General features: G+C 35.6%; 2 protein-coding genes across 2 annotated transcripts; both read right to left on the bottom strand.

Moving 5' to 3' along the window:
* Positions 1 to 5,470: 5,470 nt before the first annotated feature.
* Positions 5,471 to 6,004, bottom strand: LOC142346173 (uncharacterized). The gene has a single exon (XM_075398682.1). It carries the CDS (start codon positions 6,002 to 6,004, stop codon positions 5,471 to 5,473), a length of 534 nt encoding a protein of 177 aa, XP_075254797.1.
* A 16,386-nt stretch (positions 6,005 to 22,390) lies between these two features.
* LOC142345709 (DNA-dependent protein kinase catalytic subunit-like) lies at positions 22,391 to 41,557 on the bottom strand. The gene is made up of 2 exons (XM_075397966.1): positions 34,941 to 41,557; positions 22,391 to 28,905 (listed from the first exon to the last, which is right to left on the bottom strand). Exons 1-2 carry the CDS (start codon positions 40,947 to 40,949, stop codon positions 22,558 to 22,560), a joined length of 12,357 nt encoding a protein of 4,118 aa, XP_075254081.1. The 5' UTR covers positions 40,950 to 41,557; the 3' UTR covers positions 22,391 to 22,557.
* Positions 41,558 to 72,089: the final 30,532 nt, after the last annotated feature.

Below are 72,089 nucleotides of genomic sequence, written 5' to 3'. Positions count from 1 at the left end.
ACATTATTCCATTCATGAGCGTGTTTTGAAGCTGTGAAATATTTCAAAATGAAGCGCATTAAAGTAAACAATATGATAAAAAATATATTTCTCACAAAATCCGCAGACGCACAATTTTTTGTCTCACACATGGCAGCCTTCCATGCGACAGACAATAATTGAGCAATTAACTTCCACATTACACCGTGATCATGGTCTTTGTTTGAGGGGCAGTGTTTCTGCCCACGCTGATCTGATAAAAGAACATTAGATTTAGTGAGGAAAATGTTCGTCAAAGATTACTCACTCCATGATCTGCCTTGAATTTCTAGGTGGCGTTTTCTTATCCCTATTGCTAATACATGCTAAAAAGTTGAGGCCATAATTTGTCACAGGAAAAACTTGAGAATTTGCAAACGATTCAGGATTTCATCAAAAACGATTGAATTTCTCATCAACTAGGGTGTGATGACTGTGAAGTATATTTTGTGCATTCTTACTGCTACAAAATTTAAGTTCTGTCAAAATAATTTTCGTTGGGCTTGAGCGCAATTCCCACACTGAATTGTAGTATTCACTGACCCATACGCTTAACTAACACAATGAAACAATTAAAAAAAGACCATTGGGTATTTGGCGCTGAATAGCTCTTGTTCTTAAGTGATACGACACAAATTGTTTTTAGCCTTTTACTTGATTCGAGGATTTCACTGAAATGAGGATTTCACTTGATTCTCTAGGCAACTGTACTTCTTTCAAAGCTTTTAGCCATTTCCTATGTCGATTCTGCATACTTGCTTTTGTCTAGTTTCTGTTGCTTAGTGTTTATCTTTTGGGTGAGCACAGCAGATCAACTGTTTAAAATTTGTTAAGAATAGTTTTAAAATTAAAATTAAAACAAGGCGAATCGTGATAATGTGCACAGCACATTATGTTCCGACCCCCCCCCCCAACCACTTCGAACGCCCTCCACGCATACATGATTGTGTGTGTGTGTGTGTGTGTGTGTTTGGGTATGTGTGTGTTTTTGTGTATGTATGTTTTTTTTTTGGGGGATGATATTTAGTACTTTGGGGACACCGACTTTTTTCCCAACAATATAACTTCTGTTGACTTCTATAGATTGAGATGAGCAAAAAATTCTTTGTCGCTGCAATTTTTGACTTGGCGCGAAATCATCAGCAGCAAAACAACTCTGCCAAAAATCACAACTTTTTTGATGATTTGAACGCACGTTTGATTTCTGCAAACACAATACAATTTACTCCCATTTTAATTATCACCATCAGAATGAGGTCAAAGCTATTATTGCAACCATCAGTTTTGGAACCAATCTATCCCCCCCAGCAAAGTGGGTATGTAACTTTGGGTCTTTCCCAATATAGCCCCCACCAGCTTAGTTGTCAGATAACCTATAGCCCCCATCATGGTAATTATACCATAATGGTGGCTAAAATTTCATGGGGGGTCTATAATGGGAACGACCCGTAACTTTTACGCCACCCCACGCCTACATGCTAATGTTTTGCACAGTAATACTCTGCATCACAACACATGAATTGTAAAACGTAGTAATAAGAAACAAGGTACGGAGGGCGGGGGAAATAGATCCCATAATTCTCCCCCCATATCTAAAAGATAGACCGACACATTTTTTTATAAATTTTTAGTTGAAACAGGCTCAATAATGGGGTCTTACCCATTATAACCCCCCCCAGTTTAGTGGTTATATAACTTATAACCTCCAGTCATGGTAAATATACCATAATGGGGAGCTATAATTGCAGGGGGTTATAATGTGAAAGACCATTTATTGAATAGGTTTCAACTACATATGAACTAAAGTTGTGCAGATCTATATTTCGGTCTTTCCCATTATATCCCCCATGAAATTTTAGCCCCCATTATTGTATAATTACTATGACTGGGGGGGCTATAGGTTATCTGACCACTAAGTTGAGGTGGGGGGGGGGTCCTATAATTGGAAGACCCCTGTTTTTTAGACAAGGGGAAAAAATTATGGGATCTGTTCTGCTCCGCCGCCCCCTATCTTTTTTCATTACTACCATTTACAATTCAAGAGTCCTGATGCAGCGTATCACTGTGTAAAACAACAGCACGTAGGCGTGGGGCGGCGTAAAAATAGATACCCACTTTGGTGGGGGATAGACTAGATCCAAATCTGCTAGTTCTTGAAATTTAAATTTAGAAAGGTTTTGTCAATCTGATTTGGTGTTTTCGAACTTTATTGTTCAAAAACCCCAAATCAGGGTGACATAACTTTTTTAAATTTAACTTTCTAAAGCCTTTTAATAATTTTTTAATAACCTTAACTGGCAAAAACCAAAAATTTTGTTTTTGCCTTTTCCAGACAGAAATTAGAAATTTTTGAATCTATTCTGTTTCGAAGGTTTTACGAAATTGGTATCATTCTACCCTAGGCGCAGTGAATATTTTTACACGGTAATTTGCTATCCAAAAACCGAAAATCTAAAACGGCAAGGCATATAAGCGTTGAGTTGTGCGAATGCCAAACAGAATAGATTCAAAAAGTTTCCTTTAGAACTGTTCTCCAAAATTGGACAAATTTAGCTGAAAGACGCTGGATTCCAAACGGCTCGACTCGCAAATGATTGCCTCAAAAATGCTAAACTCAAAAACGCTCGACTTGCAACTTCTCGACTCAAAAACACTCAAAGAAAAAAGGTTGGACTCAAAAAAGCTCGACTCAAAAATGCTTGAATTAAAAACGGTAGAAACACACAAATGCTCGACTCAGAAACACTCGACTGAAGTAGGCTAGACTCAAAACGCTCGACTCAAAAGTCCTTCCCAATTGGAATATTAACAATAAAAGCTTTCAGACAAATTAAAAAAATTCTTTCTTAAGTGGTCACTTTGACACCACGAAAATGTCAATATGATAACTAAAAAAATATATTACCTGATCAGGGATTTTTCAAAAAAAACTTATATAATCTATTTCAAAGGGCTTTTCAATGATATGACACATGCTTTTATCGGAAAAGTGAAAAAAAACTGTAAAAGTGAACAAAAACGCCAGAATGATCACAAAATTTTGGAGCTCGATAACTCCCTGTAAAAAATGAATTTCGAAAAAATCTTTTTAATTCTATAATCTACGCTGGACGGGCTTTTTAATGATACCACTCATAAGTTTCTACGATGAATATATCGATCGGCGAAAATTCACTGAACAAAAAAAAACCCATTTGAGTATATAGTTCCTCCCCCCCATATGATGGGGTCGGAACAATTAAAAGCCTCCTATTGGTCCTATTCACAAGTTTTGACTCCCACAACAAGCCTCTCAAGATCTTGGAAACCGGCGCAAACTGATTAAAAGTTCGCGCAAGTCGTCAACATCCTTGGCTAGATCTAGACAAAATCTGCCAAGTCCTGTCGCGGATCTTTCCAAGATCTTGCAAGTAATTGCGTGGGTTTTTGCACTGCGTGCCCTCAGAGCATCCCCCAAAACGGTCTGTAAGATAAATGCCAAATGAAAAAAGTAAAAATAAGAATATTTATGGTAATGGAACAAAAGAGTTTGAAACTGGTTGCATAAATTGAGTTTTGTTAATTGAAATTTGGATGAGGTTAAGACCATTTACTATTTGTAATATTCTGTTTATCCATTTGGTTTAAATTATGCCTGATTAGTATTTGTCTCAGTTAGACAAAAAATTTTTCCGGTAAACGACTGCCTGCTCGAGTAGACTTTCAACAACTTTATTGTAGCGCTTCGCACAGAAAATGTTCTAGCCTATCATATAGCCGTTTTCAAAAGCCGTCATCAGCTACTCAAATGGTTCCTTTTTAGGCGTTGTCGCTTGTACAACTCGAATGATTTCAGCGTTTACCAAAAATAAAAGAAAAAGGTTATATTATCCGTGTTTTACTCAGAGAGAGGGAGAGAAGAATTTTACTTTTATGCAGTTGAAGAGTTTTCCTGTTATATTTCTTGTACCTACAGAAATTTTCGTAACCCCCTTGGCGAAATTTAAGTTGTTAGAAACAAGATAATTACAGCTCTGAGATTTTATTTTACAAAGTTTGAATTATATCATTATTTTGCCTACTTATTGTCTACTTTTTATGTTTTTGCCCATTTTTCTAGTTATATGTTTTGAGATATAATGCCTCAGTAGACAGCTTTCTCTAAACTAATATCGTTTGTTCTACTCTTATGAGGATATTGTTGACTTTATAATGAGCTTCACTTTGATGAGATAATGAAATATTTCTTGCATTTTAGATTTGTTGCTTTTTAGTTGCTTAGAGCGCCATCTGTTTCATAGGGTCCCTGATTACTATTTTTTCTGACCTCATAACTTGGGAAGATGTGCTTTGAATATTGTTATCATTAATCATTGATCAGTTTCATTTGTTTCTTATTTTTTGTCATTTTGTGGTCGTTATCTACTACTTTTTATCTCACTGAAAACTCTGAATGACTGTCTTGGATGGCAGCTTGCGACAAAATTAACTGAAAAAAGTTGTTGGTTTTTCATCATATTAGTTTTTTCGGCTTTCTCGATAATATTGACCAGTTTAACGAATTAAAAAATTTATTTGATTTTGAAAAGTCACTCAGATGATTGTTGTGTCAAGTTTTGTTTCGAATCAATTCCAGAGGTTTTCATCGGTATTTAGAATTTTCTTCAACTTTTGCTCCAAGTTTTTTATTTACATAAATTGCTTTTTTCAAGAAAAGGCACTGACGGACTTAGCTCACCCTTTAAAATGACTGGAGTTCAAAACTTGTTGAGCAAATTTTACCTATTGTAGTGGTTGGTGGTCGCGAGATCAAAGTGAAGGAACGTCAGTACCTCAGAGTCGGCAAGAACAGCGGTCACCATTTCATTGTCCATTATTTTATCAGAGTTTGTTTGTTCGAATGCTAATGCTTGATAGTTATCGGATTTAAAAACGCCCATTTTGGAAATTGAGTGGAGTAAAAATTTGTAAAGTAACGGGCTCTGTACTCTATGTGTAGAGAACACATTTCTTGTAATGTAAATTCAGTAATATAAAGTCATGTTCAGTCTCTTTTATTGGAGAGTTGCTGTTTAACACGTGTTATTTGGACAAATTCAAAATGCCACTTTTTGGTGGGCAGAGTTTCAACTTTGTAATATTGGTTTTGGCCATCTTGAATTGATGTATCATCAACAGGCTGCTGGGAGAGGAAACCCATAAACTAAACCAAAAAAGGGCGAATGACGTAACCAATAGCTGGGACGAATGATGTACCATATGGTAGCTCGCGTTTGCTTCAATTTCGTTTCTGAGAAAAAGTGAGCAAAAACGGTTAATCAGCGAAAACACGCGCTATACCGGTAAAGAGAAGGACGTACGTACCGTGAGCCGTTTTTACCTTGAAAACGGGTACAGATCCATTTTTTCCAGGCAACGTTTCCACAATTCGTTCCAGAGGCCATATCCCACGCAGAGTGAGGTTTTTGAGGATTCACACCAGGTCATTGACGTCCAATGAATCACTCGGTTCGGACCATTTGCTTCGCTTCGTCAAAGTGGGAAAGTACTCTTTAACTAGGCATCCCCAGACGTGATTCATAAGCTGCTGTACGTTTTTCCACGACCTGGAAGATGCTGGCATAGCTAATGAAAACTGTCCCGGCAGCAGTGAATTGTATGGTCTCCGCACCAGGAAATGCTTTGGGGTGATGAGTTCTTCATTGTTTGGTACGTCAGGCACATGTGTAAGTGGTCGAGAGTTTAGCAGGCTTTGGATTTCAACCATGATGGCGTGGAAAACATCTGATGTAAGCCTCTTGCTCACTAGAACAATCAAAAAGATCCGTTTAGCTTTTTTGATCAACCGTTCCCATGCACCACCAAAAAGCGGTCCGTATGGCGGGTTAAATTTCCAAATTGTGTTCTTTATAAGAAAATCAGAGGCAATGCGTTGATTGTCGAGACTAAGGACGGATAGCTTTACTTGTTCGTTTGCTCCAACAAAGGCTTTGCCGTTGTCACTCATGATAAGTTTTGGTTGAATTATTAGTGATTTGAAATGTCGGAGGACAATGAGAAAAGAGTCAGTGTTTAAATCAGGGCATGACTCTAGATGTGCAGCACGTTGGACCATGCATGTGAAAAGGCAGCCGTAGTACTTGGTGAGGTTGTCTTTGGTGTCTTGGATACAGAAGGGTCCGAAAAAATCAATTCCTGTATTAGCGATTGGGAACTATGATTGAGTATCAGGAAACCTGCACAGTGGCAGTGGAGTCATTAATGGCTGGATATTTTGAGCATCCAAATAAAAACAACGAAATGGGATGCTAAACAAAATTTTCCTCAGACCGATGACAACGTATCATTGTTGAACAAACGTTTTGATGGTGTATACAAATTCAATGCACATGCTCAAGATACAGGCATGTTTTTGAGTCTTTGGCACGAAAAATTATTGGTAATTTAGCTAATTGTATTTCTTCAGGAGCAAAATGAAGTCGGCCTTGTGATCTCAGTTTTCTATCTTCTCTAAGTACGGTTTTCAGGATCGTTTCTTGCACTTGGAGTCTAATTTAAGTCCTCTTCTTAGCGACTGAATAGTTGAATGGAAGATGTTTTACTGTGAAACCCGCATTAAGTGACGTTGTGCTTGACTGACGCCATCTGCAGTGTATTGTGTTTTGTTATTTTGTTCTTTTTAAATTCTGTAGAGAAGGTTGTAAATAGCTGTGAGTGTTAACAGCAGTTTTGTCCAACATCGAAACTGTGTTGGATCAATGACTGGTTCATTTGATTTTGATGTACAAGTTGTGTGAAGCAGTAACTATTTTTTTGCGAGCTGAGTTCCAGTCGGTGTAATGGTTCTTTAGGAAATCATGAGCCTGTAACCATTTAGAACCTAATTCTTCTGGTTCTAAGCCATGTATTCTATGGTATGCAGGATATTGATTTGTTGGTATATAAAGCCATTGACTGGATTTCCAAGATGCGTGTATTTATCTGAGCTGGTTGGCGACAAACAGTTTCTGTTTCTTCTTAGAAGCAATCCAATCAAAAACAACACGACTGTCTCTCCAAATATTTGTCTCTTGAAATTTGGGAGTTGTCTCTTTTGGAACTGTTTTGAGTAATTGAATCCCGATTATTACGGCCTCAAGTGCAAGTTTTGGAACGTTTAACGCTTTTATTGGAGTTACTTTACATTTACTGATTATGAAATTGGTTTTTGTTTTCTTGGTGTTAACCTCATAACTCCGGAGATAAGTTACTGATGCCATAGCGCAAGTCAATGCATCCACAAAGACAACCAATTGACGTTTAATTTCATGTGAACTCGCAAGATAATTGAGTGCTCGCGAATGTTCAATTGAGGGTGATCCGAAAGAGCTGTTTAGTATTTTCTACCGCAGTTTATGTAATTTCTCAGGTAGCGGTATGTCAAATTTAGAACCGAGTTGCCGAATTTGTGGCAAAAGAATCTGGAAGCGTGTAGTCACTGGCGATGCAATCCCGATTGGGTCGAAAATCGACGCAAAAAGACGAAACTCTATTTCTGTCATAATATGCGCGTGAAATTTTTTGACTTGTCTAAGTCTTCAAATGAAATTCGTTCCAGCGCTTCAGGACAACTTGATAAGAACTTGGTCAATTTGAAACCTCCTCAATGGAGGCATTCTTTGACTTGCATTACAGTGTCTTTCGCTTCAGTGATAGTGGGCAGCTAATGAACGTAGACGTCCATGTAAAGTGGTTTCGTTATTGCTGGAAAAGTTTTGGAAAAATTTGCTGCATTGTCTTTAGCACATTGATTTAGGACAAAGATGGCCATTTGGGGCAACCAAATTGCCCCAGAAATCAAGCGAGTGAACTGATATTGCTTTATAAAACTGTTTTTCGGCCAGAGAAAGCGAAGTGCTGATTATACTTCTTGTTTGACAGCAATTTGCATGAACATAATTTCAACCTTTGCAAGTATTGCAACTGGATATTCACGAAAACATAACAAGATACCAAGTAAGCTGTTCAAGAGATCTGGTCCAGAAGTTGCAGTTCCATGACTTTCATCAATACCTTGATGCAGCATTTTCCAACCGTCGAATTTTTCCCAGATTGTTCGGATTTTTAACCGGATGATGTTGCAGGTACCCTATTATTTAGGTTCAGGTTATGTCATGAACGGTTTTATGTAACTTTTGCTTAAGTCTGTTGAAGCGTTTGATCGTATTTTTTTTCAGCGTGGGATCATTACCTAATCTTTTCTCTAAGCACTGGAGCTGATTAAGAGCACAGTGAAAATTGATCTCCAAAAGGCAAGGCGTTTTCCAGGGAAAACCAAATTCATACTTTTCAGAATTATGTGTTTTTTTTTTCGAAAAACTATTAGGGCATCATTGTCTTCATCTGAAAGAACTGATCTCTCTTCCTGAGATCCTTCGCTTTCAATTTTCCAGAATTGCTCAACTAGTTTGCTAAAATGTGGTTTTTCCGTCTACGGTCTTGAAACATGTTAACAAATGGTTTGGCTGTTGTTGAACGATGATTAAATGTAGATTCTGAATGATTGAGAGAAATTTCATAATCCTCAGCTAAGGTCCATCCAAGGTTTATCTCACACCAAACGGTTGAATTATATTTCCGGGTATTACTTTGATTAGATTAGTGTAAACGAAAGTGTTTACACCTAAGAAGGCTCCAGTTTTGCCACCATCAACCTGAGGGAATTGGATGTGCTGGAGATTATTGAATGAGTCACATATTTGATTCAGCTCAAATATGTTGGCTGGTGTGACGTGCATTGCTGGCGTGCAGATGGCACAAGATATCTCGAAGCTCTGTCTCAATGACTTATTTGGGGTGATATTGACTGGTCTGGTTATCTTTGAGAGTGGCGTTTTGTTCTGGGTGTTTATGTACTGGAGAGTAGCCGATGGAAGCAAGGAAGTGCTAGAATGTTTGTTATGGTGACAAGCAAGCATGTGAACTGGCTGCCATGATCTATGAGTTCATACGTATAAAAACGTATAATACTTTGTTGCTATTGACAAAAGACAATAGCATGAGCTCTAGCTGTTCAAACCAATTTTTTGGAGGAGACGCTTTTTGATTTACATAGAAGCTTTGGTTGTAAGAAGGAGGATCAAGGTTAATCTTTTGAGTATTTGGCTCTTTCGTTTTACCAAAAGATTGTCCGTAGCGACAGTGTTGTTGTTTGTTTTGGCTTTTTGTGACACTTTATTTGATGAATGCTGTGTAGGACTGAACAGAGCAGATCTTTTTGAGAGCGCTACTGGCGGTTGCATAACTTGTTTTGATGGGTCGTGTTGAGTAGAATGATCTCGGCCGTTGCCGGCTTGGCAGTTCTTTTTTGATGAACAATTTTGTCGGAGATGATTATTGCTCAATCAATCCGTGCACAATTTGTTCTTGATAACGATTTTATATCGATCTTGTAGTGATCGCTTTTGGTAGTCGGGACAAGTTGCCAAAAATGATTATTATTGAATTGCGAGCAATGTCGATTTTTTTGATGCTCTCCTTTATTTTTCGCGTTGTTTCAGATTGGTACTGAGGATGGCCATTTCCTATTAGCAGTGGTTATTTGTGATTTACTTGTAGGTTGCAAACAACGTTAGGTTGTTAACTGCAAGAGTTTATGGTTATATTTTTGTAATACTGGTTTAAAGTGAGCCATCGGAACAATAAATTCTTTGACGTTGCTTATGTTGTTTTGTTGTTGTCTGAATGACGTAAAGGTTTGGTCGCAGTTTAAGGTATTATAAATTTGAGCATGAAGTTCTAAAAAATGTTGAAATTAACGAAGTGACGCTGCTTTAGCTGTTGTTGTGAGCCAATTTTCAACTCAGTTCAACAAAATATCGTATGGCATTTTATCTTTTGATTTTTGAGCAGTGTGGAGCTCTGATGATCTGTCTGAAAGCCAAGGTAATCAAATGTGTGAACTAAGTGCTTTAGAAAATTTGACAATGCGACAAAACATTTTTTATTATTTGAATCACTGGCGTGCCATGACTCGAGTCAATGATGGCGCTTATTACAACACTTGGGTCTTATAAATGGATCATCAGTTCATTTAGAGCTGTTTCATAAAACGCTGGGTTACAGGAGTAGGACTCGAGGGTTTGTTTTGCTTTCCCATAGTCTGAGTTTTGGAGACACGTGATCGAGTGTGTCAGTTATACCAGCATTGATATGAACCACAGAAAAAACAATGTTAATCCATTCATGGTATCTTACAGGGTTGCCACTGAAGTGCGGCAGTGACAGTTGTGGTAGTTTGGTGGCTTGCTTGTTACTTACCTTGTTGTCGGTAATGTAGTTTTTGCATAAGTTTTATGGAACTGGTAGTAGCAAAAATTCTTGTAACTGAGCAAAATTAGAAGGATTTGGATTGCTGTTATCATTAAACTTTGAAAATGTTGGACCAGGCAATTGAAATATATCATTTTTGTAGTTATTTCTGTTGTTATAAATCGTTGTGGCCGTGGGTCCGTTGTTCAATTGTAATTGATCAGGTTTCTACTTTTTGTCGGAATTTGTTACTCCTACAAACTGCTTTGTCGATGTCGAATTACAATCATTAATTGTTCTCGTCCTGTAGGGTTGTACCAAAATTAATCGGTTCGATGTTGTTCTCAATCTCAATGTGAACCAAGTGGTTGCCAAGAAGCTGTTGCTGGTATAATTTCTGCCACGCTTGTGAAATACCAGCTGTCTGATTGTCTGTAATGTGCGCAATATTCTTCGTTGCGACCGAGTTGATGGTGTTAAAAGGATGGTTCAATTGCTGTCCATTTGCAGCAGATATGTTATCCCTCTTTTCGTTAGACGTCAATGCGTTTTGAAAAGTGCCAAGGTTTGTTTGAACATTCAATTGAGAATTGGCCACCGGTACTCTCGGGTACTTGTTTCCCACTTTTGAAACAATTGTAGTTTCTGTCATAGTGAAGAAGTAAACTGATAATTGTCTATTTTTTCTGTACTCATTGCGGCTTGCTGTACATTTTGTGTTTGATTTTGACATACTTGCTCTTTGAGTCTTTGTACATTGATGTCAAGTTCTCCAGAGTCTACTTGTGGTTCCTGATTCTCTATTTTTGGTGTAACAACTGCTGGCGCTGTCTCTTTGCTGCTTATGTTATCTCTTGTAGTGGAAAGAACATGCACTTCCGATTGGTTCTGTGCAGTCGAACTTTCACACCTGATCTGTGTTTCACGGTTTTTGAAAAGTAGCTGATGAGTTTCTTCAGCTGGAATTACTAAAAAGGGCTCCCGGGTTTGTTCATATGGCATTGGATGGCACAAGGTGAGATAGTTGCAAAAAATGGTATGTTATCAAAGTCGTTAGGTACAGCATATTTTTTCTAGATTTTCTTGTAAAATCTAATTTCATTAGCAAGTTGATAAGTCTGCAGATACGTATCCTCAGCAGGTATTTTTTGTTGACGATTTATGTCAGGTTCAATGTCGTTTTTACTATGTCCTGAAGTTTTTTCAGGTTTTTGCTTTGTATTTTGAACGTTTGTTTTATGTAATTTGGCGTCAACAGTTGTGCTTGTGGCTGTTGACGGTTGAATTTTTCGGCCAAACATTAACTATTGTGTTGAAAGTTACATCATATTCAAAAGTAACGTCTATTGGTTGTGTTGTAGGAAGTAATGTGACGTCTCCTGCTGCCTTGGGGTTCAGTCCATCAGTTTGAATGGTGTCAAAGACAAACGGATTTGTGAATATATCCAGTTGCTGTTTCGATTTGACCTTTTTTGCTGGGAAAGTTTGACTAGTTTTCAAAAATTTTGACAACAGCGGTTGTGCATTTCTGTTTGTTGGCAAAAAGGGGGAAGGTTTTGTCCAGTGAGGTATTGGTGGTGGTTGAAGTAGAGCTTTAACTTCAATGTTGTTATCCTGAACTGCCTGTGTTGACTTCTCGGTTCATGTTGGCGATGATCTGTTAGAACCAAGAAGGCGCAAGCTGCACTTCAATCTGAAGCTAATGTCATATCGAAATTGTGTTGACGACTGCTTGAGGCAAGGATCATAGAAAAAAGCTTCGATTTAATCGAATTTAGGAAAAGCTTCGCTTAATTCGTAATTAGGCGATGCGTTCAGGCAACACAAGCGACTGAACACAAGTTTAGGTACCTTGCAAAGAAGTTTTTGGCAGGAAGATATTTTTTGTTGAAGTGTCTTTTTTTCTGTTCTAAACACCAAATTGAAGAGTCTTTATGTGAAAATAACGAGTGAAACCGTTCTTTAATCATCAATCTTCAAATCCTGTGAGGTGACGCCTGAAACCACTTTTTCTGAAAAAATTTGACCCCTGATGTGTTATTTGGTGACTACTGCGACCTTTGGAAAAAAACTTCCTTCATCTATTTGGTAACGTCTGTAACCAGGAAAAAGGGACTTCAACTGTACCTGCTGAGACAGAGGACATAATAAAAGAAAAATCTTAAGTTCGTAGAAGCTATGTTGTCATAAGTATGGATCACGATTTTGCTATCTGAGTTGAAAAAAATAGCAATACGCGTACAAATCTTATCTTGCTTATCAACTCTGGGTGTTTTTCTGGCAATTTTGGCAGCTCTGGGTGTTTTTCTTTGTCATATTGTTGTTTTGATCTCTTTGTCAGTGTTGAGTTCTTTCTTAGTCTGAGATAGGTAAAAACGGCTCAAAAAATTTCTTTGTGGCGCAATTTTGAATGGGATAAGGGTTTGACAAGCCCAAAACCAATTCAACAGTTAGACCAAATAATAGATATTCCGTTTCATACTTTCTCGAAGCATAATTCTTGAAAACTGTTACACTGTATTAGTAAGCTAAATCTAGCTTTCTGGCTTTTGTTTAATAAAAAAGGAAAAACTGTCAAACGTGCGAGCGTAAAACAATTGTTCCGTGAACAGACTCAAATAATTGCTATTTTTGTTTAAAAACGTTTGACCAAAAAACTTAGGAAGACTTAATAATTGTTACAATAAACCAAGCACTTTGCTTTTGTTAGTTACTCTCAATATTTTTTTCCAGATGTTTCTATAAAGCTTCAACTGAAGGAGACCCTAAATAGTTGTGTTTTTGAGGCAAGGATCATAGAAAAAAGCTTCGATTTATTCGAATTTAGGAAAAGCTTTGCTTAATTCGTAATTAGGCGATGCGTTCAGGCAACACAAGCGACTGAACACAAATTTAGGTACCTTGCAAAGAAGTTTTTGGCAGGAAAATATTTTTTGTTGAAAATTGTCTTTTTTTTCTGTTTTAAACACCAAATTGAAGAGTCCTTATGTGAAAGTAACGAGTGAAACCGTTCTTTAATCATCAATCTTCAAACCCTGTGAGGTGACGCCTGAAACCACTTTTTCTGAAAAAATTTGACCCCTGATGTGATATTTGGTGACTACTGCGACCTTTGGAAAAAAAACTTCCTTCATCTATTTGGTAACGTCTGTAACCAGGAAAAAGGGACTTCAACTGTAACTGCTGAGACAGAAGACATAATAAAAGAAAAATCTGAAGTTCGTAGAAGCTATGTTGTCATAAGTATGGATCGCGATTTTGCTATCTGCGTTGAAAAAAATAGCAATACGCGTACAAAGCTTATCTTGCCAATCAACTGGCTCTTTTGATCAATTGTTTTCAAGTATTCTGGTCAAGTAGCTTTCACTTTTCAATCAATCCGCAAAAACAGCAAAAAACTTCTTTGTTTCGCTAAATTAATTTACTGCTGCCGCTTTAAACTACCGAAGAGCTTTTCTTGCTAAGGAAATCACAGTTACTCATCTACAAAGAAAAAGGAAGTTTGTAACAAAAGTTGAAAAAAATTTCAACAAATTTTACTATCTGATTCCTAAAAGGTAAAATTTGTCTATGAAACTTTTTTGCAGCTTTTTCTATTAACAAGAGTGTCCTTTCTTATAAGATTCGCATGAAAATCAATAATTATTTGCCCAAAAGTTTGATTTTGCCAGAATTTTCAGAAAATGAACGGTTGCTTCTTTGCTCAAGCTATGCTAAGAAAAGTTTGAGTTTTTGAATCAACGATTTTCATCGGGGGAACAGGACTTTTTAGGTGAAGTCTGAGGCCTAGGCTGATCATCTGCGGTAACGTTTGATTCTGAAAATAAATGTCTTGCCCTTCTCAAGGTGACTACTGAAACCTAAATTTTCCAAAAAAAGAAGGTCACAATTTAGAATTTGACTTTTTTCCTTTGTATTAAAAAAATGTCAAAGAATGACAAGTGTCATAGAATACCACCGAGACAGAAATCCGCCAACAAATAAATCTTTTGCAATTCCAGTAACTGTAGAAATTATATTTCCACCACCGCACTGTCATCGAAAAACTCAAGTTATATTGAATAGAGTGGGTGGAAAAAAGTGGGTGCTTCTGAGCAAGAAAAAATGTTTATCAGGAGGATTGCAAAAAAAAGTTCGTGCAGAAAATTATCAAAAAACTTTACACTCTATGTGTAGAGAACACGTTTCTAGTAATGTAAAATCAGTAAAGTAAAGTCATGTTCGGTCTCTTTTATCGGAGAGTTACTGTTTTACACGTGTTATTTGGACAAATTCAAGTTGCCACTTTTTTGGCGGGCAGAGTTTCCATTTTTTTAATATTGGCGTTGGCCATCTTGAATTGATGTTTTGCGGAGTGAAGGAGTGGAGTAAATTTTTGTAAAGTAACGGGCTCTGTACTCAAATTTAGAATAGAATATGAAAAAAAAACAGAAATGACTATAAATCATAGTGTCTCTATCCTTACTCAGTTTAGATTTTGATACAGTGGGGGCCGTTAGTGGCCGATTATTATCAAGCAATCTATACTGTATGCTTTTTCCAGCGTTATGAGGACAACAGCACATAGCAATTTAAAACAGGATGATAATGCAGAATTTGGAACTTTTCAGGATTTAACATACTCGCAAATTTTTCTTTCTTCCAAAGCTGAAATTTATATCGCAATCTTTTGTGGGCAACCGCTTTAAAAAAATTTAGAAAAACTGTAAATTTCAATTGAAATCTAAGCGCTCACGATCAGTGAAACTGAAACAAATTAAAATTCCCGGGAAAAGTAAGCTCTCAAGTCGAAATGTTAATCCATGGAACTATACAATTCAACAATTTTTATATGATTTTATCGCAGTATACGACTTGAATTTCGAATGCAGAACTTTTGCAACGGTTAGCAGGGAATGTGACAGGGAATTGTTTTCGAATTGTCCAAATTTGGTGACATTCTGAACTCAATTAAACCAAATAGGAAGGCTCTTTCGAGACTGTGCGTACAAACCCTTAAGCAAATGGAACACATAGTTTTGGCTAGTATTTTGCGGTTTTTAGATAAGAAAAGTTCCAAAATGTCTTAAATAAAGATTTTTTAAAACAATTAAAGGAAAACTGTTTCTATTAATTGAAATGAATCTTAAAAAATGACATCCGCAGAAATTACGTCAAATCTGATTGCTAATTAATCTGGCACAAACAAATAGACAGCAGAGAGATCAAAGTCAATTTACGACATTGAAGTCAAGTTAGTTGAAACATTTATTTTATCGCTCTTTCCTCGAGCGCTTCCGTTTAATCTTTCGGAGGTCCTCTAAAACCCACATACGCAAATTTGCTGTCAAATTAAGTCCATAAAAGCTAGGTGGAAGATTTTAAAGAAAGATGACAATTATGCGCATAATTGTACAAAAACAATACGATTTCATCTTTTATAAAAAAAAAATTCATGATATACGAATTTTTATATTTTTTTAAACGAGCGAAGTCATACTGATAACTTCTTATTTTTTATTGCCTGAAATTTTTCGTCAACCGAAACCTTATGTAAAAGTTTATCTTGTGAGTCACTGGATTCAATAGGATTATTCAACAGAAAATAGAATATGAAAAAAAAATTTTCAATTGCTTCTCAAATAAAGAAGTAGATACTAGATTTAGTGTAGCTCAACATAGATTTGCAAAAAAAAACTTCTTGAAAAGACAATTTTTTTCTGATGTTACTCAATACTCTTAAGATAGAATGAAATTTGCGTTGATTCAAATAGTAACAAAAACGCGTATAGGTGCACAGAAGCAACTCGGCTTTATGGTCCAGAAAAACAAACAAATGTCGAAGGAAAATGTTCGAGTTATTTTTTTCTCGTTCTCTTTTCCTCGATCTCTTTCTCAATACTTTTTTTTTCTTTTCGGGACTATCACAGTTATTTGTTTTTGGTAAGGTTCCAGTTAAGCGAAACCATAGAAAACAACTTCAAGGTGTATTGTTTTAAGAGTTTTTATTAGAGTGTAACGGAAAAAAGTAAAGTTACTTTAAGCTCTTGATTTTTAGATTAAAAATTATGCGTTTGTTCAAACTCTTTCAAATCCTTTTTTTCTGTTTTGGTCACATCGGAAAAACTTTGGTAAATATGTATAATACATTAAAATATTATTAACATTTTTAACGAAAAATTTTTTCAAAATTTTGTTACATAATTTAATAGCCTTCTTCCCCTCCAGCCCCCAAACTTTTCTATTTCCTTCTTATTGTCTATTTCTTTGGTAAAAAAACAAACTTCACGGGCTACAATTAGGTTTTCTGTTTTTTTCTCAACAATGCGTAAACAAAAAAAATTGACTCAAAAAAGCTGATAATTTAAACCAGGAAAGAACGAAGTGGCCATCTTTGCAATCAAGAAGATGAAAAAAAATAACCATTTCTTTTATCATTCAATTTTGACCCAATCAACCGCATATCGTACAAATTTGTTGTTAGTCAAGTACTAAAACGAATTATATGTCTACTCGTCATCCAACTGGTCAATTTCCCCATCTAATAATTATAGCATTCATTGCATAATTAAACAACGCTTGGTTTTGTCTATAAAAGGCACCGTGAAATAGAATGGTGAAAAATTTTTACTTTATTTTTTTGCAGAGGCAAAAATGTGTCCGCCACATTTATATTAGAAAAAAAATAATTCAACGCAATGAAAAAACATACATAATTTTATCAAAAAACTTGAGGTGAAGTGTGTAAGAATTGCTTCATATCACTCTAATTTTGTCTATCATACCACAAGACAAAAAACCATTATCCGTTCAAAGCTTTACCCCGATTATTTTACTTTGGATACTTTAAGCGTTGATAACTAGATCTTTTTACAATTGTTTCTTGCTTTTCTGCCATATAGTTATTCAAGATGTACTGTAAGCAATCAAAATTAAATCTTATAGAGTCTAATGTGGTCCCAGTACTTGACACTGTTCCATTTTTGTCATTAACAACAACCCAAAGTATATTTTTATATAGGTTGGTCAATTTTTCAGCAACACCTCTGATCGAGGCAGACCAATTTTGTTCCGGTTAAAAGTGATGGAATTCAACTGTCAACTTTGGAACCGTACTTATAGAAAGCTATGAGTAAAAATGTCATTGAAATGCACAGTTGTCGTTAATTTTTTACTGGTTAAATTTTGATTCTGAGATTTTTCTGATTCAGTAAAACAGTGAAGTCAATAAAAACAATTCCGAGGGCTGGGAGAAAGGTGTCCAAATCAGCTCAACATTCACTCTCTTCCAGAAAGTTCAAGTTCATTTTTATGTTCTCAATGCTATGTCTTTTTTTAAAACTTGGGATTTTGCGGAACTTTTGTTGGTAAAAAAACCGTCTTTGTATTCTGTATATCTCAAATTTAAATAGGACAACTATATACATCCCCTGCCACCACCTGCTTCCATTTTTGCAAACATTCTCCCGTTCTTATCTGTTCCGTTCTCAAAGTGAAATTAAGGTGAAGTTTGCAAGAAATGCGGTATATCTTTCTAATTTTTTTAGTGCAAAAATTGTGAAAAAAATCATCATCGCTTTCAATACATTTACCTCCATTATTTTACTTTTGAATATTTTAAGTGTTGACAACCAGATCTTGTTTTACAATTTTTGTTTCTGCCCTATAGTTTTTCAAGATGTATTGTAAGCATTCACACTTAGTACTAAGAGAGCCTAATGTGGTATCATTGTTTGACACTGGTTTATTTTTTGTCATTAACGACACCTCAAAATATGTTTTTCTTCTGATTTAGATTGGTTAACTTTTCAGAAAAACCTCTGATCGAGTTAGACCAATTTTGGTCCCTATCTTGGCTTTGACAAAATTCTTGTTTCAATATTTTTTTGTTTTCAGGATATACTCCAAATAAAAGTGCTAGAATCAAACTGCCAACTTTGAATCAGCACTAAAAGAAAACTGAGTAAAATTGTTATTGTACTACCCAGGTCATGTTTATTCTTACAGGTTAAATTTGGATTCACGATTCTGAGCGGTTTTTTATTCGATTCAAAACGAAGTCGAGAAATATATTTCTGAAAGCTGGGAAAAAAGTGTTTCAAATCAGCTCGCGTTGACGCTCTTAAAGAAGTGTCAAGTTCTTTTTGCCTGTTTTTCGCTGCATTTTTTGAAAAATGTTACTTTTCCGAAAATTTTTTTTCTGGTGAAAAACCTTCATTAGCCAATATTGCTTGTTTTCTGTAATTCTCAGTTTTAACTTAAACAACTACATATATCCCTTGATACCGACTGCTGCCATTTTTCAACACTTTTTCCGTTCTTATTCATTCCATTCTCAAATTGAAATTCTATCTTCACCTAAACTGTTTTTTATTGGGAGTTCTATTGTTGTTAGAAAAGATTGAGAAAAATGGTTTATTCTGCAATTTCTGTTCAACTTCAAATTTTTGTTTAGATGTTCAATTAGAGCAAAGGAAATTCAGTCATCTATTTATAACTATTACAATTGATGGAAAATATTTCAATAAACTTCTTCAAACTTTTTTTAGTTCCTTTATGTCAGAAAGTAATACCTTTTTAAAGAAAAACTCTAGTATCCATTATTCATTTTGTGTTAAAACTGTCATTAAAACGTATATCTGGGACATACAAATTGTTAGCCTACCCTCCACTGAAGGGCAGCGCATTTAAAACCAAACGATGTGAGAAATATTTGACGAGGCACTCAGACCAAAAAATTCTGGCTTCCAAGCAAATAAAAAAAAAGACCGCTCTAAATACTATAAATATAGGTTTTCATGCAATTAAGATCACTATGTGAAATAAATTTAAGCAAAGGGTACAAGTCTAAAAAAGCAAAGGGTACAAGTCTAAAAAATAAAAATCAAAATTTATTATTAAAAAACTATAGATAAAAAACGAAGATTTCTTATCGCTTAAAATTATTTGCTAAGAAACAAATTTCTCAAAAATCATAAAATTTAGATAATTACTTTGTGGCCCATCTTGCGTTTTAGCCATCGAGAAAAACTAATTTCTATTCGCGGTAACAGAGTGCTGGGCAGCTCAGATAATTCTTACTGAGCTCTTCAGGCCCAAACAGACTCACAAAGACAAAGCGCGAAAAGTTGAAAATTGCAAAAATCTGTTTCAGTTTTAACAAAGTGTTCTCAAAAGCAACTCTCTTAACAAACGAGATGAGTAATTTGTAAGCAAACAACAACTTTGCTCAATTGAAAACAGCGCAAAATAGACGAAAAGTGTCCAAACTTGAAATTATCCAAATTAACTTTTTAAACTTGAATTTCGTGCTATTAATGTGTCCAACACTCTTAAAATCTGAGTTACTAAAATCTATTCAACCATTGGTACTATTTAGGGAGATGTTTTCTGAGCATTAAGCTCAAGGCACAAAAACAAGGAAAAAATCAAGAGAAAATGGATTCAAAACCTACTGAGCTGTCAAATTGTACCACTCTTTCCCAGAAAGATTCTCCGATTTTTATTCCCACATTACAAGTAATGTAACAATTAGTTGCGTTGACTTTTGAATAACCGCATTTTCTTACTTTTGCACTAAAAAAGGTATCAAAAATTAATTCAAAATTGTAGTATCTGCTAATGTGTACAAAATGATTTCAGGAAGACAATCACTCTGTTTTAATTCCAGTATACGCAAAACATTTTCAAGTTGATGTTCTCAGATTATGGTATAGGTAAAAGGTCGACAAAACAGCGCAAAAAGGTGCGAAGTTCAAAAATACGTATCTCCATTTTTGAAAAACAACCATTTAGTAAAACTTTATTTATATCTCCGTAAGAAGAAATTGAGACCTGTCATTATCCAGTGTACGTCATAACACTACAAAAATGTACAACCTTTCAGCTGTCATACGAGCTTTAAAATGTATATATAAAAATCTCAAAAATTTCAAGGAATCTCGTAGTAAGAGTAAATAGAAAGCCGAGAAACAAATGGTTGAAACCAAAACCGTTGTAAAGATTAAATTATAGCTCACAAGAAACGGACTGTGACCTGTCTTTACAGAGACTAAGCTACAAATACACCGAAAAACTACTTGAAAAAAAAGCGTGGCTCAAAAATACAAATATTTTTGAAACAAATACTTTCAAAAGTCCAAACAGACATAAGGTTTCAACAAAAAGAGATGAATTATGTTGCCATAACTCAGGAAGCCAATTGTGCCTGTTATTTACAGAATAAGTCGTGAGACCACAAATTAACAACAGGCAGAAGCCAAAACTTCAGAAACAATTTTACGACACCATAGTGTCAAGGCACTATAATTATAAGGTTTGATCTACAGGAATTGTAAATCATCAGTTGGTTTTCATCAGACCATCAACGCGTTTTCCTTATATAAGACTTCCTAGACAACGAAATGAATATTTAGCAGTATATAAAGCACAAATATTTTCTATTAAAAATAACAGGTGAAAGCCATGAGTCAAAACATAACCAAACGAAAAAAGTTTGAATCAACAAAAGTAGTTGAGACTTTTCATTATTGATATTGAGTTACATGCTGACAAAACCGAAGGCAAAAAAGTTTTCTTTAAAAGTTTACTTGAAAGTCATTAAACAAATAGCTATAAGTTAAGTCTTTAAAAAGGTTCAGTCGTACGTCCTAGTGAAGCAATTGAGAAAAATCATAATCAGATATATTTCATAAAACAACCAAAGACAAACATAGGAAAAAGTTTTAAAAAATCTACTTAATTTTGCGAGAGAACTGTGTCTCAGCCCAAAAGCATTAACTATTTAACAAAAAACAAATAGTATATTCAGACTCAGCTTTTTTTAAACGCATTTTCCCAACTACGTTTTCCCTCAATTGGACCTGTCAATAATGTAATAATTCGTCTAGGAAATAAAATGAACTTCTAAAATGTGCAAACATGCTCATATTTAAAAAAGTAAACTCGTAGCACCAAAACCAAGAAACCATTGGTTAAAGATAAAACCGGCACAGACATTAAATTATAACGAAAAGAAATGGGTTTCCGATTGTTTTTAATGAGACTACGGCAGAAGTTAATTAGAAATAAGATAAAAATAGGCGAAGTTCAAAAATTCACCAAATTTTTTTATACATCTTCAAAGCTATAAGAGACATTAGATAACAACTGAAAGCATTGTCTAGGTTCATATATACCTCTTGGATCTTTGATTGGGTAGACTAAGTTAATGGACTACAAAAACTATAAAAAATGAAAACAAAACATAAGTCAATGAAGACATTAAGAAAACAATTAGTCAGAGCCATAAAAACCATGAGCTTAACTCTGAGTTAGTAATTTACATATAACTATAAATGCGGAAATATTTTTTAAAAAAGCCGCGCTCCATTAAAATCTAAGAAAAAAAAATTTTTCACGTAAGGATCCATGGTGAGATCAATATCAGCCCTGATAATGCTGCGCGGCTAAAAAAACACTCAATTGTTCAAACGGTTACGAAATAGATCAATTTTTAAGCACAATTTTTCAGTATATCAAAAATAAATAGTGCGTTTTGTATAATTATCGAGCTTAACTTTGCGACAAACTGCCAAAATTATAATTGCAGAAGACACCTAAAGCCAGCGGGAGTGCAAATTTGACTACAAAATGTACAACCTTTAAAATGTCACTACAATGTCAACATCACTACCGTTAAAAATTTAAGATATTTTAGCAAAATTAACACAAATTTGCTCGAAAATACGGAAAATGTGAATAAAAACGCAGGAATATCGTCTACTATTCACAAAACTTAAAACCTCAATTACTCCCTGAAAAAAAAAAAAACAAAAATCAAAAAATCATTTCAATTTCATAATCTGTGCTGGACGGGCTTTCTAAGGATACCACTCACAACTCTCTACATGGATTATAACGATCGGCCAAAATCGACTGAACAAAAAACGCATTTGAGTATATACTTCCTCCCCACACTAAAATGGGTCGGAACAAAAATCAAAGCCTAACATTTTTTTTAGAAAATAACCTTAATATGTTTCAGTACAGTTTCCCTTAAAAGCATTACGACGTCTTCATTTCTTGTCCAATTCTGATCTTAACGCTAAGCAGTATTTGCTTTGAACTCCTTGGCTAAAACGTCTTGACAATTTTGAAAATTTTCATTATCATTTATTTGACTAGGCTTGAGGACTGGTATGAAGACAGCTCATTATGTACAATTTAAATTTTGAGGGAAAATTAATCAAGGTAGTTTACGAAATGTTACGAAACCTCATAAGTTTAATGACAGACAATCGGAGTTTCATATCAAGCAAAAGGACTCCACCCAAGCCAGGCTCTTCCGAGTAATTTGGGATCAGTTGCCTGGTCTAACAAGCACGTGACTTGCTGATGAGCAGTCAATTTCTGCTCGTTCTGTAAAGCCCACCTCACATCCATTTTATCGCCCAGTAAAATCCGTAACAACGCAGCTGAATCTTTCATAACAAAACTGTTCAGATCGAGCTCTTCAGACTTAATCAGATGCAAAGGATTCCAACCATTTAGTTTTTGCTCCACACCTTTCAGCTTTTGTTTTGGGTACCATACCATTTTTGTTTCCTCTAGTTCTCCGTCTAAATTTCCTGAACGCCGCATCGCGTTCACTTGCCTAGTTGCGAATTCAACCCAATCCAAAACAGGCTCTCGTAAGAAAATTTGAAGAATATTCATGAGCGATTCCTGATTTTCTCTGAGAGCTTCTAATGTTTTCAACATAGCAGCATGCGCAACACCACCTGTTGGAGCAACTTGAGGAACCGTTAAGTTTGAAATCATCGGAGTGAACCTAAACGGAACCAACTCTGGAACTGGCAAGAATTGAGTCGCGGTTCCAAACGCATGTCCGAAGTCAATTCCAACAGCCGTACAAGTTTGCAGGTCGATCAGAGTGTTGCTTGTATGCCTGTCACCGATTCCCAGAATGTAGTGTGCAATACTCATGCAGGAATAACTTCTTACAAAGCGATCACGCAGTACTATGAAAGCATCAGGTGATATTGCCAATTTTTCTATCGCTTTTCGGAAACTGAATTTGTTCAAAATTCCAGCGCAAGTTTCAATTACTTGTTGAGATTCTGACTGTTTTGCTCCTTTTGTCCACAAGTAGAAGAATTTTGTCACGTCTTTCCCAGGCATGAACGCCGTCACTTTCTGGTGCATGGCTCGTTTGGCCTGATCAATTTTGGCATCCCCGCAAATTTTCTCAAAGAATAACTGATAAGTGGTCGTATTTGGTACCCACTGAATCAAACCCAATTTCAAGGTCATTGGAGTGACGTCATAGGTTTGAATCCATAAATTTCGCTTATTGCTTTCAGGGTTTGTTTTCAGAATTGTGTTCATCAGTTTAAAAACTTTCATCAGCCTAGCATCTTGTCTTAAGTCTTCGCCACCTTTTAGTAGAAACGAGTACTCCTTTTCATCAGAGCCGAGAATACAGATTCTTCTTGGTTTACGGATCGATTCCATGACTCGAATGTCGTTTCTGAACCCACTGATTTTAACATGTGCATTTACATCTGGCCGTTTGCTACATTCATACTGACCCGGAATTTCAACATCGCAGTACGGGTTAATTTCGGAAAAATTAGCCAAATAAGAGCTGTATTCACTCAATTGGTTAGGCAACTTTAAATGTTCAGCGCAACTTGATTTCAATTTGACGAATTCAGTTCTAATAATCGACATATCTTTGCTTTTAAGTTTAGAACCTTTCTGACCCCAAATCTTTTCCAACGCTGGTTTCAAATTTGTTTCAAGCTGCTTTTGGTATAATGACGGGCCAATTCTGGATATATCTCCGGCACCGAAAAGTTCCTCGCACATTTTACTATAGGCTTCAACCCGTTTTTCTGGCACCATGCGAGAGAGATCTTTCATTAAATCGCTCAATAAAACTATTGGAGTAAGAGCTGCATTTTGCAATTCGTCCAATACGCGTTCCAAAACATCATTTTTCACGAGGTTACCAATTTCATTCACAAACTTCTGCTCCTTTGCAAAGTTTTCATTCCCTTCGAGAGTTGTCTTAAAGGGAAAGTACATAGCTTGAGGGTAATCTTTAGCAATTATAACTATTAGAGGTTTCAAGATGCTTCGAGCATGATCTTCGTTTAAATAGGACATAATTTGTTCAACCCACGCAAGAAACATCCAAGATGGCACTTGGGATATTTGCTCACCAAAATCCCTTTGGATAGCTTCTGGAATCCGGTTACTTAGTATTGCAACCAGACGAGGAAAAAGAGCTGATGCCTCGACTTTCCCATTTCGCATTGCCTCGCAAGACGAAGTGAGTAAAGTATACAATATTTGGTCAGAGAAATTTTGATCAGGCTCTGAGGAATCACCTAAAGAGTCTAAATAGTTGACGCAAAACTTGGCCAAGTCATAGAAACTCTCAGCTGATGTTTGTTCGTCTTTTTGTAGAGGGTACTCACAGCAGGTTCGAAGAGTCTTAAAACAAGCGTCTAACGCGTCAGACGGGCATTCATCATCACTCCACGGAATTTGGAAATCATCTGGCAGGCACAGATTAGAAACTGGGTTAATCTGGCAAACCAAATTGCTATCCGACGCACTAAGATTGTACAGATTTAGAACACATCTTGCTAAACTAGACATTAACGCTTTAAAATTCTTATGACTGTTCAACAAGTCACAGCTTAAAAAAGAAAGCAGCTTGTCAATCGACTTTTTGAAATGATTCGCAACCATGCTAGGTTTATCGTGAATAGCGGCAACTTTTACGAGGTAGTCAACGTTGGTCAATTCGCAGCTGAATGAGTGCTTCGGATTCTTATTCAAGACAGACTCTGACTTGATTTCGTGCAGAAGTCGGTTTGTCAATTCTAATTGAGATTGCTTAACGGATGCTTGTGCCATGCCCAGGCTAAACTCTGTCATCTTGGTGGATGACAACTTTTCCAAACTCGAATCTATATTTCCATTCAATTCCGATAAAAATTCAAAGCAAATTTTTCGAACGATTCTTACTTCTTCCCATGTTGAGACGGAAACCTCATTTGCATCTAGGTCAAATTTCGATATATTATTAATAGACTCTGCTGACTTTTCTGAAGTTCGATTCTCGAGATCTGAGGACAAAAATTTCAGTAGCTGAGATGCAGGGTGAAATTTGGGGCATTTCTCCGAACTCAAAGACATGGCGATACCTCTGGGCAAGGTCAAATTGTGAATCGAGAACTGCAGTTCGGGCAATGCATATGTTCTCAAGATATCTTTTGCGTTGAACGGGTAACCCTGTTTCAGCAGAACCAAGCTCATGTTGAGTGGGAACCTCCTAGAAAATTGTTTTCTGCTGTTCGCTTCATTTGTGATCTTTTCCAGGTATGTACAAAAGTCGTCTGAAACATCTGCGTCGTCAAGGAGCAGTTTACATTTAGCGTCCACGTAATTTTCAAAGTGAGGCATGAACCGCGAATTTTCATTTTCTAACTTGATCTCAGACGCGAACAAGGAGGACAATTGCGACCAATCACAGAGCGAGCTGACGCTATTGGTCAGAATGTCAGTCCACAAATCAACATCATTGCTGTAATCTTGTTCATTTGGACACTCTTCTATAGTCGACGTACTCTCACTAATAGCTTGCTTAAACTGCTTTGAATTCTCTAGTTTGATCAAGTTTTTAGTCACATCCGCAAACAATCCTACTTCGAAACCTTCTAAATGATCGCAATCTCCAGTTGACCTAAACAATTTTGCAAGCGGAAGATTGACTTCATTTGCAGCTTCTTGTTGATCAACCTTTCGTCTCTTGGAAGTAGTGTTAGCATTACCAGTAACCGTTTGATCCAAGCTGTCCAATAATTTCTGTTCTAAATAGGCGATAGTAAGCAATTCTTGACGCGAATCGATTGAACATTTCACCAGACATGTTAGGTCGAGTTTGATCATTGATGGCCACTTTGCAGATATAGCGACAATTGCCTGTACCAGCAAATAATTTCTGCTTTGAGACTTAGATTCATTCAACACAGAATTAAAAGCTTGGGATAAATTTTCCCAAAAATCATCGTCTGCTGAATCGGTTTCGATCATGTTTGCAATCACACCCTGACATAGTTCGACAAAAAGTAATGAACAAATTGATGGCTCATTCTGAGCTAACCCAAGCAAGGGCACAATCAGATCGGAGTTCTTAATCTGGATATCCGGAATATCTCCGGCTCTGTAACTTCGGTAAATAACAACTTCGTTCGCTTTTCGAACCGAAGATTCCACAGCAGTTCTCTGTGTCTCTTTTGCACTATCGTACGCTTTCTTCACATAATATGACTTCTCTTGATTGCTATCTCTCTTGGCCAATACATGCAACCTCACCCTATCTCTCGAACTTGTTTTTCTAGCTTGTTGCTCTTGTAAGTCACTCATAACAACATCCTTAAAGCCATTTTCTGTTCTGACTAGAACTCTTCTCTTGCCCTTCGTCGACTCCAGAGCCCTGGATTCCGTCCTGGCGTCTGCCAGCAATGTTGAATCATAAGAGCCTTGATAACCCAGATTCTGGGTTAATTTGGTTCCTCTAGACTCAGCTAACCAGGAAAAAGATTGTGAAACTTCTTGATTAATATTTGTAGCTGTAAACTGAAGATTTTGATTCTGCACGGTAGCTCTAACATTGACTTTAGTACTAGAACTCACAGCAGTAGCTGACTCTGTTGTCAAAGATTGAGATATTACTTGTGAACTCATAGTTTCCGTAACTTTTTCCAGAGGTTGGGTATCTATGAACATCGGAAGCAATCCAGATCGATGATTGAGCCAAGCATTTTGAATTGGAACATTCTGGAACAAACATTTATCCAAAGGATTTTCAAACATCTCCAAGTTGTAATCTGGACTTCGGCTGCAGACATCAAAAATCAAATTGATACAATCTTTCGTAAAAGTGGAACTGTAATCGTGGCTATAAAAAGTCTTAAAAAACGTTAATATTCGCTCCGAAACTGTTTCAGGCAATGACTCCAGCTTAGATATGTAAGTCAGAACTTCTATGGAAATTGATTTGTCAGCGTCGGCTACACCTCGAATCAATACACTCAAGACTGATTTTGAGAAATTGAGGTCCGAATCTTTGCTCTTCTTATGCAGTTCCATCAAAATCTCATACATTTTTAATCTGCTTTGAGCAGATGATAACTGGTCTGGTAATCGTTTGCAAATTGCATCGAAAACTTCGGCGCATTGACGATCGGTTATGATTTGAACCATCTTCTCCAGAATTCGCAAACTTGCAAGTTGTACGGCTTGATCGAGATTTGACAACATGTTACTTAGAATGCCATGGCTTTTCAGGGAAATAAAAGCGTTAGGATGGTCATTGCAATGGTGATAGATCACATTCAGGCAGTGAACTTTTAATTTTCCGGTCAGGCTTTGCAAACTGAAAAATGCCTGATCAACAATCTCAGCGCCGAACTCATGAAAACGATCACAAATGTAAGAAAATATCGAGAAAAATTTTCCCAAAGCGTTGAATCGAGAGGAAGTTTGTTTGATTTCAGTCAGCACCTGAACCGTCAATTTATTCAGCTCTTCATAGAACATTTTACCCGCAGCATCGTCGAGTTTGTGATAATATGACAAAATTAGCCCTACCGTCTCGGCCACGGGCGCATACACTGTAATGCTCTGATGGGAAAGATGCTTGATCAAAGATTGAAACATAGCACATCGTTCAATAATGGAAATATCCGGAAATGTGGGAAGTTTATGGGCAGCGATAAGACCCAAAATTTGGATACCTGCGTCAAGCTCTGGCGATTTCTCTGTGGTCCTCACTCGGAGCTTCTCATAAATAACATCGAAGTCAAGTTCAAAGTACCTTTTGAAATTTTCCAATAAAATCTTCAGCAACTCTACGTTATTTTTAAACAAGGCTGAGTTTGAATGCGGGCAATGTTGAAATATCGAAGTTAAAATTCGATTCAAGGCTGATTTTTCGACAGTTCCCAATTCAAATTCTGGCTTATTAACAACAATCTGTTGATTCCAATCAGCAATCAGGCATGTTAGCTCCACTACGAAAGATGTGATCAATTTTGACTGGACCAGATACATCTCTAGAACTCTAATCATTTCCGGTAAGAACTTCTCCGCGTACAGCGAAAAGTTGTCCTCACAAGTTATCACAACTTTCGCCATAAAAATCAAGATATTCAGGTGCTTGGCGGTTTGAAACTGGGATTTAAACTTCACAACCCAGTTTGGTAATTGCTGCCCGCCAGGAGCAAGCATAGCTGTTGAGATCATACTCGTACTAGCTTCCGAATCTTGCTGTAATGAACTCAGATGTTTCACAATATGGACTGTGGTCACAAAAATAGGCAAAGTTGTTACTGGATCGTCTACAACGTCTGGAACCAAGTACTCTTTGGGTAGCTCCTCCTTTGAGATGTGATTGTCCAGGTCCATGAGTTCTTCAGTATCGCCATTAGCATCCAAGTTAGCATCGGAAAGTTTGACGGTGGCGTTATTGAAGTCAAATTGCGCGAGTTCGTCTCTCACACTACTATCTATGATGTGATTGGATGAAAGATAGTTACGTTGAGTAGATCCAGCTTGTGTCAGATGGTCGCCCGAAAACGCCTGAAAGTACTACCAGCAATTTAATCAATATTTCATTTGATCTGCTGGAAAATTTAGTCTCGGGCACAAACAAGCATAGACGCAAACTATCGACAAGCCGTGTGACTGAATCGAAGGAGTTTCGCTTAAACGAGCATTCACATAATTAATCCAGACATCGTTGAATGGAATCCTGAATTTTCACTGGCATGAAAACTATGAAATTTATTTGATTAAGTAGCGGAGCAACAAATTAAAGACGAGCAGCAGCTTGAGCAAGACGCACTTCCAATCTAACTTGCTTTGTGTTTTTTTTTTATAAAAGTTTATTATAGACCACTGCAGTAATCTAAATCGAAAGCTGAAAAACATGAATCAGTCACGCAATAACAACTGTTATAAAACCGGAAACGACAAAAAGACTCGGTCAGATTAAATTCTTAAACCCAACAAAAAACAAAGCAGACGAGAAAAATACGAACACCAAATGCACCAATAGTATACTTCCCTGTATTAATCCAAAAAAGCACAAATTTATCGAATAAAGCACAAAAAATACTTCTCATTTTTCAATAAGAACTGTACCGACGGTAGGTGATTATTAGGGAAGCAGGAGAGTTGAGGGTAGAAGGGATGCTTGAAACTTAGTTCACGAGTAAAACTCATCCCAAACTAGAGAAAAAATCATTTCACGAGCTAAATTGAACAAAAAGCTACTTTGAAAAGAACTTGATCAAAATCGCCGGCAAATTGCATGAAAATAGCCACCGTTGACCCGCGTGACACATATCGGGATTGAAACAGAAAAGGAAAAACAATGATAGAATTTTTCTAAGTGTCAAAAAATGTTCAAATTTGAAGTTCAGTTTCCGTTAGGTTCCAAAATTATACTCAGCTCAGCTTCTAAACAGAAGGCTATTGAGCATAAAACTAATGCCAACAAGCAGTCACCCTAATGAACTTTGAAAACTAATGCACAGCGACTTAATGACAAGGCAAAAAACATAGCTGGCAGATTGCCAGAAAATAGCCGCAATAGCTTCGTAGATCTGCAGTCTCAAAAAACAGTAAAAAAGACAGGCCAAAAAAAATCGCCTTTTCATTGAAGGCTGATATGTTATCTTTTGATTAAAAAGCTGTATAAGTTTTTGATACCTCTATTAGCTGCTCTCAAAAAAACCTTCATTTAGAGTGACACACACCCATTTGACCTTATCTCTTTGAATTAGAAAACAAATCAATTTCAAAGTGAGGAAGTCATTTTTGAGGCAGTCGCAATAGGAACTCTGACCAAAAATTTAATCAAGCGAATGAACAAAAAAAACTCACTTCACTAAGAGCGAAAAATGACGTCACGCTCGCACTTCAGTTGCAATTACATGAGCGAATGAACAAAAAGCAGATTTGAAGTGGTTGTGACGTCATATGGTCGTAACAAAAAACTTGACGAAAAAAAGAAGGCCAATAATAGCCTCAGCTATCGCGGCTATTAAGACCTAGATAGTTAACAAATTGGAGAAAGTAGCAAGTAACTAAAGAAAAGTCGCTCAGATTCTTGACGCTATTGTTCTCAAAACCAAAAATTATGCCACTTAAACTTAGGCACTAACCCTTGCATAAGCTTTCAAAAAGTTTCGTTTGCCCCTAGAGGTCGAAGACCTAAAAATGACAAAAATTGTGCAAAATTAATCAAAGAGTTGCCGAAGATCATTGTTTTATTACCTTTCGATAAAGAATTGAATAAAAATGAAAACTAACTAGTAACCCATCGCCAGACCCTTAAACGTCTCATTTGCCCTTAAAGATTGAAAATCTCAAAAATTGATTATAATTTTCAAAAAAAAAAAACTTGAATAAAAATTTTGTAAAAGTAAAACCTTTCAACTCATTCCATTGTCACGCTAAACTATGGACTAACCTATTATCAAACCCTAGAAGAGTTCCACTGGCCCCTGACGATCAGAAAACTCTGAAAATGACAAAATTGTCGAAAAATGAAAAACATTTAAAATTTTTCTGAAAAATCGCCAAAAATGGTCATGTTAATATCTTCAGAACAATTTCTTTCTCTCTGAAAACCATTAAGTCACCGAATTTAAGTTATTAAAAGTTTAAGTTATTGCCCCTTAGAATAAAAAAACTCAGATGAAAAAATATTTTAAGTATCAATATCATTTTGCATGATTAAGTTTGCACTACCAAGACATAAAAAGACAAAAACTCTGGCAAATGACCTTTATCAACTTTGACAAACGTCAAAATAAGACTTATGAAACAAAGCACTAAAAATGCCGAGATAACGTGAAACACTACACCAATTTTGGCTCAAAAACCTCTAAGATGACCTTTTCACCTTGAATTCAAACCAAAGACAACTAACGCCGGATAAGGACCTCAAATGAAAATCAATGCCCACTCGGCGTTACCTGTTTATCCAGTTTGAAAAAAAATCATGGAAAAATGAGAAATCAACCTCTAGTTTAGAAAACTATTTCTACATGCTTTGAGCTGCAAGGAGGAGACAGTATTACTCCCTGCAATTAATAATCATATTCAAATTGATTGCAATAACTTTTGTCCGTCAAAGTTAGCAGATGGAAAGATTACTTCTGAAGCTTATTCCATTTATAAGCAGTGTTATGAGCGATTTGATGCAAACATAAAGAACATGAAATCAGAAACGAAGGAAAAACAGTTGAGTTTTTTTTCGAGTCACTTTTGCATTAACATTCCTAATCTCTTTTTAAAAAATCAAAGATTATAGACGGCAAACAAAAATAAACATTTTGAACGGAAAATCGAGTGACAAGACAATTTTTAGCCTCCGAGAAAATCGCTGACATATCTCAATACCAATGAGAGAAAAGACCTAAAAAACATATAAACGTTTTTCTACTAAATCTTGCGACGTTTTCAATAATTTAGACTCTGTAATGAAAAGCTGCCTCCGATCAAAATTCAATTGCAGTGAGTGCAAGCTCAGCCACCGCTATGACAGCTAATGAAATCAATCAAATGTTGAACACAGGATCTAGTGCTCTCACTCGTAGCAAAAATAGATTTCAAATTTCTAGATAGCGCAGCATCTTCATTAATATCTGATCGAGCTGCTGTTATTACGATGGGATCGAAATTATCACAATTTGCACCATGAAATCAAGCGCCACTCAAATTTGTTAAAATAAACGTTTGGACCAGTGAAACACCAACCTTAAACCTTCGGGCTTACCAGTTCATCATGCCCTAGGGGATCAAAATCTTTCAGACAAAAAACGATTGAACAAAATATTGCAAAGAAATGCCATCGAGAACCGAATTATTTTTTAGCAATTTCTAAAATAACTTGAAAATAGTAATTGTATGAGGAATAAAAACCTATATGATTTAAAAAAATAAAACCCTCGAAATCTCACCTAAATCAAAGAAAATATAGCATTATCACACTGTCCAAACCTGTCTACAATACTGGTTATCTGAAGGATATAAAAAAGCTAGCAATAACCTTTATATGATTGGGGAAAACCTCAAACAAAACAATAACCTTCTAATCACTTTCAAAATGATAGCAAAAACTTTTTTTCTGTCAAAGTTAGCAGCTAGGATTACTTCTGAAACTTATTGCATTTATAAGCTAAGTAATGTGACTTTTGACGCAAATATAAAAAAAAGAAAAATCAGAAACAAGGCGAAAACAGGTAACAGCCTTTTTAAGAAAATTTTGCATGAACATTTCTAATTTCTTCCAAAAATCGAAGATTATAGACGGCAACCAAACGAATATATATTGAACGGAAAACAAGGTGACGACACAACTTTACGATTTCGCGAAAACGGCTGATATACCTTTGTCGGACAGCTCAATATACCAACGAGAAGAATGAGACCTAGAAAAATTGATAAAAGAAAAGGGTTTTTCTACTAAATGTTGCAACGTTTTCAATAAATTAGATTCTGTACTGAAAAGCTCCCTTCAAACAAAATTCAATTGCATGGAGATATCTCGTTTAACTTTGCAGTATAGCAGCAAAGTAAGCAAAACACAAATTCAAAGGAAGCCTTGAAAAACTATTACGCCACTCAAGCAGCTTCAGAAGTTTTAAACAAAAAAACAACAAGCTGAATTGAATCAAAAGTGACATTACAGGCCGTGACAAAAAATTGACGAAATAAAAAAACCAAGAGAAGGCAAATAAATGCCTCGCTCAGCTATCGCAGCTAATGGAATCAACAAAATGTTAGACAGCGGATCTGGTGCTCTTGCTCGACTTCTAAATTCCAGACATCTTAAAGACATTTTTAAAATAGATATCTTTAATAATTTCTGCTCGAAATTCCAATCAAAGCTGCTTATAATACAATAGGCTCTAAATTACCACAATTTACCCATGAAACTGACCCAACTGTCAGACAAAAACAGCTAAACAAGAAATCGCACAGAAACACCATCGAGAACCAATTAATTTCAAGCAATTTAAGCAAAATAACTTTTGAATAACTTTTGAACTTTAAAATGCAATTGTATGAGGAAGAAAAACCTCTATGATTATTAAAATACACCACTCGAAATCTCACTTTAATCAAACATTATCACACTGTCAAAAACCATCTACTATACTGGTTAACTAAAGGACATACCAAAATGCTAGCAATAACCTTTATATGATTGGCAAAACCTCAAACAAAACAATAACATTCTAATCACTTTCAAAATGATAGCAAACTTTTTTTTCTGTCAAAGTTAGCAGCTGGAACGATTACTTCTGAAACTTATTTCATTTACAAGCAGTGTTATGTGATTTTTGACGCCAAGATAAATGGACAAAAAATCAGAAACAAGGGGAAAAAAGGTAAGTTTTTCTAGACAATTTTGCATGAACAGTCCTAATCTCTTTTAAAAATAGAAGATTATAGACGGCAAACAAAAATATACATTTTGAACGGAAAACAAAAAGACTACACAACTTTACGATTTCGAGAAAACAGCTGAAGTATCTTTGTCGAACAGCTCAAAACCAACGAGAATTAGACCTTAAAAACTCAATGAAATGATTTTTTCAACTATATATTGAAATGTTTTCAATAATTTAGATTCTGTACAAAAAAAACTGCCTTCAAACAAATTTCAATTGAAGTGAGATATGAAAATTGATGATGCCACTCAAGCAGCTTGCGAATTTGTATGAAAGAATAAACAAAAAGCTGAATTCAATCGAAAGTGGCATTACAGGCCATGACAAAAAATTGACGTAGGAAAAAAAAACAAGAGAAGGCCAATAATTGCTCCGCTCAGCTATCGCAGCTAATGGAATCAATAAAATGCTAGACAGTGCATCTAGTGCTTTCGCTCGTTTAACATATAGACATCTAAATTCTAGATAGCGGAGCATCTTTAATAATTTCTCTTAGTTTCCAATCAGAGCTGCTAATATCACGATAGGGTCTAAATTACCACCATTTACACCATGTAACCAAGCCCTACTCATATTCGGTAAAACTTAAGCATTTACCCACTAAAGCAGCAGAACTTGCACGCCAATTTAAAACCTGTGTGCTTTACCAGTTCATCGTGTATCTGTGGACAAAAATCTATGAGACAAGAAAAACGATTTAACAGAAAATAGCATAGAAACACAATCGAAACCCAAATATTTTCCAACAGCTTCAAAAATACACATTTGAAAGCTCTACGGACGAAACCAGCCGTTCAAACTTTAAAGAGTGTGATTTGCTTGCGACCATTTGAGCACACCACGTACGCTCAAAAAGAGCAATCTCCTTCTATGTGGTTTTCAAACGTGGATTTTTGACACAAACACAACGAAAAAGATCACATAAAAAGAGTAATAAAATTCTTGCAGTAATTTCGTTATTATATTCAACCAATCAAATCATAATCCAAATCAGCTTCTCTAACAACAGTTTAGAAAAACGCCAAAAAAAATTAAAAGGCCCTACCAAAAAATGCTTAAGTCGGGAAGACACTAACACCGCATAAATAGACGCAGAATGGACCCAAATAACAGTAACAAAATTTGGAGACAATTTGTCATAATTACCAGGAGTTGGTTTCTCTGACTTCTTCTAGACCTCAACTCTAGTCGTCTGCTCTTCACACTTTGAGGGGATGCAACCTCAGCTGCAAACTGGAACATAGCACCATCTTCAATTAATACACTCAGCCACAACTTCTGGTTTTTTGGCTTCTCATCCAGTAAAAACGACACAAAGAACTCGGATTTGTTCACGCAGTTCATAATCACACTAGTTAGACATTGATAGGCCACGCATGAAAGATTCCGAATTTCTGATGCATTGATATTTGCAGTGATGTTAGACGGCACAAGTAGATGATTTTTGCAATTAGCGCTTGTTTGTAACAGAAATTTCATTAATGACAATTTACTGTCACGCTTTGAGACTTGATGGAATTTTCTATTGAGTTCTGAATCTAATTTTATAAACTCTGCAGCCGGAAAAATTTGAACTGCTGAATCCAAAATAGAGAAAACAATTTCTAAATCGAGAATTTTGTCCAACAACGTAGTTTCGCTTGGTCTGTTTAACGGATTGAAACTTTCGAAATACTCAATCGCTGACATTAAATTACCCACTTTCTCCAGAAATACTTGTTTGAAAACATTCGGTGACACTCCGTTCATGAAAGGCTTCAAAACCCTCTCGAATACTCGCCTTCTAACATCCGGCATTAATGAATAGTTACCTAGTGCCATTTCTAACGTCTCGTTAAAAATTTTAGCAACTCTTGCTAAATTAAACTTGGCTGTCATTATAGCTGCGTTGAGGGCATCACTGAAATCTTCGATATGAGGAAACGTTTCATCTCTACAAACGGGCGCTATCAGCAACTTCAACAACTGTTGACTTGATGTCACTCGAAGTCCGAAGAACAACTTCTGAAAGCTTAGTTGAGAATAGTTTTCAGCGCCATCTTTTAGCATAAAATTGGCAGTTGAACCATTCGCAGCAGTTTCGCGAGTACTGAGATCGTCAGTAATGAAAGCCCTCAAAGCTTGGCACACTTTTTCAACGGTACTGTCATGGTCTAAGTTTAACAAGAAAGGAATCAAGTCCAAACACTGGCTTTTCAATGCTAAGCTTGCGTCATTTTTAGAGATAAATGCGCAAAACAGTTCTGCAATTTTACCAGAAAACTGAAGTTGATTTAAGACTTTATCAGTGTCCAACGCAATCAAGTTGACATGGATTTCTAGTAGCGCTTCATCAATTTTGGAGTCAGTTACCTGACCATATTTGGCTATTAACTGATTAAGAAGCTCCACGAAAGAACTGATAATATCATTTCGGTCTGTTTTAGTAATTCTCCACTTAGCCCGGTTGACAAACCACAAATCAACAGCAGCTGCGACCAAATTAAACGTCTTCCATGAATCGAGCAGAAATGCTGAACAGGATTTTATTTCACGAACAAATTTTTCTTTCAGTTTCCGGTCACATTTTGCGAGCAGTGAGTTTGAAAAACTATTGGATGATGATTTACTGGATACAGTTGTTAAGTTATGGCTCAGCTGTTTGACAAAAGAAACGGGGTCAAAGTGTAGATCCCAGCTGAATTCCAGAACTTTTTCAACCAAGTCAGTTCTAATGATGCTGTAACTGGCTTCTTTAGAAGTCATCAAGAAAAATTGTAGAGAACTCGATATTTCTTCACGCAACTTGGTTGAAAACATAGAGGCGAAAGTTTCCAGACTAACTCGACAAGCGTTTACACACGCGTGCAACTCTTTCTGAGAAACAGCGCTAGAACTTTTTAACAGATTTGTGAGGCAGAAGCTGTCAGATTTCAACTGTGAGTTCTCGAAGAGACGCTCCATTACTTTGGTTTCCAGAAATACTCGATGACTTGACAATGTCTGCAAGATTTTCGAAGTTTCGGTCAAGAGTGACGCAAACGATTTCATGTCTTCTTTGGATAAACAATTCAACCCTAAATCGGAAGGGCTGAATATTGCAACGCAAATTAAAGTGCAAAATTCTTCTGAGAGCACTGAAGAAAACAGTTTTGCCACTTCTTTAGATCTTGATCTCCGATTGACCGAACAGACTAAACTCATCAAGGCTATGGTCAGATTTGAAATTAGTCTGTCAAAACTTTCGCTTTTTGAATAGGACTCCTGAGCAAGCTGGGTTCTGACATCATTGATCTTTACTGCTGTAGCAAATTGAAGAAACTTGGAAATCGATACCCACAATTTGGTTTCCGAGGATTTTAGCAGCGTCTGGGCATCTAACTTTACACTTTCTAAAGCCCAAGAATAACAGTCAACTTTAGCTAGCAAATTATATAAAAACTCGACGATTTGTCCAGGCTCGTTTGATTCGAAATCAACAATCATAGTTATTTCAAGTTCAAATCTATTCACACATCCCGACACTTTGTTCAAGCTTTTAAAAAACGTTGCAGGCGTTTCAGACATCACTTTAAGAAAGTCCCCGATTAACTCGAAAATAATTCGGCGATATTCAATTTCAGGACTGCCCAGCTTTTCGGCCAACATTGTCACAATTTCATGCAAATTTGCGTCTTGCAAGCCAAATGGAACTCTTCGACTGTTTGATTTTGTTTGGAAAAGTTTTCCGTACTTGCAAATGATTCTGGAAAGTGACCTTATTGGCTCGATGACATCACTAGCCAACCTCTCATTTACTCCAGCGTGTGCGGCCGATTTCAACAATTCAAGAAATGCGAACAACCATTCAATTGCAAAAGCATCGACCAGAATTCTGTATTCTCTAAAGCTTCTTTTGCAAGCACTAAACGCGCAAATTGCTGCAGTTTTCAGCTTCAAACTCGGGTTTTTGGCATTAAAGGTGATCATTTTACAAACATGCTTCAAACGGGTTTTGACGAGCAAATCGTCGTCTTTGGGGCAGTGCTTAATACTCCAATCAAACACCTCCTTTAAACATTTTGCCGAGACGTTTCGTATACTTGCGTTATGATCAGCAGCTAATTGATCAAAAATTGCCGAAATCAAACAAGCAGTTTCGGGCGAATCTTGAGAATTCGCAGAGGTGAACCAATGAATACACTGCAAACAAAGAGGCTCAAAAAGCTGATTGGCTATCGAATCGCTATCAGCTGCTAAACGAATCATAGCTGGGAAAATCAATTCGTAAATCGATACGAAAGAGTGCAAATTCTGGGCTGACCTGATTTGTGCATTTTTACCCAATGTAAGTACAACCAACGCGTGCAACAACTCGCAAGCCGCTACTTTCGATTTTCGGTCCGGCGACGTTTCGGCCAGATTGATAATTGGCTGCAAAAGAGAATCAAATTTAATTTTGGGTTTCGAGTCTCGAAATGGAACAGCGTATATTATTTTTGGATCATCTAATCCGTTAATTGAAATCAAATTTTTCGAAAGCAATTTTTCGTCCGATATTAAAATTTGATCAATTGGTAGAGGTATATGAGATAGAAATATGATGACCTTTTCTTGGAAGCTTCTCATTTCTTCAGGGTCAATTTCAGATAAATCCCTTTTGATTAAATGGGTTATTTTTGAACGGGCTTGCTTTTTTCTTACAGCTGCTATCTGGCTTTTATCGTTCAAATAATCTGAAGTTTTCACACAAAGGTACGGGTACAATGAGGGAGCTACAGCTTTTGAAACTTCAAGAACTTTTTGTTTTTTGCTTTCATCATTATAAGAATCTGACACTAACTGCTGAAGAAATTCAAGGGCAACTTTAGCGAGAGGCAAGTACTTTAACCCAAAAGCAGTTGTTACAAGTTTTTCAACCTTTTGCAAACCAACATCGCATTGAGACACCACTTGCACAGGTAACGTTAACACGAAACTCAGCGCGCTCATCAACATTTCGTTAGAAAAGTTGCCAATTTCTTGCTGTAAATAGCCCAAAAATGGCAAAAGACAATTTTGTAATCGGGAGTCGACGTGTTCGAAATCATCCACTTTTGCATCGATGTTAGCACTGCTTTTCGAGATAAGGCACAAAAAGCTGCTCAACAGTTTAAACCAACCACTCAAGTGTGTGTGCTCGCGCGCCAGGTCAATAAGTTTCTCGACACAAAGTAGGAAATATGAAATTTCGTTAGAGTTTATCGAAACGAAGGCTTCGTCATTGCTTGCGAGAGAAGTCCAAATATCAGAAATGTTGACAAATATTTCGACGTCAGAAGGCTTTTCGACTAACAAATTGCTATTTAAATCGTCATCTTCAAGCATCGCATCTCCAGACCTATCCCGTTTTTTCGCATCTAAATTCAGAATTTCAATCAACTTCATAATTGTTTCGACAAAATCGAGTCTAAATTTTCGCCAGCACTTTTCAAGAACTTCGTCTTCGAATTGCTCATCTTTCAAAGTGAAGTAGCTTTTAGATAACAGAAAGTGTTCTAACAATGGTACATAATCTTTATACGACAGAATTTTCTCGCTAGGTTTCGATTCGGATGCTCCGATCTGAATTAAAGCATTAACAGACGAATGTTGACAGGCTCGCAACAAGCACTGCATCCAAAATTGACTTACAGCTTTCTCTACATCAATTTCACGTAAGTAAAATCCACCCAAAATTGACAATATTGCTTTTGACGATAACTTCTGTTGAGGGGGCAGCTGGTACGGAAATCTGCTAATCATAAACGAACAGAATGTCAGAATGGAATTGGTATGGACAGATGCAAGGCTGAAAAGATTTTCATTATCGTTGGATAGAATTATAGCAGCTAAGGCGTTTATTAAGTTGGGATAATATTGCAATCGTTGCCAATTATCAGTCTGATGATTTTGAGTCAGCAGTCGGGTAGCGTGGAAAGCCCCCAACCTAATTTGGCGGCATTTCTCTACAAGTTGAGAAAACAGCTGACACACTTTTTCAATTCCCAGAAATTTTTCACAAAATGGGGACAACCGCCCCAAACCCTCAATGGCAAGGGCTAACTGCTTTGGCTTCGAGTCGGGTTTCAAAAACGTAGCAAACAGTTTTTCGTACATGAAAATGAAAAGGTCTTTCCCTTTAGTATTGGACGAATTTTCATCATTTTGGCGAACCAGGCTGGGCAGTGCGCAAACTATGGTTTCTTGAAACGATACCATGGCCTCATGTGCGAAATGAGCTAGCTGCGTGTTAGCTTGCTGCAAATAGAAGTCAATTTTGGCGTAAATATCAGGATAAACTTGCAGGGTCAATTTCGTAAACTTATCCAAATGGAGCTTGAAAAACTGAAGCGCGTTTGTTTGCAAACCATATCTGCTCATTTCAGCAAATGAATTTGTCTGCAGCACGATTGAGATGATATTAAATATTTTCGGTTCATACAAAGGCGAAGGCGCAAACTGCATGTAAAACCCATTCAAAGCAGCAATATATCCCGCAGCTACTGACTGTTCAAACTTCCGTTTGCCTTCAACTTGATTTTTAATTCCGGTGACCATGATCTCTTCGAATTTTTTGCGTTGTGGTTCTACAACATGAGGTTGGTTCGCAGCTATGGTTCCAATTAACTCAAGCAAAGATTCTTGAACCATCAAACTTTTCTCTTTACCACTTCGAATGCGCGTGAATACATCAGTGAACAATTGATCACATTTCACACTTTCCAAGCCCTCATTACAAACATTCAAAATACTTTCTAGACACTTACAAGCTATAACTACAATCTTAGCTGAAGTATTGGCTTGTTTGACGAACAGAAACAGATTATCAAAAGCTGTTTTTGAAAAAGTAGTCACAAGAGTTGCGTCAATTTTCTCGACCCACATTTTCAGAATTGTTAGCAGAGTTAATCTTATTGCATCATCGGCTCTGTTGGCACTTGAGTTCAGCCATGCAAAAAACATGTCAGTGTCAATGAAAAAGATTGCTTCATTTGCGGCTTTTATCTCATCAGGTTCAGTGATTCCAAACTGCAGCAGTTCTTTCAGTTCTCCCAACGTATCAATTATACTGTCATCAACTCCAGACGCAAAACACGAGTTCACGTAGTCAAGTCTATCATGTAAATCAAAGCTCATTGCACAACTAAAAATATGCATGAGTCTATTTCGAAACATTAGCGTACAAGATTTGAGAAAAATACACAAAGCTCAAATAACATACAATTGGTTGCTTTATTCGACTAGAAACATTAACGACTATTTTTATTCTACTAGCTCGAGAACGCAACTCAGCCTTTTTTACTCATTTTTAATTTCTTTTCGTTAATATAAAAAAACCCTCAAAAATAGATATGCTTCAGCTGAGAGTAGCATTGGTTGAAAAAAGAACCTTTTGAATATTAAAAAATTTTTAGCAGGTGATGATCTGCGATATCTGCAAGGTACCACGTCGCCTAAAAGCAATGAAGCCAAGCTAGTTATGACTTCAACTCACTTTTCAAAGAAAAAGTTACAGAATTCTTTAGAAAAATGTGTAGAGAAAAATCTCAGTCCATTATTGTCGATCAACGGATAAATACAAAAGTGGCATTATAATAATGGTCTAGAAATATTTGCATAGACTCTTCAAAAGCTTTTTCACATTTTTTGTTTCTCCAAAAGAACTTGAGAGGTTTCAAAATTTCCGTCAATAAAGCAGATTCAATAGTTTTAGAACAGCAGATCAAAAGCAATAAAAAAGGAGCAAAAACAAAGCAACGTTGTGACCTTTCTTTAACAAACTTAATGCATCAAAAGGCAGTCAATTTTTTCAACGAAAATGTTACTTCTTCAACGAAATGAGACTGAGACACCAGTTTCGGGAAGTAATTTAGCAGGGAGACTAAAGTTTTAGTTTTACGGGCAAAAACGAGTTCAATGGTACTAGTTCAATCAGCTCTATATCAGGTTTTGGGTAGAAACTATCGTTAAGGACATTTTTCGCAGAACTAATTTTAACCGCATTTTCAACAGTCTATGTTTAAATATATGTTCCAAAACCACCTCGAGGGGGTTAAAATTACTCTATTCCTCGTTTTTCATGAGAACCACACAACTTTTAAACGGGTACAAAACTAACACGAAGGAACAATCATAATCAGTTGGAACCTCAATACTTATAGAAAAATTTAACTTCGATGTTCTACTCATCGCTTTTTATCGTCTCTCGAGCTAAAAAACCGTCTAAGAACTTCAACCGTCCGTTGCTGCTACAGATTTGTCGCAATAACTCATCGGTCTCACAAAATACATATCCAGCTTCAGTAAATTTGATCCCAAATAGTTTAATTTTCCACGGCATTTCATTGAAGTTTTCCACAATTTTAACTCAATAATTAGTCGGATTTGAGATTTTGCCAAACGAGAGAATTAAGGAAGTACAAGACTTACCTCTCTTTTCTGATCACTCTAAGTAAAACTATAAATCAACGAACTCTCATGTGCAGTTTGATGTAACAACAAATCCTCATGAAAATTAGCAGATGCTAGTTAAAAATCGGGGCAATAATATTTATTTTTTTTACATTCGATCATTTCCTAGAAAAATCTTTAGAAAGATGCAGTTCAAAAACAAAAACAGAAATTCTTTAAGGTCTGCACTGTGATCGCACAGGAAGAAAAGACCGCATTACCACAACGGGACATATTGGAAGATTAAATTAATCTAGGGAAAGACAAGAGAAAACAAAAATTAATCTAGCAGTCTCTAATAAAAATTCCCTGTTCTATCAGAGAGAGTAGGCGGAATGGTTGTATTCCTAGAAGTTCGAAAGAACGCATTCAAGTTACGTTGAATAAGGTGATATTATGGGGCCTAGGATATTAGGCGAATACTCAATCAGGCAAAAATATTTTTTGTAGCCGTTAGGCCATTTCCAGCATTAACTATTAACTGTAGTTTTAAGTGAATGAGGCGAAAAACACTCAAAGGAAATGCAAAAACTTGTTTGAATCAATTTTTCGTGAAAAACATAAAGGTTCAAAAAGCTTTTGTGATGGATCATCTTCCCACAGTGCTGCAATTTGAAACCAATAATGGAATCAGTTTCTCGCAAACTCGCTTTCGCGATACCAGTTTTTTAAAATCCCCTAAAAAATGGCTCTTTTTAATGAAACTCTCTCTGAGTCACTAGACACAATAAAATACGAAGAAGTAGACGATGTTGACATTGCTTTTGAGAAGTTTGAAATTGCATTTAATAAAGTATTTGAAATGTTTGCTCCTTATCGAATTACAAATGGAAATAGGACTGGAAAGCCAATTTGGTTTGTTAAAACAATGAAAAATTTGATTGGCAAAAGAAATCAGTTGCACAAGTCGTGGAAAAAGAATAAAAAGAACCGCGGCCAATAAGACAATTTGAAGCGCTACGTACTAAAGTACAGAAAACTATCAAAGCAAAAAAACAGTACTATGAACAAAAAATTTTAAAATGTATCAAGAAAGACTCAAAGCAAGATTACAAATGAGCTCAAGGGCGTTATTTCTAAAAGAACTAACATTCCTTCGTTGTCGAAAAAAGGTAAAAGAGCTGAAGATCACTTAGCAACTGCAAATGAGCTGAACAATTTCGTAAATTTGGGCCAAATGTCAAAGATGCAATTCCAAAAGAGGTCTGTCAGTCCTTGGCTTTATCAAACTAATTGCGACGATATCATTAAAGTCAATAACGACCTAAACGAGAAATCATCTTCAGGCATTGATATCAGTACTATTTTGATTAAGGAAACAAAAAGCCTTACATGCAAGCTTCTTGTTTATCTTATAAACACCTCTTTTAAATATGGTAAATTCCAAGTGTATTAAAACAAGCAAAAATTGTGCCACTGCAAAAGGCGGGAGCAAAGACGACGCAAACAACTACAGGCCAATTTCACTGCTTATTGTATCGAGTAAGATATTTGAACGTATCATGTATAATCGAATTCATACATACTTTGAAGCATTCGATTTAATTAATTCTGATTAGTTCGCTTTTCGAAAAAACATGGCCCAATTGATGCTATTAAAAAGTTTACCGAAACCATTCGTGAAAACAGCAATTTGGAAGTCGTCACCTTTTTTATTGACTCAAAAAAGCCTTTGATACAATTGACCACAAAATCCTGTTAATAAAACTTGAATTATATGGCATAAGAGGATTTTGCCTTAGTTGGATCAAACATTTGTTTATCACAAACACAGTAATGTGTTTCGGTCAATTATTTTAACTCCTATTGGAAGAAATTAAACTGTGGAGTTCCACAAGTCTCAAATCTTGGCCCACTGTTTTTCTTGATAAAAATAAATGACCTTCCAGACGTATGCCATTTCTGCAAAATTGTTCTCTTTGCAGACGATACAAACCTCATAGCAAGAAATATTGGTTTTCATTAAATACAAAAAGATTTGGTCAATACAGAGAAATGACTCAATGCGAATAGGTCACTAAACGCTAAGAAAAGCTGTCAAATGAGTTAAAATATGTAACAGTGCCTCTAATTCCAATAGGCTTTATGATTTTAAATTAAAATCAGAAAGTTGCAAATATCTTGGAGTATATATAGATAAACAACTTAAGTTCACAACGCATATTGAGGAGGTAAAAAAGAAACTGTCTATTCAATGCGGAATTGTGTCAAAGTTAAGACACTATATTTCAAAAAGTGTTTTATTGCAATACTATTCATCAAATATTAAACCAATAATTCAATACGGGATTGGTATATGGGTGTTAATTACAGCACCCTTGAACCCCTAGTTTTGTTGCAAAAGAAAATTCTGAGACTAAGTTTGTTCCTGAGATACACAGAAAATGCCGTCCCACTTTTTGAGAAACATAAAATCTTAACTGCTCACGAATTGCATCTATATGAATTGTTAAAATTTGTGATTTGTAATAAAACCAGTCAATAAAATGCATACTGACACATATCTCAATGATTTGTTTTCCTGTGAATCGCGATCAACCAATTTGACAAGAAGGTCAATGAAATGGTTGTTAAAAATACCAAGATTTTAACGAAAACATGAACAGAAATCACTGAGATCCAGAGGTGCCAAGCTATTTAATCTTTTAATGGAAAGCAATGTTCTACCACCCAATTTTGATCAGATCTCTGATTTCTCGTATGTCAATTTGGTGCAAAAAGTTAGGGATAACTTTATTTCATCAAATAATAAGTTAACAAAAATCAGTTTTCTCTTAATCAATTTCCCATGTCCACATTTTGAATTTTTGTAATAATAGAGAAAAAACCATCACACAACGCTTTAACGTGCTGTGGCTGGGGTATCCTAAAGGGTTTAAAAATTTGATCGAAAGTTGAAAGTTCCTTTAACTTTGTTGAGAGTTTTGGTTTTTAACTTATGATTCTTTGAAATTTTTTGTTTTTTTTGCATTTTTACATCTCTTGACAGGGCAATGTCCAGTGATCCTGTTGGATCCGTTAATTGCCCTCTCTAAGTGTATTATAATTTTCTGTGTAGCCCTATGATAATTTGAAGCTTTCTGATGTTATGTATTATTATACTGTTGATGTTCATTTATACTCAGAGGAATATACTCTCTCTCACACACGTAATTTTTAGCAGGTGCTGATCTGCGATATCTGCAAAGGTACCACGTCAGCTAAAAGCAATGAAGCCAAGATAGTTATGCCTTCAACTCACTTTTCAAAGAAAAAGTTAGAATTATTTAGAAAAATGTGTAGAGAAAAATCTCAGTCCCTTATTTTTGATCAACGGATAGATACAAAAGGGGCATCATTAAAATGGTCTGGAAATATTTGCATAAAATCTTCAAAAGCTTTTTCAACTTTTTTTGTTTCTCCAAAACAACTTGCAAGGTTTCAAAAAGTCCGTCAATAAATCAGATAAAATAGTTTTAGAATGTCAGATCAAAAGCAATAAAAAGGATCAAAAACAAAGCAACGTTGTTTCCTTTCTTCAACAAACTTAATGCATCAAAAACGCATTCAATTTTCTCAAAGAAAATGTATCTTTTTCAACGAAAACGCTGAAGAAATTCAACGAAAATGAGACTGAGACACCAGTTTCGGGAAGCAGTTTAACGGGAGCCTAAAGTTTTAGTTTCACGGGCAAAAACGAGTTCAATCGTACTAGTTCAATCAGCTCTATATCAGGTTTTGGGTAGAAACTATCGTTAAGGACATTTTTCGCAGAACTAATTTTAATAGCATTTTCAACAGTATGTTTAAAGATATGTTCCAAAACAACCGCGAGGAGGTTGAAATTTCTCTATTCCTCGGTTTTCATGAGAACCACAGAACTTTTAAACGGGTACAAAACTAATACGAAGGAACGATCATTTTCAGTTGGAACCTCAATACCTATAGAAAAATTTATTTTCGATGTTCTACTCCTCGCTTTTCATCGTCTCTCGAGCTAAAAAACCGTCTAAGAACTTCAACCGTCCGTTGCTGCTACACAGATTTTTTGCAATAACTCATCGGTCCCACAAAATACATATCCAGCTTCAGTAAATTTGATCCCAAATTGTTTTATTTTCCACATCATTTCATTTAAGTTTTCCACAATTTCAACTTAGTAATTAGTCGGATTTGAGAGTTTGCCTGACATCAGCTGTTGAAGAATCTTTACCAAACGAGAGAACTAAGGAAGTACAAGACTTACCTCTCTTTTTTGATCACTCTCAGTAAAACTATAAATCAACGAACTCTCAGGTGCAGTTTGATGTAACAACAAATCCTCATGAAAAATTTGCAGATGCTAGTTAAAAATCGGGGCAAAAATATTTATCTTTTTTACCTTCGATCATTTCCTAGAAAAATCTTTAAAAAGATGCAGTTCAAAAATAAAAACAGAGATTCTTTAAGGTCTATGCTGTGATCGCACAGGAAGAAAAAACCGCATTACCACAATGGGATATATTGGACGATTAAATTAATCTAGGGAAGAAAGGAAGACCAAAAAATTAATCTAGCAGTTTCTAATAAAAATTCTCTGTTCTACCAGAGAGAGTAGGCGTAATGGTTTCACTCCTAGAAGTTCGAGATAACGCATCCAATTTACCTTAAATAAGGTGACATTATGGGCGAATACTCAATCAGGCAAAAATAATTTTTGTAGCCGTTAGGCCATTTCCAGCATTAACTATTAACTGTAGTTTTGTGTGAACGAGGCGAATAGCCGTTAAAACACTCAAAGTAGGAAATGCAATATCCGCCTGGTAATATCATGTAGTCACGTGACAATAACAATTGACTTCGTAAAAATTGCTTCCACAAACAATGAAAAATTATGGAACGGATCGAAATTTGAGCATTTTCACGATGTACTTTAACTGTTTAACTCCAACGCCCTCAACTTTCTGTACGCTTCTCTAACCAGTAGTTCTCAATTATTTACATTGAATCTAATGATAAGTAATTTTAAACATTCACTATTCTTTCCATGTTACTTTTTTTTCAAAAATCATTTTCCTTGATGACCATGGGAAAAAATCAATTACCGAGCAGAGAGATGCAAAAAATTATAATTTTACATCTGGCATATACTCTTAACAACTCTTTTGATTATAAAGATAACTATTAGGGACACTCGACAACTTTATAACATCGAGTGGATTTTGAAGTACTTCTTTTACAAGTTTTAACTGGTATTCGCCTAATTCCGCAAAACTTTGCTTCAGGATTTGCTCCCAAGGGCAATTAAAATTGCGCTCATCTAATCGAGTTTGTGCCTAAAGTTCCATTGCCGGCATCGTTTAATTTCCGCTGACAAAATTTAAAATAATTTTTTTGAAAGAAAAAAAACACTTTTTCCGAATTGGATTAAAGCGGAAAAACTAAGTTCACTTGTCTTGAATCATTAATTTGTCTGAATTTTTTCTTCAAGTTCCTATTGAGGCATTATTCTTCAAACTTATACAAAGATGCGCATATGGACTTAAGAAAACTGAGAGTTGACAAGTTTGAACATTGTGTGAAATCATATTTCTGCACATATTTTTAAACTCTTTAGCAAGAAACACAAAATAAAAGTGACTTTACAAAAAGCTGATATGAAGTTTAAAATGAATGATAGTTTTCAACAGGTAAATCAGCGAATCAGATGCAAAACTAAACAAAGAACTTTCAGGGTCTGCATATACTTTATATTACTTTCAGGGTCTGCATATAACTTTTGAACCGATTTCATCTTTTAAATAACAGTGACGAACGCTTTAACACCCCTCGCTGTTTTTACTTCTAAAACCGGCATGGAATTTTCAAATCAGATAGTTTTTTATCCAACCCTCTAGAAAATGGGATTAAGAACTCTATGCCAGACCGTACACTTATTGTCGCTCAGCCATTTTGGCAGATCGATATCTTTTCTCCGAAAGGAAAAAAAAGTTGTTTCGTTTGCCCGAAAAGAAAGAAGAACACTCAAGAAAGTGAATGGATTGAAACCTACAGAAAATTTCTTTAATTCCGAGGAAAAATTGTGGTTACACAGCAAATTTACGCTTAAGTACCGTGCTGAAAACAAAAACTTGTTATAGAGATCACATTTAAATCTAAATATCACGCCCCTATTTCGTGCCTCACAGTTAGGTGATGTTTTTCCCTAAATAACCATATAAATCGCTATAAATTAATTCATCTTTAAACAGTTCAAGGCCATATTTAGTCCCTATTTCAATCTAGGACTATAACCTCTAACTTGTTATGTTTAATGAAACCAGCCGCAGATTGACAGATTACTATTAAACATAATACGTACCCAAACGCCTCAATATTTACCTTTTAAGTTTCGTAAGATGAATTTGTATAACTGAAAAATATAGTAAAGAAAGGTCATGTACTTGGTGAAGTGATTATACTGAAAAAGTAGGTGCGCTAATACGGAAATCGTATATGTACTTAACCAACATCAAGAAACGTATTAAACAACATCAGGAAACGTACAAAACCGGAAAATTGCCCTACTTGGAGATCAGTAAATATTTACGAAGGACCAATACAGCTCGAGTTACAATACTGCTGAATTGACAATCACCAGAACACCGGAGAATTAATCTGATAGCCAGTTTAATACTTGACTTGAAACCTTCTTATTCATTGTAAAAAATTGTTATTCTCACTTAACTAAGAATACTATTAAAATAATTAAAGATTGAACTACAAATCTTATTTTCAATTCCTAATTTATAATAGACACTGAGGGAGCTTAATTATAGCAGTAAAAAGCTACTAAAAGACAAGGCAACTAGTGGATATATCACGCATTCGAACCGCTCAAATAAAGGCTATTACTAGCTAAAATTGCACTAAGAAACAACAACAATAAGTCCTTTTAAAATGGCAATAAGTCCAGTTAATTACTCTGAAGATTAACTCCAAAAGACCCACATTATAACCTTCAAAAGTTAGTGCGTAACACTAATATAGTTCAAGAAAATGGCCAAAAATGAATAAAAGTGAGTAAATGGGATCTGTAAGAAGAAACGGAACAGGCCATTGAAAGCCTTATCAGCGGTAAAAAAAGACTGGATAACTGGCAAGCTAACATCATCTGTTTTTTAGACGGGTTAGTTAAAGAAATGAAGAATTTTTATCATAGATTTTCAAAACTCATTCCAATTTCCCCCTCGCAAGCATATAGCCAATTGCTGACTAGTGAGCGGTACAATAGCAACATGTAGCAGTAAAATATCAAAAAAGCTACGGCAAACGTGAAATAATTTAACAAAATGTTAAAATTTTGTTTTTTTTTTCATTTTTCACCGCGGGAATAGCCAAATTTAAATGTATCGATTGTTTAAAAATTTCCGTCGAAAAGGTGATTCTGAAATTAGATATTTTGAAAAATTACCACCATCTTAAATACCCTCCAGAGTCCTCGATATTGACTTGCAGACATTGCAATTTTTCCATAACCTCGGAAAGTGTTACTTTAGTTTTGTACAGTGAGCGTAAAAAATTCTGCAGTTGAGAAAGGTGAGCACATCCATCGGGATAACCGGCAAATTGCTCGTTATTTAAACTTAATATCTGAAAATCGTTGCAAGTACAAAAAAATTGCAAAAAAACCAGTTTATCTTTTAGAAACAAATTCTCAATAAAATTTTTTGTTCACCTTCTATCGGATCTTGAGCTGTGTTCCTTCTATTCCAATACTCTATAGCTCATTCAAAAACTAATAAGTCCTCCTGGCTTTCGGATTGCGTTTTTTTACCCAAGTTTTACAAAAAGTTTGAATCACTTGCAAGCGTACGCAGGCTCTTTTAAAAATGAATCTAGCTAATATCTAGCAAATCAGTCAGTGCGGGGGAAAATGTCTTTCTATTGAGAAAAGAGATAGTCCCCTAATTAGTCCTCGGATTTGAAATATTTGTAAAGCACAAGAAATCGACAAAAGTTGAGGGTCAGAAAGTTGTCAGTTTGTTTTTAATCGTCCTGTTACGTCCTCTAAGCTCTGAAAACGAGCAAATTTGTAAAGAATATAATTTGAATAAAAACCTCCATGTTCACTCCAATTCGTTCCGCGTCTTTTCAAAAAATTTAGCTCAGATATTTGAAAATCAAAAAATCCTAAAAATATTATTTTCCGAAAATTTTTTTATGGTTCACGGAGATAAATGCCAGTACAGTACACTAAAAAACTTTTTAACAATAGAGACTTCATGTTATTGCGGCTAGAAAACTACTCCTAAAAGTTTTCAACAATAATTTGAGAGCAAATTGGCAATCAAAAGTTTGCCTTCTTAAGCAGCAATATACTTAGTTCAGAAAATAAAAAACTCTTCTACACTCAAACAGTCTTGAAAATGCTTATTTACTTTTATTTACTTGCCATTTCAGACGACTATGCTGGTCTGGTCTTTCAATCCATAGGAGTTAAATACTTTCTCTTTTCGAAGTAAACATTGAACTTTATAGCTCTATACATCTGTTTTCTCTGAATCAACTGTAATGAAAGTTGCAGCTGCATATTTTTCAAAAAAAATCATTGTACCAGGCAAATACATCAGATCTGCACTTAAATTGCCACTAAAACTTATGATATTTTCCTAATTCTCATCCTAATTCCAATTCTCATCATGAGTTACAGCATTCAATTGTAGCATTAGTGGTGTAGAGTACTGCATTAAAGCAGAATTATTTTTTCTTGGAAGCTGTCTATAACGAATATTTAACGTCTCCACGAGTACTCCCAAAAACTGAAACTTAAAGTAGTTTAGAGGTAGATCTGATTAAATTTAATATAGCTTATCGATTCGGCATTCGAGCTACTAGTTCATTTTTCTTGTTACGATCAAACAGCCTCAACTTCCAGTTTGTTGTCCATTATGAGAGCAAAAGTCTTACGACACTGTTTTTTTATAGTTTATTTCTCCTTCGGTGTTCTGCTGATGACTGAGATTAGCATTTTCAATCACTTGTCTATTCGGAATTGCTACACGCTATATTGCAAAAAATGGTTGATTTAAAAAAAATAGTAATTCTCAAATAAATCTTTTCATGTGTTTTTATAAATAATTAAGTTTACATTATTTCAAAAGTTTTTTTTTGACCAAAAAATTTTTACCCAAAATTGTTGCTAATTTTTTGCGTTTTTGTCCTTTTCACAGATTCTATTGCTCTTCAATTGAGATCAGCGTCAAAATGGGACAAAAATGTTTAATCGAACAGTTCTAGTTAACTGTCTTCAACTTTGAAGACAAGGAATTGTCTAAAACGTTTGTAGCCGGAATGGCTGACCTTATTATAATTAAAGAATCATTCAAACAAACAAAAACCTGTTGATATGCATCTACCGACAGGTGGCCTTCTCGAAGAAAGAAGAAAAATTCTTATTTTGATATCTAATCGAGCATCGTCGCGAGTTGTACTTCTATTTGCGAACAACATCGCCTTTCAAGGTCTAAAGAGGGCTTCACTACGACCTCATCATAAACTTCATAGAGCAGGGCAGTAAAGCATCATTTTTAATGATATAGACACAGCCACCTTTTGAAGAATGGAAGCAAAAGCTATATTCAATGCTTCACCACCTGCAAAGGTTGATAGTAATTTCACTGGCTTCCAGCCGTTTCCCGGGGCAACTCTAGTGCCTTAAGTCCGAACGAAGCTCCTCGGTCTTTCACAATTTCTTGCGAACAAGCTTTCTTCATTACTCAGACCCTTCAGTTTTTCACACAAGTCTAACTGCTCTTGGCTGATTTATCTCAAAAAATCTGTTCCTGCAAAATACATTCTTGTCCCTAGCTCATCAAACTGGTAGACACCATTCATTTAGATCTTTCGCAATCAATTGCCTGTCGATTTGCTAATTTTTAGGCCATGCTCTCTAACTGGAAGAGAAAAATGATTCAGTATTGATGCGACCGAATTGTTTTTGACTGTTCTGCATCCTAAAGTAGCTTGGAGTGTTGCGTTGTTATCGTAATAACAGTCAGCAAAATAATTGAGCAGTAGTGTTGCACTCCATCTACTCTAGCATGTTCATTGAGCCATTCCCGTAAAATTCAAGCGATGGGGTTGGTTAGGGTTGTTTAGCTGTTTATCCCAATTTTGAGGTCACGCGAAAAATGGCATAAAAAAGACCACAGGACTAACATAATTGCTAAAAACTTCGTTTGAGAGCAATTAATAATGATGATAGTACAACTAATTTTCTTCGCAGCAACAGTCAATGGGGTATCCAAAACCGTACTCCAAACACTACAAGAGAAACATCCAAAAAGTAAACCGCTATAACTCTAATTGATCAGACCAATCACTACCATACCATTACTCGATCTTTAAAGGGTTAAATGGGGGCTCTATTCGCAGCACCGCCATTAAAACAAATGGCCATGGACCTTCAGGCAAAGAAGCCCAGGAATGGAGACAGATTCTTACGTCGTCCCCGGCGCATCTTCTTAAAAGCATCGTCCCCGGCGTTCGACCCATAGGTATTGGTAAAATAAAAAAAACAAAAATCCTAGATCGAAGCACCATGAAATGTGCGATGAAAGATGTTATCCAACTTGACTGAAATGTACAGTTGTACCTCAGCCAAAAGTGTGGCAAGAGCCGATATGATAATTAAAAAACCGAATGCATCCTCCTGATCGACGCGAAACATATTTAAAAGTCTCAATTGCCATCAAACCTATAAATAATATAATCCTCCAATCTAAAGAAGGCACGACTCGAGGCAAACCATTAACTGTGGAAATGTATGGAGTAGCAATTCTGTCCCCTTGCCATGCAAATTTATACCCTAACGTAACCCAAAAGTGGCATGCGGATGGAAATGCAGCAGTCTCAATGGACTCCCTGAAACGTCTCCTTGATAAACTCCGCGCTATAGGACAAGATGATGAGTACAATGTTATCAAGTGCTACCTCATCACAAAAACAAAGCACAGAGCCAGAAAAATTTTCGAAAATGACAAAAATTTTGTAGTAGAAGGGTATAGAGTCCTCGGCTCCGTCATTGGCTCGACTGAATTGTGCGCTGAATTTCTGACACAAAAAACAAAGAATACAACCATTTATTGGCAAAACTCAATAAGCAGGTAAAGATCTCGTCATTAAATGTGTCCACAAACGCGGTCCAACAGAAACTGACGAAGAGCAATTCAAGAAAAGCAATTCCTCCGAATATCACGAGCAGTTCACGGAACTAAAAATGAATAGCAAATCAAATGTCGAGAAGGTCAACTTTAATCCCTTGATTTTCTCCCGCATTGGAAGAACAGGTCCCTCCGCTTCTAAGGCCAGGCAACGCATCACAGTGAAGCTGAGCGAGAAAAAAGAGGACTCCTACAATGACATCATCACTTACATAAGGACCAAGATAGGCTTCGGTCATTGTAAAGGTCAATCATATGCATCCGCGGATATCGCACGCTCGGGGGACGCACGACCGTCGACGCATTGATTGGAACCATAGTTGAGGAAGGTAGATTGCTACTCTAGGAGCGCAGTGCTTCTCACCAATGTAGTTTTCTTCAAAAAAACTCCAGTGAGTGCATTTATCAGTTTTCTACAAGCTGTTCTTAGTATTGGCACTAGATGATAGTTCGATGTAGAATTTATAAATGTATATAGGTTGAACTGTTTAAACAGTTAAGCACTGTTGGAACACAGTCCAACTCGAACAGTCTTGCTCACTCGAACAAAAACCAAAAAGTGAAAAAAAACTTTTTTTGGTAAGAGCGAAATCTGAGCTAAGTATGCATTTACCATAAGGGTTTCAAAACACAATGTACCACCCTAAAGCGTTAATTACTACACTACTACAAAGACTGCTCTTGAATTTCAGTCATCACTTTTCACGTGCGGTATTTTTAGTTTCAAATACTCTCCAATAAAATTATCGATCAAGTGTAAAAAACAATAGATATTACTGCGTTGGTTCGTAAACTCACTTTGGTTCCCAGAAATCGCAACTGGGACTAGCCGAAAGGAAGCAGATCAAATTTATCTGATGTTGGTCCACTTAATTCTTCGCTGAGTTTTTTAAATGCACGAATAGTGACGATATAAGTTTAATTCACTGATTAAGCAGTCGTCTTAAGTAAAAATATCTCTTAAAAAACTCAATATCAAAGGATTGATTGAAAAACAACAAGCAGTGGAACAAATACAACAGTCTTTATGCCAGTGATATAGAGAATTCGATTATATCTGCGTTCCTAATTCTGATAGCAGTCGGGGTTATAAGTCCAATTCGCATAGGCTAGACATTTCTGGGTTTACTTCGATTAGCACAAGCTACTCAATTCTGAGTTCCCTTCCGTGACAAATTGTTGCACGTGCTAAAGGTAATCAGTAATATTGAACATTACTTCTGTTGCAACTCCAGTAAAACGCCATTACAATCTTTCGGATGTAGAAAAATGACAGGCCTTCCATGAGCACCTATTTTAGTCGTCTTTGTCAAAGTTCGAACATTATTGGCTTTTAACTGCTCGACAGCTTCATCGATATCGTCAACATCAATACAGATGTGGTGTAACCCCCCTGACTTATTCTTCTCGAGAAACGCTGCGATCGGGCTGTTGTCTCCCAATGGCGTGATCAGTTCAATCTTCGTATCTCCGCCTACGTCAATAAACACTGTTGAGACTCCATGGGTAGGTTGTTCTTCTATATTGCTACACTTCGCATTAAGCGCTTTAGAATAGAACTCTACTGATTTGTGAATATCTGGTACTGCAATGGCAATATGATTTAATTTTTCCAGATTGAAATGTGATTTGGATGCGCGTGAACAAATACCAACACCTGTTCTCTTGGTAAGCAATTTCAATGAAAACCTTGCATTTCTCATTTGTCCTAAAAGCGATGCATATATTGAGAAGTACAGAATGGACACAAATATGATAGCTAAATTATAACTGAATTATATCTAACAGATTGCAAAACTAGACCGATAGCTTCAGACTATAGTCTCACAATACCAAAAGTAGATGGCACATTGCCAGCAGATAGCTGCGAAATCTTCGCAAACTTGCAGTCTCCGAAAGATTGCAAATAGATAGTTCAGTCTTGTTACTACCTGTCACGAAAACAGATACATCAAACAACCGTTAAAATCAAGAATAATTTGGAAAAAACTATCAGCCAGACAAGACAAACGTTTATGTGACAATTCTCTGTGAAAACATTAGACAATTTAGAGTCAACAAACTTTATTGTACGGACCAAAACATCCAGTTAGAGATAATTTTGATACATTCTCTAGCTGATATTGACAAATTTGTAAGCAAGTTACGTGGGAGCGGCACGTCAGGGCAGAATCTCTGTGAGATAAAAGCAGTGGAGTACCGGTATTCGAAGAACTTGAGAGACTCCAGTAGATCGCGGTCTCGTTAAAGTTGCAAAATATCTAAAATAGAATCTTTTAGCGGCACCATATGATAAAGGAACGACTTTTGTGTCATGGAGAAAACAACTCAGTTCCCAAACGTCCTTCCGGAGGAACAAGGGAAAAATGTATATCAATTACTAGCTTAATTTAGACCTCTGGTTGATGAAATGTTCCGTGATTCTTTGCATGACATTCTTTGAACCTGCTACGCATTGCATTATTTGAAGTTTGTCCATAGTTTAGCCTAATTGTTGTGATAAAGTAGTAGTAGTAGTAGTAGTAGGAGAGTCTTTAGGGTCGGAGCCCTCGGGTGTGGAACCCTTCAGTTTTCGTTTGGCACGAGTTTTTTCATTGGATTGCAGATTCCACAGTTGCATAGAAGTCTCCAGGTGCAGCTGTCGAGTTCGTTGTAGCTTCTGTGGAAATAGTTTTGGTACATCTCTGTCAGAAGTTTCTTCGTCATTGGCTTCTCCGTTGTCCTACTGATGATGTTGAATAGCTTTGTGGCTCTGAAGAAAAAATTTTCGTCTGATTTATGTAGTCGGTGTTTGGGGAGTTCAAATTCCTGCTTTTGTCTTGTTTCGTTTTCTTTTCGCTTTGGCAGTTTGTCTTCGGGGACGTAGTAATTGCCTTCTAGGCTTGAGAGGAGATAGAGGACATCGTGCATTTCCATGTACATGGAGAGTGGGAGTATTTTCAGCGTTTCGAGTCTTTGATGGTATTCGTCGTTTCCACCGCATATCCACTTTGTTGCCTTTTGCTGGATCTTCTCGATTGATTTCATGTCAGTCTTCGAAGGGTACCAGACTTGGGAGGCGTAAGTGAGTACGGGCACTACGTATCCTATGTAAGCGTTCAGTTTCGTTTCCATTGAGGTTCTGCTCGAAACATTTCGTTTGAGTGTGTAGAAGGCTTTCCACGCTTTGGTTGTTCTAAGTTGGCAGTTTGCGCTCCAAGAGAGATTTCGAGACATTACGACTCCGAGATCTTTTTGGGTGGCAACGGTTTCAAGACCTGCTTCGTCACGCTGGGCTAGATCCCCTCTGATGAGGAGAGTTTTACTTTTGCTAACATTTAGGTCCATATGGTTTGCTTTGCTCCATTTCTGTATTTCCCCGAGAGTGGTCTCGCATTCGTGTTCACCGTGGGTAATTGCTTTGAAATCATCCGCGTATCCGAAGGCCGGGATGTCTGAGATTTCTTCGGGGAGATCGTCAATGTAGATGATGAACATCAGAGGCCCCAAAATTGATCCCTGAGGTACTCCGCTGGTTACATTTCTGGTCTTTGATTTGCTTGTTCCAATTTTGACGCGTTGCGTTCGGTTTGTGAGATAGCTTTCGAGTAGTTGGAGTAGCTTTCCTCCGAGGCCAATGTTCTCGAGCTTCTGGATGAGTCTTTTGTGCGCTACTTTGTCAAAGGCTTTTCTGAAGTCAACATACAGAGTTCGAATGTCATTGCATTTTTTCGATTCAAGTTGCTGGTATAGTTCGTCTGTGAAGAGGATGAGTTGAAGTACTGCTGATCGTTTCTTTCTGAAACCGTGTTGGGAGTCAGAGAGGGTTCTTTCTATTGGTGGGTAAAGCCGTTCGAAGATGACTTTCTCGAAGACTTTTGAGACGTTCTTCAATAGACTTATTGGTCGATACTGTGTGATGTCTGCTTTGTCGTTTTCTTTGTAGATCGGGGTGATCTCACTTGTTTTCCAGCTCTCTGGGAATTTTCCTTTATTAAGGCAGATTTGGAAGATAAGTTTGAGAGATTTTGCCAAAGCTGGGGCGTTTTTTAAGATTATATTTCCGATGTTGTCTGGGCCGCACGCTTTGTTTGCCTGGAGGCCCAACAGTTGTCTTTCGATTTCTTCTTCGGAAATTCTGAGGTAGTTGAGTCTCTGTTTTGGGTAGACTGAGGGTTCGTTGATTTTACCATCTTTGGTGAAAACGTCGGAGAAGAAGTTATTGAATAGTCTCCATGTGCACCCGGGAGGCTATTTAATTTTGTTTCAGCTTCTGATTGCAATCATTTACTGGATCAATAGAGGCCGGACATTCTTTGGATAGCCCCAGTTATTGGGGATTTCAGATTGGGGGAAGGTATTCTTTTGCGATAATCGCTGCAATTTATCACTTGTCAAACCATACGAAGTCAAACCATATTTATTTCTTGTCAAACCATACGAAGCCTCAGATACGTTTCACTGGTATCCGACTTTTGTCTCAGTCAACATTTCGCGCGAGGGTTCTCCGCATTTGTTGGACTGATTTTTCTATTTTTCTTGTAGTTATATATTTAGATAGAAATTAGATTAATCGTTTAATTAGGACCCATTCGTTTAATTAGGACCTAATCAGAGCTTAGTGCAGTCTTCGGACTGCATTTGTTTGTCCCAAACAACGACGGCTTGATCCCCGCCGCCTCCCCCATCCGATCCGCCGTGCACTGTGTGCATGGGTTTATGTACAGAACAAGAGCGTGTTATCTGTGTTCGATGTAAATCTAAATGTGTTCATGGATCTTGCCTTGGAATTGCTCAGAAAAATTGCATTGGAGTGATAATTTGGTCTTGTCCAAGTTGTTTGCCAACTTTTAAATTAGAGTTATCAGCCTTTGATGGAATATCGGCTCTTGAAGTTAAATTAGAAAAAGTAGATTCGCTGATTTCTGAAATTCAATCAATTAAGCTGGAGATAAATTCTCTGAAGAAACCGGATTACCCGTATCTTAGAGCTGCTTTCAGAAATCGGACTGAGAGCACTGCTAGCAATCGTAATTCAAAGGAACGGAAGGCTAAAGGAAATGAAAATTTGTTTGCTGACAAAGAGTCTCAAGACAGAAAACCAAAAAGCTTTCAAGACGGGCACAAATATTAATCATCAGACGACAGTCAGCGCAATTAAAAGGCCACCGAAAAGACGGCATCTCTTCATTGGTCATTTAGATAACTCTGTCTCTTCTGATGATATAAAAGAATATTGCAAGAAAAAGGGAGTTGATATACTGTGTATTCGAGAAATATCCAGAGATGAATCTTGTCTGAGATCTTTCCACTGTGTTTTCAATTTTGATAATGATCAAGTTGAATTTCCCAATGTCTGGCCCAAAAACGTTTCATTTTCACGATTTTATTTGAATCAGAAAACAAGGGAGTTGCTGGCTTCCTTTGATACATGACTATCTAATGTTAAATCCGTCAGTGACCGTGTAAAAGTTTGTTTACATAATGCAAGATCGGTTCGCAACAAGACCTTGCAAATAAGAAATTTAATTTAACCTTATAGTTTTAACAGAAAAATGGATCAAAGATAACACAGATGATGAGTTTCTTCTCCGGCAGTGTTGCCCAAATGGTTATTTTTACTTGAGTGCAAACAGAAAAGAAAGAAATGTTGGAGGAGTAGCGGTGTTCTATGATGGAACTGTACGTGTCGATAATTTTTCAAATAAGTGTTCACGCTTGGCAATTCGGTGTATCTTTTGTTTTTTAAATACAAACGACCAAATACTAATGTTTGTATCTTTATAAGTGAGCTAACATCGTTTCTTAAGGAGAAAGAGCTGTTGTTTAAATTTTACTTTTTGTAGGTGATATCAATATTTCTATGCTGCTATCAAATGATGAGTCAAGAAATTGGATTTCTTTTTTGGATGAATTTGGTTTGCAACAGCAAGTTACTGTGCCTACTCACAAAAATGGTGGAAATTTAGACCAGGTTATAAAATACGAGGAGGTTGAATCATCGGAACCTCTTGTAATTTTCATTACAAGCTCTGATCATGGAGTTGTGCACTTTGAACTTCTGCTAAAGCACGAGAATTTAGCTATAAATAACGCCTCACGCAGAACTTGGCAAAATTCTTGTGGAAGCGTTTGCAGAAAATTTTGTTGCTCCGATCGACAGAGATGATCCTGAAAAGGTTTGGAACAATGTTTAAATGAATGAATTTAGTTATGTCAATAAGAAGCATCCTCTGAAATTAATATAGCTTCGGAATCATACGTGCCCTATCTTTGACAATGAGTTAAGAACCATGAAAAAATTGAGAAGAAAATTGGAGAAATCTTATCAAAAGAATGGAAATTCCCACGACAAAAGCTGGTTTATTAATTCAGTTTTAGAGTATTTTGAGATGTTTACCAAAAAGAAAAGTGAATACCTCGACAAATGTGTCGCTACTTAAAATAAGCGTGTTAGGCATTCTATGCTTCAGCAACTTATGGGAAAAAATAATATTGTCCTGCCGCAATCACTAGGGGAGCCTGAAAGCCTAGCAAAGAAGTTTAATGCTTTCTTTGTTAAGAAAATAGAAATCGCGTTTTTTTTAATACCTATAACGAATTGTTTAAAAATGAATAATTCACATAAAACTACCCTGGACACTTTTCAAGTTTTTACACTGAGCAATTTGAAGTTACTTGTCCCAAAAAATTCGAACAGTACAGCATCGAATGATGTTATACCAACTAACTCATTGTTTTGACAAAATCTCCGGACTATTTCATTGCATTAATTAATTTAACTCTCCAGACAGGGTGCATTTCAAATCAATTCACACAAGGCATCGTGAGGCCGCTCATGAAAAATTCTAACCTTGATCTTGAATTCTTGTCAAGTTATCGCCCTGTTACAAATCTAAGATTCATGTCAAAAGTTGTTGAAAATTGTTTTTGAGCAAATTAATTGGTATCTGGAATCTAATAATCTCAGGAGCAAGTATCAGAGTGCTTTGCGTTGCTCGCATTCAACAGAAACGGCTTTACTGAAAGTCTTTAATGATCTTCTGTGTTATCTGGACGAGTCGCGTTCCATGATGTATTTTGGATTAGACTTGTCCGCAGCGTTTGATATAATTGATCATCAGTTTTTATTTGAGACATTAGCAATATGGACTGCTTTGCAATCTGTTGTGTATCTGTTTATTAAAAATTATCTTTCAAATCGCTCGCAACAAGTCATCATAAATGGATATCTTTCTGGTGTTGTTAAAGTTAAGACGGGTGTGCCACAAGGGTCGGTTCTTGGTCCTTTATTTTTTTTGTTACTTGTTGCCTTTAGAAGATAAGCTGAAAGAATTAGAAATAAACTACCATTTCTACGCAGATGATACCGTTCTTTATTTTGTATTGCGTTCGACACTGAGTCAATGCATGTTTGATAAAATTTTGACCTCGATTCAACGTTGGTTCAGCAAAGCAAAACTGAAATTGATAGCGGATAAGAGTGAGTATATGATTATTCGGAAATGTAAAATTGTTAAAAATGGTCTCTTACGTGTTTCAGAAGATGGTAACTACACTGAACAGGTAAAAGTTCTAGGTTGTTATGCTGACTGTCAACTTACTCTGCAATGACAGAAAAATTTTGTTTGTTCGACTTCGTTTTGTTATCTCCGTAATGTATAATCAATTCGAGATCAAGTTAAAATATCAGTCTTAATTGGGTTAATTAAAGTTTTAGTCTTATCATGTGTTGACTACTGTCATTCGCTTTTTTATGGTCTGCCAAACTTCTTATTAGCAAAACTTCAGCTAATAAGGAACTCTGCCTCGCGTTTGATTTTTCGATTGTCACCTTCACCATCAACTTCGTCATACCTTAATTAGATACACTGGTTGCCTTTTAGGCAACGCATTATCTTCAAAAACCTATGTACATCCTATCTATCGCTTTGTACATCAGCCTAGCAAACTCCACTATATTTATCGGATTTAATGAAACGGAACACGATGGTTACAAGTTCTCAATATTTTTACAATTTACCTGTTCCCAAATTTCGCTCTAATTTTGGAAGACGTTCGTTCTCGCATGCCGTCGCTGTTGAGTGGAATAAACTCTCTTTTGATCTGAAACTTATACCCTCTGAATTTTTATTCGGGCGGAAACTCAAAACTTATTTTTTTTATTTTCCTGCATTGTTGAGATTTTAAACGGTGCTTAAACCAATAATAATAATAATAATAATAATAATAATAATAATAATAATAATAATAATAATAAAAATAATAATAATAATAATAATAATAATAATAATAATAATAATAATAATAATAATAATAATAATAATAATAACAATAATAATAATAATAATAATAATAATAATAATAATAATAATAATAATAATAATAACAATAATAATAACAATAATAATAATAATAATAATAATAATAATAATAATAATAATAATAATAATAATAATAATAATAATAATAATAATAATAATAATAATAATAATAATAATAATAATAATAATAATAATAATAATAATAATAATAATAATAATAATAATAATAATAATAATAATAATAATAATAATAATAATAATAATAATAATAATAATAATAATAATAATAATAATAATAATAATAATAATAATAATAATAATAATAATACTAATAATAATAATAATAATAATAATAATAATAATAATAATAATAATAATAATAATAATAATAATGATAATAATAATAATAATAATAATAATAATAATAATAATAATAATAATAATAATAATAATAATAATAATAATAATAATAATAATAATAATAATAATAATAATAATAATAATAATAATAATAATAATAATAATAATAATAATAATAATAATAATAATAATAATAATAATAATAATCATAATCATATTAATAATAATAATAATAATAATAATAATAATAATAATATGAATAATAATAATAAAAATAATAATAATAATAAAAATAATAATAATAATAGTAATAAAAATAATAATAATAATATTAATAATAATAATAATAATAAAAATAATAATAATAATAATAATAGTAATAATAATAACAATAAAAATAACAGTAAAATTTATGTAGTTTAGATGTTTGCTTATTAGTTTATGCATTTCGACCTCGGCATTCTACAGGTGATAAAAACAAATAACCTATTTTTGACTTCGCTAACAATTGTCGCTCTCTCAACTCTTTTCAGCATATTCAACTGCGTTGGAGGACTCCTGGAGAATTTGCTGCGTATGTACGAACTTTAACTACCACACATATCTCATCTAACTGACGAAGAAGTTTGTGGAACGCCCGTGGATGAATTCCAGAAGCCTTCTCTACTACTACTACTACTCCCGCTAATTACCGGCGTTTTCTAGAACTTCATGTTTCTTAACATTAGTGATTCAGCTTCTGGCCTTTCAAATTTAACTGGAGGAGCTATTCTTTCAGCCGAGTAACGACAGTTCCAATAATTTCGAAATTTTCTATTTTTCCCTGCTGCTGAATTTAATTTGCATATAAGATACTTCACCTGTACTAATGGGAAATTTTTTTCCACAGTTGCATCAGTTGAACCACTACAATATACCTTTTCTTGGATGCCTCACCCACAATCTGATTAATTTCAAAATCATGTAGAAAAGCTAATCCACATATTGGACTAATAAGTTGCATAGCAATCAGAGGCTTGGAACCACTTCATAGCAAACTGATTGAAAAATAAACAAGCACAGCATAAAAAAAGGTTTTCAATCCCATAAAATAATTCATCAAACCGATGTTTACCTGCCCGGCAACATGCCAATATTGTTTCATTTTAGTACCTAAGTGAATAAAAGTTGAGAGTTGCTCCACTGTTGATTGCAGCTCCAGTCCAGGTTAAAATGCCTTAATATCGCAAGTGCTCAGAAACTTTTCTGCTGTTTGTCCCAGAAAAGCTTCTCTTCCTGTCATTGTTTTCCTCGAATATATTAAATTTGGGCGTCACTGCTATGTTCAAGGTCATCATTATTGAATAGCATTCCCAATGGTGCAAAACTTGACCAACTGACTGGAACTCTATGATTAGGCTAGTCGTCGCACTTACCAATCAGTTCCTATTGCCGTCCGTATGAAAGTTAATTGCGTTCATGAAAGGGGTTATCATAATTTTTTGTGAAAAATTTTTAGAAACTTCTGAAATATTTTCAGAAGATAGTGGAATCGTTTCCTCCCTGGCACAGAGGAATGTTTCCACGATATGCACAATAAATGCAATCCCCGAGCAGCAACTGTTTTTCAAGTGAGTTTCGAATGATTGATGTAGTAAACGTTATAGTTTTCTGCGAATTCCCTGAACTTTCATTAACTTCGTTTGTATCCAGTTATCGTACATCCCTTCGAAGTCTCACACAAAGAAAACATCTATGTGTCCCCGTGATCAACCTCAAATATTTGTCAGTGGGAGTTGATGATCTGTTGTGTTCACCCTTTCGCTTGTGTAATGTAAAGTTCTGTCCATTGTTTTGACAAGATTGATTTCTTCTGTTTTTGTTTTTCAACTGAAGAAATAGATTTCTTTCTCTCAAATTTTGCTCGTCAAAAAACTGTTCCTTTAATCGTTGACTGAATTTGCGTTTGAAGATTTGACAATTTAACTGTCTTAAACACACTTTCTTTTCTGTCTCCAGCAAACATAGAATGTACTGAATCTAAATCTGACGTATCTCCTTGACATATCATTGTCTGCTATGGTTTCAACGGGTCCTTAAAGTTTAAACTTGCTCTTTCACTTGCTGCCCTAGTTTGTTGGAGAAAAATTCCTATACACATTTCAGCATTTGTCATAATGTTTTGTTTGGGATTTTTCAAAATTTGCAGTCCAGGGATTGATTTACTCTTGTCTCGTCACACTATTTTATATATGTTATTGCTGCTTTTTGAACACGATCTGAGTCGTTGGGGCCAACATCTATCTTTGGGCTAACATTATTGTGTAAAATGTAGTGATCATTTGCGATCTTTCATTACGATATGTTGCATCATCCTAACATCCATTTTTGGAGCACCATTGCAGCACATGCAGCTCTGTTTTTTTTACGAAGACGTTTTTTAGTGTAGAGAAAAAACGTACAGTTTTTTATTGTACGGAAACGTTTTTAGTGTAGAAAAATCACCCTCGGTTTTTGTGTTCCTCTATGATATCGGTTGATTTGAACGGCTATTTTATTGCACGACTTTGACGAGTGTAAAACGTCTCCAAAAATGTCCCTCACAATCATAATGGCTCGTAAAGATCCTAAATCACAAACCAAGAAGACAATTGTTTATCTGAAGTTTGTTCTTGAATCTTTGTTTCATGAATTCTGCAATTTTCGCATCAACTTGAAAAACCCATTGTTGTCAATTTTTTCATCTGTACACTTGACTGTGAAAAGGAAATAGTCTTTGAATTCACGTGTTGAAGTCACGTTTCTATTCAATTCTCGTTTGATATAGTCGTTTGCTAAGGCTTTGCGAAGTAGAAGCTGTGGACTTCATCAGAATTTTTTCTCTTTCAATTTTTCTAACTGTTTCTGCTGTGCTATCACGCTTGCTTTATGCGACTATTCTTGTTACAGTTTTTCTTTTTGTTTTTGCTGTTATAACTAGCGTTATTGGGTGTAGACTCATTGATACTCCCCCTCGTGGTGTTTGACAAAAATCAGTTTTTTTTTCAAGGTTTGCCACTGTATTCTTAAATTGTCTGAACGGTTCGGCTTTGTTTTTCTGCAAGACTATTTTTTTCGTGGTTCAAGGTTTCAATCAAATTCAGCGTGCAGAATTCAATTTCAACTAAATCATTGTCCTCTGTAACATTGTTTCTATCTTGTCAATATTCAGTTTACTGTTTTTTATTAGTGTTAGTGCTTTTTATTTTTGTCATATTCAACCAAAAAGTTTAGAGCATTCATTTATTCCCAAACGATTTGTAGCCCAATAAAAACAGCTTTTAATTTCTTTGCTTGTCATGTTTTTGTAGTCGGAATGATAACCAATTACTAAATCACCTTTTTTGTATGGTTGCCTAAACATGCTGCGATTTTAGTCGAACTTTTTAGGTTCCTGTTCCACATCCATATTGTCCTGTACCAGCTGAAATCAACACAACAACAGCAATAATTCAATCAGTTGTAATGTCAAAGTGAAAATAATTAGAAGTAGTCGTAGTAGTAATAGGGTTTTGGAGTTCCAGGGGCATCTTTTATCTCGATTGAGTGTTCATTTGTTTTTACAGTTCTGGTGGTATCTATTAGTGAGTTTTCCGTAGGGGTTGCATGAGCCACACAGGCATAAGATTTTCCAAGTGCAAGATGTTTTCTGGTTTGCCATAATCCTCAAAACAATGAAGCAATGTTTGCGTCCAAACAAAGGAAGAAACTTTTCCTAGATCCAAAAGCAATATTTTAACTCCAAATTAGGTCAAACTTTGAAGCACACCTGCCCTTGATTTCTGAAGGTTTAAAAAATTGAGATTTGAAATCACATTTAACTGTCTCCAGCTTCAGGAAAAATATATTTGAAGTGCATTCAAAAATGAAAAAAGCTTCTACATTTGTTCCACAAAACTAGTCAAGACTAATGCTTACATCAACAGAACTGCTGCAACAATCAGATTATAGCCAAATCCAACAACAGATAATCCGTCTACAGAACAGCAAATCATCTTAGATGAAAATTTTTTATTTGTTGTGTCAGAATAAACATAGTATGTGCCCTTATTTAGAAGATAGGCTAACAATACTAGATTTTACTAGATTGAATATCTTCGCATGACTGCTGATATCTTCGGATCCAAAAGAAAGAGCATTCTTGCTAAACAGTTGGTTGTTCTTTTAGCTTTCTTGCTTGAACTTTTGCTCGTTTAAAGCGAAAAAAAAAGTCATTTCTCATTGATCTTTTAAAGCAGATTTCAAGATTTAAACATTCAAACCTTTTCTTTTCCGTCCAAATTAAAAAGTAAAAGATTGTAACAGCTATTATTTATATACATTTAGAAATCGTATGAAGGCCTAGATATTATATTCTGACAGAATTGCGCCATTCCAAAAAAACAATTATTCTCAATTTACACAGTAAATCAGACTTTTAAATCACTTTTTCGGACTTTATTACTACTTTATTTCCAGATTATTTTGTCAGGATGGATGCCAAGTTATTACAATTAGTGGAGACTATCCAGGATGAGAGTACGAAGCAGGTCGTGAGTACCATTATAAGCGAATTAAAAAAAAACCCAGAGCGAGGTTAGTGTGCAATTCAAAAACATTAAGGATTTTTGCTCAGAGTTAGGGAACAAGAAAGATACACGAGTAAGGACTCCATCATTATTGATAATCCTTCGTTTGACCCAAACGTTGATGATGATGCATTACTGGAACTGATTGTTTTTTTCATTAAAAAATTTCTGCGTTACGAACTGGAACCGAGTAAAATCAAAGCGTGTCATATACTACCTGGTCGAGCCGAAAAAAAGGTCTGATGGCTTCTGTGATCGTCAAGTTTTTGTACTTTCGTGATAAAAACCAGATATATGCGAATCGAAGGTATCTCAAAGGACAAAAAAAACGAAATAAATCAAAAGAATATTTACGTATTTTCAAAAGAAGATTACCTGGAATGGATGCTTATATTAAAAAACTCACAGAAGGCAAGGGACTCATAACAAGCACTAATAACTGCACTGTGTCCGTATTGTGTGATCAAGGAGATGGGAGAAAAAACTTGTATAAGTAAATGATGTCACCGAATTGGAAAATGTAAAAAATCCAATTGTGCGAGAGCAGAATCGTAGACCAGACCAAATAACTGATTTCCGTAAACCAAAGCAACCACTTCGATTGACTGATGATGAACGTGCTGATCGGCTATTTGCATCATTCTCTCCTGAACAAAAGAAAGCTTTCTTCGAAATTGGAAAAGCCAATTAAAGTGCTGGAAAAAGTTTGAACTGAGAATAACTCATTAAAAAATTTTGTTAACGTCGACGTGTTGTAGACACAACACATGTGTGCAAGATTATCTGTGTTTTGTTTTACAGGTTTCATCTAAAGTTACTTCTCAAAGTTGAAACAAGGATAAAAAAATTTAAAGTTAATTTTTAACTAAACTTTCTTAGTTTTTTATTTAGCTTATTTTTTATCTGATTAAGCTTTCCGTGCTTTTGGTTTTCGTTTTTTCAAATTTTACTGCATGAGGTTCTGCGATTTCCGCGGCTTCAGGCATTATTGTAATCATATATTTTTTATATATGTTTTTCTTTTTACTTCTTCATAAACAAAAACTTGCATCAGGCACTGCGATTTCCGCGACCTGTTGCAAGCTGAGTAAACTTTAAAAATTTGTTGTGTCACTAATAGAACTTGGGCTCAGAATACAATTTAGTCTGAAGTACTGCGATTTCCGCGGCTTCAGTCTCTTTTAAGTCTCTTTTAATTCCTCTTATAATCCTCTAAACTAGTTTACTCTTTTTTTTCTCAATAAATGCTTGAGTTTTTCTGGTCAGCACTGCGATTCCGCGGCAGCGGAAAAAAATCGAAAAAAAGAATCGAAAAAAGACAGAAAAAAAAGAAAAACAATGGTTTATGGCTGCAATTTTGTCCAAATACTTCTTGGACATATATGACTTTTAGAATATTACTTCAAAATTTAAGATCAATTCATAGAAGTTTTAATGAGCCAGATCAATTTATAAACCAAGAGAAAGCAAAACCTGATGTGATTGCATTAACAGAAACCTGGTGCAACCAGTATACACTCCAAAATGCTTACCAGTTGAATGGATATGGCCAGTCGTTGGGGAGTGACAGAGAAAAAAGAGGTGGAGGTGTAGGATTTTTCATTCGGAAAGGCATCAAAGTTCAAATTAAAGCAATAACAAACAATGAACACGTACAATTGTTGGCAGTTGCGTTGTTAGGATATCAAAATGAAAAAGTGATAACTGTTGATTATAAAACTCCGAATTATGGTATAGATGAGTACATAAACGTTTGTCAAGAACACCTTAATAAATTCACTATCAAACCGGAGAGTTTGCAAATTTTTTGTGGTGATTTCAACTTAAATGTAATTGAACAAGCGAACAAAATTGCTAAGGTGTTGGATTTTTTCTCTTGTACAGGACTGCAAAAAAAGAATAGATCAGAACCGACAAGAGTCACTTCTTGTACGGCAACATGCATTGATATTTTTTTCGCGAATTTTGAAGCCTCAGTAAATGTGAAGGATACAATGATCTCTGACCACAGAGGAGTAGAATTGAGCTGCAAGGAAACAAGGGTTGATCCGGTAAAGTCAAAGGAAAAATTTTCTTAAGGCTCCTAAAAAACTTCAAAATAAGGAACTCAAGTTAGATTTAAATTACAGTATTGCAAAAAAACTGGGATCGAGAAATAAACTATATTTATCTTCTGATTTAGATTTCAGTTTTACGGATTTAATGAGCGTGATAAACGAGGAGTTGGTTCGTCATGTACCCCTGCAACAGTTCAAAAAGCACATTAACGAAAAATTCCAACAGGTTCAAAAGCCTTGGTTGAATAACCAGATCAAAAATCTCAGTCTTAAAAAGCTTGAAGCCTACCAAAGATTGAAGAACGAACAGTCTGCCGAAAATAGAGAAAAATATAATATGCTGCGTAATTGTATAAAAAAAACCTAACGAAAAAAGCAAAAATAGAATTTTACGAACAAAAAATTGAAGGAAAGGCTAACATCAATAAAAGTTTTTTTTCAATAATAGACGATATTAAGGGAACGAAAATAAAAAAATATTCACAATCGAATGCTGATGAAATCAATAAATATTTTGTTGAAATAGGAAAGAAACTATCTGAAAGTTGTAGTCTGCCGTCAGATCTAAGCCGGGTCAGAAAGTTAATAAATTCCATGTTCTTAACTAACGTCACAGCCAAAGAAGTTTTCGACATTATCAAGCAAAAGCCCAAAAAAACATTCTCTCATTTGCATAACATTTCAAATCAACTGATTAAGTTCATCAATCCAAGCGTGTGTGAAACATTTGCAAAATTAATTAATCGTTGCTTTGATGAGGGCCATTTCACTAGAACTCTGAAAATTGCCAATGTTATACCTCTGTACAAAAATGGTAACGAAAACGAGTTCGGTGATTAGAGACCAATATCACTGCTCCCAGTTAATTCAAAAATTGTTGAGAAACGTCTACAGAAAAGGCTCATTTTTTTGTCCAAATACTCAGTAATAAACAAGGCTCAGTTTGGATATCAGGCAAAGAAAAACACAATTGACGCTGTGTCGGAGGTTGTTGAAGCAATAAGGATTTCTTTGTGCTCGAAAGAAAGTTAATATGGAGTTTTTATTGATTTATCGAAGGCTTTTGATACTGTGAGTCATGAAATTTTGCTCCAAAAATGTTTTGCGTATGGTTTGAGGGGGAAAATTTATGACAATTTTAATTCATATTTGACCAACAGACAACAATGTGTTTCAGTTAGCAAGCAGCGATCATCCTTTGAAAGCATTTTTTGCGGTGTACCGCAGGTTTCTGTTTTAGGGCCACTTCTGTTCTTGATTTACGTAAACGATCTGCCTGCTTTTTGTACAAACTGTAATGTAACTATGTTTGCTGATGATACAAATATCTACGGAAAGGTGGATGATGGAGTTAATGATAAAATAAAAAATGTGTCAGTTTGGATGGAATCAAATAAGTTAGCAATAAATAGAGATAAATGCAAGGCTATAAATTTGGTGCTACTAATGAGACACCTGAAATAAAAATATATGATTACAGCATCGAATTTGTTGACCACATTAAGTACTTGGGTGTATACATAGATAGTAAACTGGGCTTCAAATCACGCATTGAGAAAATAATTAGTCGGATGAATTCATTAGAGCGGCAATCTATCCGTATAAAAATTTTTTCAAAAGACACATACTAGTCCGATTATACAAAGTTTACGTTCAACCAGTATTACAGTACGAGGTTTTGTTGTATGGAGTAACCAATAAAAGCGATCTTCAAAAATTAGAGTGGCGGCAAAGCAGTATTTTTCGTTTGTTATTTTCAGCTACGAGATTCCAAAGCATTGACGAACTGCGATGTAAACACAAGTTGTTTTCTGTTAAAGAGTTACACATATATGAACTGATAAAATTACTGTCAAGAATTCTCCGCCATGAACATCCAAGCAAATTATTAAATAACTCATTTCCGGAATTAATTGAAGAAAATATCCAAATAAATGAAAGAACTCATCTAGTCAAAACAAAATATTTGCAAACGAAGCAAAGAAACAAGTCACACATAAATAAATTAAGACGCTTATATAATGTTTTAACTAAAATGGATGAAAGTATTATTCAAAAATTATGCCCATTTAGTGCACAGGATTTAGCAAACTTTTTACATTGTTTTAGAGACTCATTTATTATAGATAACAGATTTTTATTTAACCTTTTTTGGAAAGGAATAAAGCGAGCTGTTATTTTTGTAAAATTGGCACTCTTATTAAACATTTTCTTAGGGGTTTCTAAGTTTGATTGGAAAGTGGTATTACCAGGGTAAAATATGATTTTAGAGAGTTTGAATTAACAAATAACTAGACTTTGAGAAGAATTAAAAGGCATCACTTGACAGGTCTAGCGACCTTTTGATGTCCTTTCGGGTTATGTTTTGTTGTATGTAAATTTATAAATGCAAGCAACGGAATAAACTCGACAACTAATTTATTATTATTATTATTATTTTAAACCGTTTAGAAAAACATTTAGACAACAAGGGGCGCCTAATTTTAGTTTTAGTTTTCGAATCATATATGTACAAGGCTTTTATTAGTTTTTACAACTCTAAGAGAAGTATTGGTTTTATTAGAATTTTTACGACTCGAAGAGGAGTGTTGAGACTACACAGTTTTTTTAGCTAAAATAATGACTTGAAATTTAATTTTTGTTTTCGAACATTGACTTCTGATTTAGAACGTTGACTTTTGTTTTCGAACAATGGACTCAAAAAAGGGAAATTTCTGTGATGTATAGTAATTAGGAACTGAAGGCATTATTCACGGTGAAAAGGTCATTTCGAGAGTTTTGAGGCTGTATAAGTCCTTTCAACCTATCTAAGCTATCCCTCTCCCTCCAAAGAACCCCGACACCTACCCTCTACTCCCCCCACTTATCCCCAACACCTACATGCCCCCAACACCCCTCACCTACCTACCCACATTCCTCACTAAAAATGATTTTTCACACTGTATATTGCTTTTTAATATGGCTATATTTTTTCAACTTGAAGTACTTTTCGTTCTGACGGCGTTTTGACACAAAAAACGAAACAATAATATTGCCGTGTGAACTAATTTTTCTAAGTGAGAGAAGTTTTTGATCATGCGCTTCGATCACTGAATGACTTTTCGACTTTGAAAGGTGGTTTTTGACAGATTGCCGCATAAAGATGATTATTATAAGCTATTCTTTGTGCAATTGCCCAGTTTTATTGCTAATAATTCAGTTTTTGGTAAAAATAAATTTCATAGAAGACAAATTAAAATGTGAACCTCGGAAATTGATAACCCAGTGTTTTTTTAGATTCTAATAATGCATTTTGGGTCCTAAATGAGCACATATTTCCCAAGTTTTGAATTCCTTCTTGCTTTCTTAAAATAATTTCTTCATTTTAGGAGCTTAAAGAGGATTTTTGTTTCAAAAA

This window comes from Convolutriloba macropyga, chromosome 9 (genome assembly GCF_964194025.1).
Source record: "Convolutriloba macropyga chromosome 9, txConMacr16.3, whole genome shotgun sequence".
Classification (NCBI taxonomy): Eukaryota; Metazoa; Xenacoelomorpha; order Acoela; family Convolutidae; genus Convolutriloba; species Convolutriloba macropyga.
The sequence above is the reverse complement of the archived record's forward strand: the minus strand, read 5'-3'. Positions and strand labels throughout refer to the sequence as shown.

Coding starts and splice junctions, on each gene's coding strand:
- LOC142345709 (XM_075397966.1), bottom strand. CDS start 40,949: ATGTTTCGAAATAGACTCATGCATATTTTTAGTTGTGCAATGAGCTTT. Junction 28,906..34,940: donor GTCAGAGAAACCAACTCCTG/GTAATTATGACA, acceptor TAGTACTTTCAG/GCGTTTTCGGGCGACCATCT.
- LOC142346173 (XM_075398682.1), bottom strand. CDS start 6,004: ATGAGTGACAACGGCAAAGCCTTTGTTGGAGCAAACGAACAAGTAAAG.